Source organism: Thalassophryne amazonica, chromosome 3 (assembly GCF_902500255.1).
Source record: "Thalassophryne amazonica chromosome 3, fThaAma1.1, whole genome shotgun sequence".
Classification (NCBI taxonomy): domain Eukaryota; kingdom Metazoa; phylum Chordata; class Actinopteri; order Batrachoidiformes; family Batrachoididae; genus Thalassophryne; species Thalassophryne amazonica.
Window position 1 is genome coordinate 104,722,479 of NC_047105.1, and position 63,107 is coordinate 104,785,585.

The 63,107-nt window shown below is 41.8% G+C and overlaps 1 protein-coding gene across 1 annotated transcript; it reads right to left on the bottom strand.

The window, feature by feature from the left end:
• Nucleotides 1-17,556: 17,556 nt before the first annotated feature.
• On the bottom strand, nt 17,557-60,714 carry LOC117507372 (RNA-binding protein 38-like). The gene is given in 5 exon segments (XM_034167217.1): nt 17,557-19,190; nt 41,439-41,493; nt 41,707-41,797; nt 41,799-41,831; nt 60,340-60,714. Coding segments are annotated over 5 exon segments (729 nt in total). The 5' UTR covers nt 60,553-60,714; the 3' UTR covers nt 17,557-18,853.
• Nucleotides 60,715-63,107: the final 2,393 nt, after the last annotated feature.

Here is a 63,107-nt window from a genome sequence, read left to right on the forward strand (position 1 = left end):
AAGAAGCAGTGGGGTCTACTCCAGGTCCCCTTTGGATATTCGAGCTTCTCATCCTGTTCCTAAATGTAAGCCCAGATACCTAATGGTGGAATCTCATTTCTGCCATTTATATTTGTGGACAGGAGTGTAAACTGACTGCCAAATCAAGAGCTTCACCTTCTGGCTCAGCTGTTCTACCACAACAATTCAGTACCCTGTCCACAGGCACTCAGATGCAGCTCCAATCAGTCTATCGATGCATGATTCATGTGTTTTGGAGATATTCTGGTAACAAGCAGACAAACAGAAACAGGACTGAAAGCATTTCCTCATTGGCAGTCATATGCTCAAAATGGTAAGAACAGAATAGGGGTGTGGTGGGGAGGGGTTCATGTATGTTTACTTGTTTCATTAAAATTCACCCAAACGCCACAAAAAGACACCTCAAGTGGCTACAAAAAGTCCCCATGCCCCCAAGATCTGGCTTTGTTATAAAACATGTTCTAGGCTTTGGGCCTAGGCATGAATTGTGTAAATTGCAGTGAGTGAATATCAGTGGCCCCAGGCTGTTAAAGTGAACTCCAACATTTTATTTTGAACCATGGCTTTATTTTTAAAATTTTTTGGGTTCATCTTTTCACTTGGGACAAAATGATTTTAAATGGTCCAGAATTGATTTAAAAAGTAAGAACCATGATGGACTAAACAGCTACATAATAGGGCAAGTTAAAAGCAGAAAGTAAACTGCTTCACCCTCAAAGGTAAAAATGTCCTCAGAAGTACCTGGTAGAGTGGAGAGGATCCCCACAGAGGTATATGTGCGCAAGTTTATGTCAAGAAATGTAAAGAAAGTTTTTAAAGTGATAAATTATACAGTTAGCCACCTACCTTAGCCTCCCACCTGTTGGACACTGCCGCTGTCCACTGTGTCATTATGACTCAATGCTTGATGAGGGACTGTTCCTGTGTCAGCAGAAGTGCCACTTAAAAGAGTTTATTCTCAAGCAAAAAAGGAACCCAAAACCAAAAATAGAGCAGAGATTGAAAAAATTCCAGAGTTCCCTAAATGCTAACATCACTGTACCACACTGTGGAACGTATTCACAGTGCTTCACTTTTTCCACATTTTTTTTTATGTTATAGGCTTATTCCAAAATGGAGTCAATTCATATTTTCCTTCAAAGTTCTACTCACACCACCCCATAATGACAGCATGAAATAGAGTTTTTGGAAAATTTTGCAAATTTCAACAACTAAGAAATCACATGTACATATGCACCTTTGGTAGCAATTACAGCCTCAAGAATATGAAGACCTATCTTTCTGCAGTTATGCCCATTCCTCTTTGTCCTGAAAACACTCCTTTGATATCTTGGTTATATGTTTAGGGTCATTGTCCTGCTGAAAGATGCACCGTCGTCCCAGTGTGAGGGCAAGAGCGCTCTGGAGCAGGTTTTCATCCTGGATGTCTCTGTACATTGCTGCATTCATCTTTCCCTCAATCCTGACTAGTCTCCCAGTTCCTGCTGCTGAAAAACATCCCCATGATGCTGCCACCACCATGCTTCACTGTAGGGATGGTGCCTGGTTTCCTCCAAATATGACACCTGGCATTCATGCCAAAGAGTTCAATCTGTCTCATCAGACCAGAGAATTTTGTTTCTCATGGTCTGAGAGTCCTTCAGGTGCCTTTTGGCAAACTCCAGTGGCTTCAGTCTGGCCACTCTATCATACAGGCCTGATTGGTGGATTGCTGCAGAGATGGTCGTCCTTCTGGAAGGTTCTCCTCTCTCCTCAGAGGAATTCTGGAGCTCTGACAGAGTGACCATCAGGTTCTTGGTCACCTCCCTGACTAAGGCCCATTTCCCCCAATCACTCAGTTTAGACACGTGGCCAGCTCTAGGAAGATTCCTGATGGATCCGAACTACTTCCATTTAAGGCCCCTTCACACATAGTGTGAAGTTTGGTCGATTACAGCGAAACAGCACGGAACAGTTTGAATTAGCACATCACAAAACATTGCGCCAACTGGCAGGTGTGCACGATCCCATTGCGAGGGTTCGTGCAGGCGATGGTGTCTTTCGAGCAGGAACACAGTGTAAAGTGCACCACATCGCACCGCTGATGTGGATTAAATAAAACACAAAAACATTGTTTATGTTTTTATTTATGTCCATGTGATGACAGCAAACAGACACACGCGCATCACAGTGGGAAGTTGTTAGTCCATGTCCGTCCAAACACAGTACGTGTTGTCCAGCTGGGATGTCCAGAATGACAGTTCTCCACAGCCACTTCAGTGGGTGGACACACCTGCTGTCAGTTCAGCACACACACCAAAGCCACACTCGTGGGGAACTTAAGGCCCCCTGACACAAGCATGCCTTTGACACACGCACTAGCACGACCTGTGTCGTGATGTGTCGTGCTGGAGAGTAAACTCATCTTTAACTAGTGCAGACAAGATGCCAGAGGGGTGCCAGTGCATGCTATTGCATACAGAGAATTTTGAAATGTTCAAAAAATCTTTCACGCATAAATGTCGTGCTACATAGCGTAATCTAATCACCAACACGATGTGCAGCTCGTCAAGAGTAAAGAAGTGAAAAGAGCAAGTGGTGACATCAGCCGATCACATCAGAGCGCAGCTTGTCTGAATGATTATAACAAGAAGTTAAATCTCTCATAAACATACTTTAACAGCTGTACACAAGAAGGAAAGAACAAACAATTGTTTTACCAAGCCATGATAATGTAAACATGACAAATAATTACCTTTTTAGATGGCTCAAAATGCTTTCTGCAGCTTGTTAGGCGTGCGCGAATGGCTGAAGCTGGAGCGATCCTCTGTGATTCAGGAAGTGATTACAGCAATTTTCAACGGCCAATTTGCAGAGAATATGATTAATCTGACACAAAATAATTATTTTATATACACAGCGTCCAGCGTAGAATGCGTGGCAGGTGGTAGAACAAAGAACGGCACTCAGCTGTGAACACAGCGAGTGGGATCATCATGACGATGTGCGTGCTATTGCGTGAATCAAAGATATGCCTTTATACAAATTTTACTGCCAGCACGACAATGATTGTCTGCAGGCTGTAGTCATGCCAAGAATGTGAATGGCCACACATTTTCTAAGTGCCAAACGAGCGGTGTTAGATGTTTGTGCGTGTCAGTTGGAATTTGGCCGACACCTGCCGTGAGAGGGATCAATGGGTTCGCACAGTGCACACTTTCACCCGCTGGTGTACGCAAATAGTTGTAGCAACAGGTGTAAGAAGCATTCAAGGCAGGGATGATTTTGCACGTTTTGCACACAATTCCTGCTTCATGTGCACTTCATGCGAACTTCGACCAAACTTCACACTAGGTGTGAAGGAGCCCTTATGGATGATGGAGGCCACTGTGCTCATTGGGACCTTCAAAGCAGCAGAAATGTCTCTATACCCTTCCCCAGATTTGTGCCTCGAGACAATCCTGTCTCGGAGGTCTACAGACAATTCCTTTGACTTCATGCTTGGTTTGTGCTCTGACATGCACGTCAACTGTGGGACCTTATACAACCCCAATTCCGATGAAGTTGGGATATTGTGTGAAATGTAAATAAAAACAGAATACAATGATTTGCAAATCCTCTTCAACCTATATTCAATTGAATACACCACAAATACAAGATATTTAATGTTCAAACTGATAGACTTTTTTGTTTTTGTGCAAATATTTGCTCATTTTGAAATGGATGCCTGCAACACGTTTAAAAAAAGCTGGGACAGGAGCAACAAAAGACTGGGAAAGTTAATGAATGCTCAAAGAACACTTGTTTGGAACATTCCACAGGTGAACAGGTTAATTGGAAACAGGTGAGTGTCATGATTGGGTATAAAAGGAGCATCCCCAAAAGGCTCAGCTGTTCATAAGCAAAGACAGGGTGAGGATCATCACTTTGTGAACAACTGCGTGAAAAATCGTCCATCAGTTTAAGACCAATGTTTCTCAGCATTCAATTGCAAGGAATTTAGGGATTCCATCATCTACAGTCCATAATAAAATCAGAAGATTCAGAGAATCTGGAAAACTTTCTACATGTAAGTGGCTAGGCCACAAACCAACACTGAATGTGCGTGACCTTCGATCCCTCAGGTGGCACTGCATTAAAAAGTGACATCATTGTGTAAAGAACTTACGGCATGGGCTCAGGAACACTTCTGAAAACCATTGTCAATTAACACAGTTTGTCACTACATCTACAAGTGCAAGCTAAAACTCTACCATACAAAGCAAAAGCCATACATCAACAACATCCTGGACCCAAGCTCATTTGAAATGGACAGACGCAAAGTGGAAAAGTGTGCTGTGGCCTGATGAGTTCACATTTCAAATTGATTTTGGAAATCATGGACGTCGTGTCCTCTGGACAAAAAAGGAAAAAGACCATCCAGGTTGTTACCAGCACGAAGTTCAAAAGCCAGCATCTGTGATGGTATGGGGGTGTGTTAGTGCCCATGACATGGGCATCTTACACATCTGTGATGGCACCATCAATGCTGAAAGGTACATCCAGGTTTTGGAGCAATACATGCTGCCATCCAAGCAACGTCTTTTTCAGGGACGTCCCTGATTATTTCAGCAAGACAATGCCAAGCCACATTCTGTACATGTTACAACAGCGTGGCTTCATAGTAAAAGAGTGCGGGTACTAGATTGGCCTGCCTGCAGTCCAGACCTGTCGCCCATTGAAAATGTGTGGCGCATTATGAAGCACAAAATACGACAACGGAGACCTCGGACTGTTGAACAACTGAAGTCGTACATCAAGCAAGAATGGGAAAGAATTCAACCTACAAAGCTTCAACAATTAGTGTCCTCAGTTCCTTATTGAGTGTTGTTAGAAGGAAAGGTGATGTAACACAGTGGTAAATATACCACTGTCCCAGCTTTTTTAAAATGTGTTGCAGGCATCCATTTCAAAATGAGCAAATATTTTCACACAAACATAAAGTTTGTCAGTTTGATCATTAAATATCTTGTCTTTTGGTGTATTCAATTGAATATAGGTTGAAGAGGATTTGTAAATCATTGTATTCTGTTTTTATTTACATTTTACACAACATCCCAACTTCATTGGAATTGGGGTTGTATGTAGACAGGTGTGTGCCTTCTCAAATCCTGTCTAATCAACTGAATTTATCCCAGGTAGACTCCAAATAAGCTGTAGAAACATCTCAAGGATGATCAGTGCAAACAGAATGCACCTGAGCTCAATTTTGAGCTTCATAGCAAAGGCTGTGAACACCTGTGAAATTTGCAAAAATCTCAAATAAACCTTTTTCACATTGTCACACATTATGGTTTTATTCTGTGTAGAATGTTGAGGGGGAAAGAAAAATTCATCCATTTTGGAATAAGGCTGTAACATAAAAAAATGAAAAAAGTGAAGCACTGTGAATACGAGGTCTATTAGATAAGAAACCGACACTTTTATTTTATTTTTTTAACTATATGGATTTGAATGACGTGCAATTACACCAATCATGCGTGAACCCTCGTGCGCATGCGTGAGTTTTTTCATGTGTGTCGGTGACTTCATTTCCCTGTGGGCAGGCCTTGAGTGAGATGTGGTCCCACCCTCTCGGCTGAATTCCTTTGTTTCACACGCTGCTCCAGACGGCGCGTGTTGCTTTATCAAAGTTTTTTGTGGACTTGTGAGGAATATCCGAGTGGACACTATTCGAGAAATTTAGCTGGTTTTCGGTGAAAAGTTTAACGGCTGATGAGAGATTATGGGGTGTTTCTGTCGCTGTAAGGACTTCCCATGGAGCAGGACGTTGCGCAGCGCTTCCAGGCGCCGTCGTCAGCCTGTTTTGAGCTGAAAACATCCTAATTTAAGGCTTAATTCACCCAGGACGTCGTGAGAGAACAGAGAAGATTCAGAAGAGGCCGGCATGAGGACTTTATGCGGACATTCCACTGTTTAAGGACATTTTGTAATGAAAGACATGCGCGCAAATTCGCCGAGTCGTTTCCGTGACGACTCGGTGAATCTGTGTGCGCCGCGACAGGAAAAACACCTCCGTGTTGAAAACCATTTGTAAAATTCAGGTGGCTTTTGATGGCTTTCAACAAGTGAGTAACTGAGAAATTGTTTAACAGCTTGGGCATGTTCCAACTTGCCCGTTAAGGTTTCCAACACGGAGGTGTTTTTCCTGTCGCGACCTCCGTGGTCGGGTCCGGCCCGACATGCGACTCTGCCCACACGTTCTTTCATTACAAAATGTCCGTTAACAATCGAATGTCCGAATAAACTCCTCATGCTGACTTCTTCTGAAAGTTCTCTGTTCTCTGACGACTTCCTGGGTCAACAGAGCCTGAAATGTGGAAGTTTTCAACTTGAAACGGCGAGACGCTGCCGCCTCGAAGCGCAGATCGCTGTCTGGCGCCGTGGGCCGTCCTTAAAGCGACACTACCAGACCAAAATCTCTCATCAGCCATTAAAATTTTTACCGAAAACCAGCTGAATTTATGGAATGGTGTCCACTCAGTTGTGCCTTACAGTTTTTGAAAAAAATTTTATCAAACAAAGCAGCAGTCTCTGAGCCATTCCTAAACAATGAAAAAATGACGAGAGGGTGGACGACTCCTCACTCAGAGCCTGCCCACAGGCAAATGACGTAACCGACAGGCGTGAAAAAACTCTCGCATGCCCACGAGGGTTCAAGCATGTCTGATGTAATCACACGTGATTCAAATCCATATGGTTTTTGAAAAAAATAATAAGGTCGGATACTTTTCTAACAGACCTCGTACTTTTTGAATGCACGGTATAATGATGACGGTTAACTTTGATACACGATGATGAATTAAAAAAACAAGTTTGTTTTGCTTCTGTAATATCTCATATATCTGCCACCTGCGGACCATCTGAGTGCTGCAGGTTATCGTATCCTCTTATCATTACATGCATGATGGACTGTGTGTTTGTGTGTGGACTGTGTTATTTGACTTTAGCATGTCACCACTGTTCAACAATCATCAAGTAACTGTTTATTTCCCCATTTCAGTAACTCTAAGTGGAAACTGTCTGATTTCAATCATTTTATTCAGTTTTAATGTGGAGATGTACAAAGTGATGGCATGTATTGTCTTTGAGTTGTTGCATTAACAACCTGGAGGGTCGATGGGCTCATTTTCCATGTCATTAGAAAAAGAAGAAGTCAGCCAAAGGGTGTTTGGAGTTTTTACAGTCACTGTATGAGCCAGTTTTTTATAAAAGCCCTTTCAGTCTTTCCTGGATCCAGAAGAAGGAAGGGCGGGCTCAGCCTCAGATTTAGTAGTTTCTGTTCCAAACTTGGCTTCACCTTTTAAGCATGTTTTATGAAAATCATTTCACAACTTTTTGAGCAACCCTGCTGCCAGTCAGACGTGAGTGGAAACATACTGTACCTCGGTGGAGGTAACCAAGCCCCAACACATCAGCAGGGTTTGGATCAGTGACATCTTAGGTACAGAAAGGCCTGCTTCACACCTGCGTTGTGTCATGTGGTGTAGAAATGACACATGGTAATAATGCAGCTGATGTCAGTCCAAACATGTAGAGACACTGCAGGGTGACAAAGCTAGCTCAGCTTGTTTTGCAGGCTTTAAGACAAACGTCTCCCACAGCTGCTGAGGATCTGACTCCTTTTTTTTTCTCAGAAGCAGCAGTGAGGCAGAATGAATGTGCAGCATGTGTGCCGGCTGAGGGAACACCCCTCACCCCTGGCAGGTGGTGGTGTTGCGGCCTGATAAGTGTGGGCCTCGTGCTGCTCCCTGCTCACGATCCAACAGCACCCACAGTCTTGATATCAAGCAAGATGCACAAAACTGAAGCCTGAAGTGTTTGAAACTGTGGATCAAATTTGTTATTTTGATGTCTGAGCACAAAATATTGACTTGTTATACCCATTACATTACTGGTAACCATTTAATAAGCCATAAAACTCAAGAAGTTATTTTTTAAAACCCAAGTGGCTCGTGGGCAGTCCCACCACCCTGTAAGTCATGTTCATGGTATTTTATTTGGTATTGTTATGGTATTTGGTATTTTATAAAATGAGATCTAAGCATGACGTTTTCTGATTCCACAATCCCAAAGAAAATCCAGTGAGGTAGCCTCTGTGCTAAAATGCAGCTTCCTTTACTTCCTGATAACACCACTTCTGGGAGGGCTTTAAATTTTAAAGTCCTTCAGTGTAATTCTACTTTTGGCAAGTAGAGGATTTCACTAATGGGTCAGTGCCCTATCAGTGTTTTAGTAAGTCAGTGAGTAGTGAGGGCATAATTTGGACGTACTACTTTCCTGGGAAGTTCTTCTTCTTTGGTTACCAGGTTCCAGGTACATCATGGGATAGTGTAGTGTAGTGCTTTTAGGCAGTACATCATTCAAATACCATTTGCTTAGGTCTTTGGTTATTTGGTTGGTTATTTGTTTGACCATTTATTTGATGGTCTAGTGGTTAAGGCATTGGGCTTGAGACCACAACATCCTCGGTTCAAATCCCAGCCTGACTGGAAAATCACTAAGGGCCCTTGGACAAGGTCTTTAATCCCCTATTGCTCCCAGTGAGTAGTGACAGCCTTGTATGGCAGCACCCTCACATCGGGGTGAATGTGAGTCATTATTGTAAAGCGCTTTGAGCGTCTGATGCAGATGGAAATGTGCTATATAAATGCAGTCCATTTGCCTACTACTAAAGGTATTTACCCTATGGATTGTGACATACTGCTTTTTGCCAGCTGTATTCTAAGCTAGTACTGGTATTCAGATGTGGCCTGAGTTGTGATCCATCATCAGTTCCCTGCTTCAAATGATGGACACAATAGGTCAATTTGTCTGATCCATATGAAAGCTTGCATTCCACTCCATCAGCTCCTGATGAATAAATTGAGGTCATTTCATTTATATTGGTGTAATCATAGCAACTTTTGAAGGACAAAATATGTCATAGTTGTGACCAGAGGTGGGATGAAGTCACCATCAAGTCACTCTCAAGTCATAATGACCACCAATTGTTTGCAAGCTGACTTGAGACTTTTGGGATAGATGACTTGAGAATGACTTGACAGTGACTTTGTCCCACCTCTGGTTGTGACTTAGAATTTGGGCATCACTAACTTCTCCTGATATTGCCTCTGCAATCATCAGTGTGGAGCTGAAATGAAACACTTAAAAAGCTCTAGTAATGTTTAAAAAAGTGAGTAAATCTCAAAATCATGATAGTAGCTTTTATTTACATACACACAAATGCACTGGGAACACTGCATTCTATCCAAATCAAAATATGAAGAAAAACTGATCAAATGTGTTATCGCTTGACAGAAAGTGAAGAAAAAGGCTGCTCAAAAATAAAATTAAATCAAATAAAAAGCAGTGTCTTGCATTTTTCTTTAAAACCTTTACAAGCATTTACTGCATAAACTGAAAATACCACTGAAAAATATCACTGAACTAATATTTAGTTGTGTAACCACTGTTTCTGTCGGATCTGTGTTGCATGGAGTTGACCAACTTCTAGCAGGTGTTCCAGCCCAGGACGATTGGACTATATTACACAATTCCTCTGCATTTCTTGGTTTTGCCTCAGAAACAGCATTTTTTATGTCACCCCACAAGTTTTCAGTTGGATTAAGCTCCCAGGATTGGGCTCTCCACTCCATCACTTTAATCTTGATGGTCTGGAACCAAGTTGTTGTCTTCTTGAAACACCCATTGCAAGAGCATTTCCTCTTTGGCTCAAGGCAACATGACCTCTTCAGGTATTTTGATGTTTTCAAATTGATCCATGATCCCTGGTCTGTGGCTCCTAAACCCAAAAAGAAGGATCTTGCTTTCATCATTCCACAAAATGTTGCACCATTTTTCTTTAGGCCAATCAATGTGTTCTTTGACAAGTTGTAACCTCTTCAGCACATGTCGTATTTTTAACAATGGGACTTAGCGGGAACTTCTCACCTGTAACTTTGCTTCACATAGGCATCTTCTGATTGTTACAGTACTCACAGGTAATTTTAGATCCATTTGAATGGCCATGTTAGAGCATGTTTTTCAGCTCTCCAATCAACTTATTAATCAAAGCACACTGCTCTTCTGAAATGTCTGGAATGACCCATTTTATTCAGATTTTCTGAGTGAAATGCACTCCAACCAGCAAGTACATTTGCTGCCTTCATCTTTAAATAAGGGCCACCTGTAAGGGTCACAGAAAGAACTGGCGCACCGCGTTCACAGAGCGCAAACCTTCTCCAACACTAGTTTCCAATTCCACAAAATTTTACCTTGGAAAAACTTTTTCAGCATCAAAGTCCTGTTAAAAGTGGCTTTTCATAAGCTAAATTAGATGTGACCAAATGTTAGGAGTATGTACTTAGTTCATCCATTTGAATCAAAGGTTTTTGGGGTGTTGTCAGGTTTTTTTTTTTCAACTTTTTCAGTTCCTCAATTCTTAACAATAATAATTAACATTGGTTATCTCTGCTACATACAATTTGTCTTTTTGGCACTTGGTTTCTGACTGATAACTGGAAGATAGACAATCAGGCATACATTTGAAACCTCCATCCAATTTTGGTGGTGTAGGTAAATCCATAACAGAAAAATGACAGGGATTGAGACACTTTTGACTGAGATATAATACAAAACGTACACCAAATGGGCTTTTCAATATTAAATTCAAATGTCCACAAAATTGACGATCCGGACCAGATCCAGATCCTAACTTCGTCAGGTGATAGTGAGGGCCAGTCTGCACCTCAATTTCAAATATGAGAGTGATTGGGGCATGTTTGATTAAAATTATGTATATATATATATATATATATATATATATATATATATATATATATTATATATATATATATATATATATATATATATATATATGTTAAATTTAAATGGTCACAAAATCTGTAATCTGGATCAGAGCCGTCAATCGATAAAGGATACCATCCTACACAACACTTTCAAATATGAAAGAAATGACCTGTGACCTTGTAAATTGAATCACTTCTTACCTATCAGGATATGAATCTTCAGTAAAAATTTCATAATGATATATGAAAAAATGTGGGCTCCAGGCTGATCACCATCAGACAAACAAACAGTGGTGAAAACAAAACCTCCAACTTCATTGGAATGGGTAAAAATGCAGACAGTGCTATTTTTTTTTTTTTTTTTTTTTTTTTTTTTTGAACAGCTGAATATTGCTTTTTCTTCACTTTCTGTAAATTTGATATATTTTTCTTCATGTTTTGATTCAGAATAGAATGTGCAGTGTTCCCAATGCATTTGTGTGTTTGGAAATAAAAGCTATGTTAAGGATTTTGAGCTTTACTCACTTTTTTAAACACACTGCTATTATTTTGAACACAACTGCACATAGTGTCTCCATTTTCTGAGCCCATACGTAATTGGATAAACCAGACAGACAGACAGACAGACAGACAGACAGACAGACAGACAGACAGACAGACAGACAGACAGATAGATAGATAGATAGATAGATAGATAGATAGATAGATAGATAGATAGATAGATAGATAGATAGATAGATAGATAGATAGATAGATAGATAGATAGATAGATAGATAGATAGATAGATAGATAGATAGATAGATAGATAGATAGATAGATAGATAGATAGATAGATAGATAGATAGATAGATAGATAGATAGATAGATAGATAGATAGATAGGGTGCAATTTAGAACCAGAAATTGGGGGGGACAAAGTGCGAGGCCCTCAGGGCTGAAGGCCATAGGCCGGGGGTCTGGGGGCTGCTTTAGGCCCCCAGAAGCCAACAGTTTCTAGATAAGCTCAGATGCATTCTGCGCATCCAGAACAGTAATTTTAATGTTTTGAGAAGACCATAAAGTGGACACCATTTGACTTATACAATTTGAAACTGTGGATATAAGTACTTTATTCTGAGAATAGCCAGCATTGATTTTATTAACATCCTGGTGTAAATAAGGTATCTCCACATGTGTAGAACTCAAAAAGAATCAAGCAATAATTGCAGATGGGCTTTCTGAGGTCCCAGATAGCTTTTCTGATTTCCTTTTCTAACTTTCAGAACTTAGTAAATTAACATATGGTCCATTGATACTTATGTGTAGACACTAGTCCCTAGAGGCAACTGTTTTTGGTTTCAAATCTGGGCAAATGCAGTCCCAGAAAATTCTGAATGTGACAAACAAGAAACAGGTGTTGTAAACAAGTAAATGCTGCTAAAAATACAAACTTGCAGAAACAAAGATACTATTCTGACATGGTTTGCACATAAGACTGACATAACATGTTTCAAGTACACACATATATTGGTGATTCTTAGACTGCGGGCACTTATTATGTCCTTTGATCATATTGTATGAAAAACAGAAAAAAGGGGAAATTTCACACTTTTATAGTTATCTTTATAATGAAAGTGTGTTAAGAAATTTGTTCTAGTAGTCTATGATGACTTTTTCACCTTTTTTCAGCATCATTATATGCAAATATTGCCATTTTGTGCTTGTCCCACACCCAGACTTTTGATCTTCAATGATAAAAATGAATGGTAAAGAAACGTTTTTTCTAATGTTTTAAAATATCTCTGAATAAAATATCAGTAAAATAATCAAAACATAATTGGGGTATTCAATGTCATACAACTGTTGTGATTTTTTTTTTAAACAAAATGTAGTTGTCCCACACTATTGCCGTAATTTCCACCACAACACTGTAATGTCCCTAAACAGTTTGTATGAAAGATTGTTTGGGTAGTTTCTGTGGAGATAAACAGTGACATCAGAGCACATGTATATAATGCCAAATCACAACAAACAGTTGCCCCAAGGCGCTTTATATTGTAAGGCAATGGTGTGGTGGAAATTACATTTACAAGGCCAATAGTGCCCGTAGTTAAAGAATCACTCATATGTCAGAAGGTGGGAGAGACATACCATATTCTGTCCCCCCTGGTTGAAAAGGTGGGGGGGACATGTCCGCCCTATCCCCCACCAAATTGCGCCCATGATAGATAGATAGATAGATAGATAGATAGATAGATAGATAGATAGATAGATAGATAGATAGATAGATAGATAGATAGATAGATAGATAGATACAGTGAGGAAAAAAGTTTTTGAACACCCTGCAATTTTGCAAGTTCTCCCACTTAGAAATCATGGAGGAGTTTGAAATTTTCATCTTAGGTGCATGTCCACTGTGAGAGACATAATCTAAAGAAGAAGAAAAAAATCCGGAAATCACAATGTATGATTTTTTTTTATTTTATAATTTATTCATATGTTACTGTGCTAATAAGTATTTGAACACCTACCAACCAGCAAGAATTCTGGCTCACACAGACCTGTTAATTTTTTTTTTTAAGAAGCCCTCTTATTCTGCACTCTTTACCTGTATTAATTGCACCTGTTTGAACTTGTTACCTGTATAAAAGACACCTGTTCACACACTCAATCAATCACACTCCAACCTGTCCACCATAGCCAAGACCAAAGAGCTGTCTAAGGACACCAGTGACAAAACTGTAGACCTGCACAAGGCTGGGATGGACTACAGGACAACAGGCAAGCAGCTTGGTAGAAGACAACAACTGTTATGATTATTTATTAGAAAGTGGAAGAAACACAAGATGACTGTCAATCTCCCTCGGTCTGGGATTCCATGCAAGCTCTCACTTTGTGGGGTAAGGATGATTCTGAGAAAGCTCAGAACTACACAGGAGGACCTGGTCAATGACCTGAAGACAGCTGGGACCACAGTCACAAAGATTACATTAGTAACACATGATGCTGTCATGGTTTAAAATCCTGCAGGGCAGCAAGGTCCCCCTGCTCAAGCCAGCACATGTCCAGGCCCGTTTGAAGTTCACCAGTGACCATCTGGATGATCCAGAGGAGGCATGGGAGAAGGTCATGTGGTCAGATTAGACCAGAATAGAGCTTTTTGGAATCAACTCCACTTACCATGTTTAGAGGATGAGAACAACCCAAGAAAACCATCCCAACCGTGAAGCATGGGGGTGGAAACATCATACTCTGGGGGTGCTCTTCTGCAAAGGGGACAGGACGACTGCACCGTATTGAAGGGAGGATGGATGGGGTCATGTATTGCAAGATTTTGGCAAACAACCTCCTTTCCCCAGTAAGAGCATTGAAGATGGGTCATGGCTGGGTCTTCCAGCATGACAATGACCTCAAACACACAGCCAGGGCAACTAAGGAGGGGCTCCGTAAGAAGCATTTCAAGGTCCTGGAGTGTACTGGCCAGTCTCCAGACCTGAACTCAATAGAAAATCTTTGGAGGGAGCTGAAACTCCAAACCTGAAAGATCTAGAGAAGATCTGTATGGAGGAGTGGACCAAAATCCCTGCTGCAGTGTGTGAAAACCAGGTGAAAAACTACAGGAAACGTTTGACCTCTGTAATCGCAAACAAAGGCTACTGTACCAAATATTAACATTGATTTTCACAGGATCTGAAATACTTATTTGCAGCAGTAACATACAAATAAATGATTAAAAATCATACATTGTGATTTCCAGTTTTTTTTTTATTAGATTATGTCTCTCACAGTGGACATGCACCTAAGATGAAAATTTCAAACCCCTCCATGATTTCTAAGTGGGAGAACTTGCAAAATCGCAGGGTGTTCAAATACTTATTTTCCTCACTGTAGCTAGATACCTTTACAGCCAGTTTTCTTTAGAGAAGTCAGAAAATTAATACATGGACATTTCTGAGCCACTGATTATCTACTTACATATATCAAGGGCAAACAGTATAGCATCATGTGGTGAATGGTAAATGTATTTGGTGTGGGCAGTTCTCAACAACTGAATGTTCATCCAAGTTAGTGACTAATGAGGGAAGCCACCAAAACAATTTTGAAATGTGCATGGTTATGGTTTGAGTGATTAAATTTTGCTGTTAGGTGTGGCGCTCCTAATTTTATTGAATATTAATTTAGTATGCTGAAAAGGAAAACAGGGTATGTATCAGCCCTGTGAAGCCTTTCTTTTTTTTAAGTTGGGGTGTGTTCCAGAAAACATTTGCAGACTATCTTCTCGGTACCAAACTCACAAAGATAAAATGTATTTTTAAACTCTTCCCATGTTTCCATTGCCAAAAAAATGAGCCCAATCTAAACATGTTGGACATCTCACATTTTTCATGTTGTCCTCGAACTGGCCACATCTCACAGTTCAATTCAATTTCAACTTATTCATTTTATATAGCACCGAATCACAACAGAGTCGCCTCAAGGTGCCTCAAACAAACCGATTCAAAAAACAAAATAAAATGACTTAAAAGATTAAAAAAAACACCAGCCATTTACCTTAAATCTGTGGCCTTTTGTGCTTAAAAATGCAGAATTAGGATTTGCTTGGTCTCACGTGGCAATGATTTGTGATGCAATGCAGCATCATTTCAACAGTCCAGAGTAACACTCAGCAGTGTGGGCATGTGGCATGGTGGGAAACTAATGTGTGATGAATGTGTCGGCTCCTTTGGCACATTTCACTTTTTGATTAAAAAAAAGAGATGTATTGCAGTTCGGAAGAAGCTGAAGTCAAAATGTTCCATTTATTGGATTTGACATTTGCATCTATTCCTTAAATTTAAAGATGGACATCATGGATGAACTATTTAAGGATACTTCATCAGTAAGCGAGGAGACACCTAACAATCTGCTGGAAATGACTAGACAGACTCAAGAAAAGCTGCTCTACTCATGTCTTTTGTTGAACAGAACAACTTACTTTGTTATAAATCAGTCTCTGTCCTGCTCAAGGTATGTATTGAATATTTATTTTTAAAACTGAAGGTGTCATTTGATCAGTGATGGAACATCTTAAAGACTAATAAGACATCCACTTGCTGTAAACTTCTAGGAGCTGTGGTTCCCAAACTTTTCAGGTCACGCAACCCTGTGTGTGTGATGAAATTAGTGCAACCCTCACCACTGCCATGGTGCCTGCCATAACAACTGGTGTTGCACAAAACACCAGGTGTGAAAGCTCCCTCACACCGTCAGGACCAAAGGATCAAAATGTGTTCAGTCGTGGTCTCGGTTGAAGGAAAGAGGCAGGTTATCTTCACCCATGAAAGGGTAGAAGAAACGTAGTAGTCAAATGAATTCATTTACCTGATTATATCATCTATATTACACCTTTTCTCCTTGTCCAATCTAGAAAAAACAAATGCATGAATCAGGGTCTCAGCATCAGCCATAGGCAGGATGGGATGAATCTTCGCTATATTTTGCAGGTGGAAGAAAGCAGTCCTAGTACAATAATATCTAATGTGGAGGTCAAAGGACAATGTAGGATCAAAAATTACACCAAGGTTCCTCACTTTGTCAGTGTGATGTATGAGACACGAGCCTAGGCTAAGCATTAACTGGTCAAATTGATGCAGATGTCTCACTGGACCAAGAACCATCATTTCAGTCTTATCAGAGTTTAAAAGTAGGAACTTGCTAGACATCCAGCTTATCACTGATGCAAGGCAATCTTCTAAGGATTTTATGTGAACGAGATTACCAGCAGTTATCGGCATACACCACAGTCTTGTTTGAAGGTGGGCACTAAAGGAGTAAACTATGACACGTGATGTAATTTCTCTACTTCAAGGGAAAAAACATGTCATTTTCTCTGAGTTTTTGGGCAAATTACAAGCAAAGTGAAAATGCAAAGAAAAAGTGACGTGGTGGGAAACTGGACATATGTTGCAGTTTATGTACCTGGAGCTCAAATGTGTCGAGGCGGTTTTGCGAGAAAGCAGCTACTCTGGTTAGCTGTGTAGGCTAATACTTACTGACCTCTCCCATTTTCGTCTTCCCTTCTCCAATGGGAACCAAAAAAAAAAAAACCTTTTCGCAACCGAAAACAGTACACCATTTTTCCACGTGAAGTTATGCTGTGTATATACTGCACAACGGGAATGGCTGTCCCCATAAGTGGCCAAATCCCACCATATCACACAGGGTTCTAATGAGCCTGCGGTGCCCTATTGAGTATCATCAGCATAGCAATGAAAGATAATCCCAAAATACGCCCAAGGGGTTCTGTATAATGGGAGAAAAGCAGGGGGTTTTAAGACAGAACCCTATGGAACCCAAAATTTCATGTCACTAAGGTTAGAGGTAGTGTTGCTGTACAAAACACAATGAGAATGACTGGTCAGGTAGTGTCAACCATGCAAGGGCGCTCCCAGTAATCCCAGAATGATTCTCCAGCCTTTTGAGTAGAATATGGTGATTCACCATATCAAATGCAGCACTGAGATCTAAGAGCACCAGAACCATAGTGGTGTCTGAATGCATTGCAAGCAGATCATTTGCCATAATGTCAGGGCTCTGCTGTGCAAGGCGCTCACCACATGCCAGGAGCAAGTTTAAGATGGACTTTGCTAAAGGGCCCAGATTTTTATTTAAAAGTCACTTTCTAATGTCATCAATAGCTCAATATGCTTTCTAGATTAATTTAACTCGTTACTACTGCAATCAACACAAAAGAGACAAGAGAACTCTTAAGTACAAATTATTTTATTGCATGGCTTCTTCGTAGGGACTGAGGGAAAAAAAAAATCTCTGATCTAATGTAAAGCATCTACATACGACTACTGCAATTGTTGCATTCTACAGACATGTCAACAGGATACTGGAGGGTGAAAATGGGGTTGTGCAGAAATGCTTCTAAAAGTTAAACAATGCCATAACTACGCAGCTATAAAAAAAGCTGTTTTAACTTAGTATGTTTTTATAAATACCTAAATATAAATATCGTGAATGCACATGGTAACTGAAGACATTTTAAAATGCTGTACATGAATGTCCTTTTGGGAGAACAGTGGTGGCGGTGGTGGGGCATACACACTGGTGTTCAGTGTCAGCTACCTTCAAACAGATATACACCCATTACCCACAAAATGTGTATGATTATCTACATCCGAAAAGCTAAAAAAAGAACCAAAACAGGACTGACCTCCAGCCAGTTATGGAGGGCTCTGTGGGCTGCAGTGATCAAGAGGGGGAAAGCGGGAGCTCAAAAGAACAGATTCAAAAAAAAAAAAAAAAAAAAAAAAAGTTTTATTAAGGCCTCTTTAATTGAAACAGAAAGAATAAATGTAGTCCTGACATCAGTCTTTGAAACAAAGGAACTCCCACAGTTTTAGTGAAACTTTTTTCCTTTGTAAGGTGAAATCTGCTCATCCTCCGAGCACAGCTGAAGCTTTGCTCATCAGGTGGTGGATGGTACCGGGACGGGACTCCACCTTCATGAGCCTGTGGTGCCGTCAGACGCCATCTCATTTTTGTTTTTTCCTCGACTTGTCCTCCAGTGTCTTACAACAGCAGTACCATTTATATCCAACCCAAATACTCCACAGTTGGGAGGAAAGAGGTGACACGTGTCACACACAGCTCTCAAAACTTGGTATGTACCACAAACATACAAAACTTCCACTGATTCACTATGTAAATCAAAAATAATAATAATAATAATAATAATAATGGTATACAAACAAATACAACAACAAAAGGAGGGTAAAAAACAACAATAATGATAAAAAAAAAAATGAAGTGTCAGCTTCTGGAAGCCCTTTGGAAGCGAACACATACATTATGCCATTTAGCTTGCCAACCTAAACCTTGATAGTTCAAGACCCTCCCACCCCTTTACCTTTAACCACTGAGCAAAGGGCTCATCCTGATGGTATAGTGCAATAGTCCCACCCATTTTCCTGAAAAGTCCCTGCTGATGACAGCGATGACTGCAGGCTGCCCAGCGCAGCGCTTTGCCGTCCTCCTCCGCTGTAAGGCTCCTGTGCTCACTGCATACGATCCGGCTGGATGTGCTGCTGTGGGGCATAGTGCAGAAAGGCCGGGGCGGTGGCAGAGGGAAGGCTGGGATGGATGGCGGTTGGGGCAGTGGCGGCGGCAGCCGGGCCGGCAGTGGCAGCAGGGCTGGCAGCGTAGCTGTAGCCCAGGAAGCCGGCTGGCGAAGCGGCATATGGATACTGCTGCTCAAAGGCAGCCTGGGCATACTGGGTGTAGGCTGCACTGTAGTCCAGGTAGGGGCTGGTGCTGATGGAGGTAGAGACCTGAGTGGGCAGGACCAGACTCGGCTGCACAAAGGCTTGTGGGTAAATATAAGGGTGGGCCAACCTGCAGACAGACAAAGGACAAACGGTGTTAGGAAGAGGAACCGCAGCAGCAAAGCAAAGAAATCCCAAGGCCTGGCTTCTATTGTTTACACTGCTCCAAACAGCTGGCATGTAGGGAACATAAACTCTCTGGAAGCGTTCTGGACCTGTGCAGCGCTCACATGACTAGTAACTGTTATTTTAGACTAAATAGACATGAGCCAGCGAGGTTAGGAGGCCAAGGTGACTCAACCTCGTCTGTGTCGGTTAGTAAAACCTACAAAACCTGTTAGGTAACACGGGAAGGGTTGGGGGGGGGTGAATGACAGAGTCAGCCGTTACTGGCAGCTTTTCAAGCTCAGGCATCAGTGAAGTGTTTTAGCAGCTGCTGCTCTTCACTCGCTGAAAAACGCACACAAAAAGGGGAAGCGTGCAGCAGCAGTGCAGAAGTCAGACTTTTACTTCTCACTCGGTATGTAAATCCCACCCAGACCGTCTCAGGTGGCGATGCTAAACTGTGGGAGCTAATGGAGACGAGGGAGCTCATCAGGGCTGGGTGCTGAGCTCTGCTGGGACTCTTGGGCTGGCCCTCACATCTACCTGATTGGCGCTGTGGGGTCTGGGGACTGTACAATCTCTTGCACTGCTGACTGCGGCAGAGGTGTGGTCTTGTTTGGGGGTGCTCTTTTTTTTGTACTCAAGTCTTGAAGTATTCCTGCTGTGTTCATCCTCTCCAGGGAAGATTTTCATACAAAAGGGATGATGCAACAGTTTTGGAGAGCCACTTCCAGTGAGTGCACACCCCAAAACGACAACAAATGTGCAGCAAACGTCACTGTGACTTACACTAATAATAATCGTCATAAAATATCAGTCTTGGGATAACAGGAAGAACAGCACAAATAAGAGGCAGCCATGAAGTCAACACAGCAAAAGATATGAGCATGCACCCACGGCCCCTCCCCGCGCCTCCAACCACACACCAGCTGCCACTGCAAACCCCAAACCATGCCATAATAGGGAAAAGAGTCACACTGCAATCAGCATAACGTCTCCACTTCAAATCACATACATAGAAGATAAAAAGGCACTTCAGTCCATCACAGCACACCGCACTGCACTCTCAAGCCATCACTGGCACCTTGCAGAGTGGCTGGCTGAGGGAAGGGGGCGGGCAGACTAGTCTCGTACTGTGGGCATCTTCTGTTCCTCTGCTGGTGAGTGGGTCAGCTGGCAGCGCAGAGCAACCAGGGCACAAGATGGGATGGTAGTGTTAGCGTCAACATGAAAGAGGTCTGATGCCATCAATAAAATCAGTACATAATGTGATTAAATGGCCGGTAGGAGAACAACAAAAACAGTACAGAAGATGCATTTCAAGTCTGAAAACATTAAAATCTAGGAAAGTGGGAGGGGGGGACAAAAATCAGTGTTAATTTTAAAATGATGCACGCTGAATTAACACCATAAAGTTTATTAAATTGTCACCCATTTGAACTTAATGTTGCACTTTATAGCATGAAAATATGAACTCTGTTGTTTCAACTTTATTACATATCACAGTGTATTTGCAACACTACGCAGAGAACTTTAACACTATTTAAGTGCAAGCATTTGGCTATTGTTGAAAGAAAGAATGACGTCAGGTTGGATTTCAAGCCACAACCTTCTGGTGGTGAGGTGAGAGCATAGCACCACATCCCAGGAACTCCATTTACTTATCTCAATGACTAGGTTAAAACAACACCTTTAGAGAAAGACGTTACACTGGCAGAGAAATGAAGCAACACTGACATGATCAACTCTGAGAAATGACTACACCGAATTTAAAAAACCTTTTCATATAATTAATTAGTAATTTTACCACTACAGAGTTTAAATCTGTGGTTTCAGGTTAGATGGAACCCTTATTACAGCATATTTGAAAACAACAGTTAAAACAAACCTACCAGTAACCAAGGTGAGGATTTGAGTTTGAAAGGATTTTAATTTGGCTGACACCAAATGGTTAGAAGTCCTCACTAAACATATTTTAGGTCAAAACAAAATTTTCACCTGGCCAATTTGAGGCCACCTTGATTTGAATGTGGACCGATATATGCAATCATAAATATAGTGCTGACAGGAAGATTGAGTAGTGAAGCTTAGAGCTAGCAGTCAGCAATCACCTTAGTATTTTCTGTGCTTTCTTGGTGATTTAATGTTGATGAATTATACCTTAGGTGTGGTTTTTACGGCCGACTAATTCTGCTTTTTTTTTTTCCTCCTGTCGGTCAGAGTTGCGGAGTTAAATATGTGAGAGTGGCATCGGTGGATGGTGGGATGCTGGACTGACGGCAGGATCCCATGCCTGGAATTGTTGCAGCTGATGTTTTATTTTTTCCAAACTTTATAAAACTTTGTAAAAATCTTGTAACTGTTAGAATGGCCCAAGCAGTGGGTCACCCCTCTGAGTCTGGTCTGCTTGAGGTTTCTTCCTCAATATCAGAGGGAGTTTTTCCTTACCACTGTCACCTGTGTGCTTGCTCTAGGGGTTGGTAAGGTTAGAGCTTACTTGTGTGAAGTGCCTTGAGGCAGCTTTGTGGTGATTTGGCGCTATATAAATATAATAAATTGAAAGTTTTTCTAATGGCCAAAAGCCCGAAGCCCCTGGCAAAGGGTCTGAGGTTTCTCCCCCAGAACAACCTGAAATTTCAGATACATTTTCAGGTCTATTTACCCACAAAGAAAAATCCCCCCCCCCCCCCCCCCCCCCCAAAAAAATAAAAATAAAAATCAACTTTTTGGTTGGGTCAGGTCAGTTTTTCCCCACCAGAGGAGAGTGTTTTCATCCAACTTGTATCGTGATGATACAAGTTGTATAAAAAGATGTCATTTTACCAGACTGGCAAAATGACAAAACTACAATCCACAGTCTGTCACATGGATTAGAATACAACGTTATTACCATTTCATAAAACCACATATTTATATTGGACTGTTACTGTTCTCTCTCTACATTTCTCTAAACATTTGACTTCAGCAATTTTTGCTTTATCATGGCCCCTTCAACCATAAAGTTCGGCGAATGAGGCTGAAACAGGCCAAATTGGTGAACCTCGAAAAATTCCAGCCGCTGTCAGGAGGGACAGATGTGTATGGATGCCGTACGATCCCATGGCGATGGTTTTGTGCATGCGCATGAACACAGTGCGACCATGTGAGAGGTGTGATACCACATCGTGCTCACACAGCAGCGGAAGCAATTACATATTGTACAAATATACATAAATCAAAGAAAATATGTGAGGGCAACATAATGAGACAGCACAGAACATAAGAACAATGAATAGACTGTTGAAATGACTTGACAGTGTGTTGGAATTTAGGAAACAAATAGATGTTTTGTCTGTTACAATATTTAATTCCCGTTATAAAAAACAGAATACAAGCATTATCGTCCTGACGTTCCTTTTTGTTCATGAGCCATTCCCATGGATGTACACAAGGAATTAATGAACTGACATGAATGCCATCAGATCATGAACACATCAGCTAGCTCTGCGCTTCCAGTCAGCTCTGGCCAATCGCCACATCGAAGGACACCGCATCTGGTGAACTATAACTCACGTGGTGGATGTGACATTTGCCCCGCCAGCAGGCAGTTTGCATGATCAGGCGGATATTTTCACATGTGGCAGTCTGGCTGATGGTGTCTCCAGTGCGCACTGAGGTGCATCTGAATGCATTCCAAAGGCCATATGCATTTTATTTTTCCCCATGTCACCATCGTTTGCAGACAGGAGTGGACCACCGTGCCTTGTACATCGGTGATTGGAGTACATGTGACTGCGTTGTGCTGACATGGCAGCTGCGATGTGGAGCGGCACAAACCACAAGCACAGTGACTGGTCACGAGCAGCTCCCTCCCTGTTTGATTTGAAATGACATCCAACCCATGACATGATTACATGTCAACCACGGTCCCTAGACAAGCAAATAACTGTAGTGGGTGCAAACGTGTGTGATCATGTCAATACGGACATCACATGACCAACGAGCAACACGCCCACCCATCTGGAGCAGCAAGCGCTCACATGAATGGGCTCACGGCTCCAGGATGTGGGCAAATGAGCTGGCCACACTTGTCAGTCAGGCTGTTACATGACAGCGGTACCGTGTGGACGTTGTGATCACATGTCATGAGAGGCACAGTGGGCCGTTGAGCTTTTTTTTTTAATTTTTCACCATGTCTCGAGAGCCTGCAGACTCATGCACATCGTGGTGGTGTGTTGAGGTGATATTCTTCATGGTACAATATGTGTTCTCCAGCTGTGAGCTGCAACACGAAGATCGCCTTGGTGAACACGTGTGATCACTAACTGTTTCGGGACGCCTGCGTCCGCTGGTATCATCTGACTGCCTCGGTGGGCGCGTGGGCCATGATAATCACCGACTGCGTGTCACATGATTTTGCTGTCCAGTTGGATGGCACAATGGCGCTGTGACATACAACTGGGTTTTTATTTTTATCTCTGTTGCGGTGGTGTGGGCACGCTGCTGGCCGGTCATTCCACCTTCAGTGGCCATGATGGCTGTTCCATCATGGACATGACAGCCGTCCAGATGTGCGAACTGCGCTGGACAGTGATCCATCTACTGTTCAAGCTATCGGCACCTCAGCCACACATCGACGATGTTGGATCGTGGTGCGTGTTGCCTGGGGAGGAAGACAACACACTCACACAGCATTTGTGTTGCTCGGGGGAAACACATGACACACTCGCTCACCATTTGTGTTGCTTTGGGGGAGAAGTCACAATGACAGCCCTTTGAGCTTTCGACACCTGGACTGCAGCTCGAAAGTGGTGTCCTGTGCTGTACATTCGTGCTGGCTGCGCAAATGGCTCCGCATTTTCTATGTGCCTTGCGAGTTGTGTTGGATGTTTGTGGGTGGCACCTGGACTCCAGCCGAAAGGTTGAATGGATACTTGCCCGCCACCAATCGGCTGCTGATGTGAAGGCTGGCTGATAATTTTGTGCAGCCCCTCGGCTACGGCCCAATTTCTCTGACCTACATACGATATGCCGTGTGAATGTTGTAACCACAATCGGATGGCAGTGCGACCTCATCTTGGCCGCTGTTTGAATAGGTTTCCAGCGTGAGCCACACGTGACTGTCGAGTGGATATGTTGTGTTTCGCAGTTATTAATGAGACAAATTTAACACCATAAAATGTTAGCTTTGAATCAGCAAAAATTAACATGCAAGCTAAACTCTGCAAAACATCTTGTAAACGACTGTAGAGTTGTTGTCAGGTTACAAAAACAGCGTTTTCAGATTTAGAAGTGTTTATTTCTCACTAGCTTTTACATAATATACCAGAAATGAAGCTGTTAGCAAGTGAATACACCAGGAAATGACGCAACCATGCAAAATATCCTGCAAATAAGTTCAGAATTGTTATCGGGTTCTAAAAACAGCGTTTTCAGATTTAGAAGTGTTTATTTCTCACTAGCGTTTCATAACATATGAAAAACAAATACACAAAATGAAGCGGTTATGAAGAGACCTGCAACTGACGTCACAGTGCAGCTCTACTCTAATTGGCTGTCACCCGCGTCACTCAAACACAAAACAGATCAGATTGAAACCAAATGTGGACTTTTAAAACCTCTTAAAATACATCAAGGTTAGTCATCATTGAACTTGTCGAAGGTCTGTGTCCCATATATATATCTCGATTCTTGGGGTGACGATTTGATTCAGAATCAATTTTCGATTCAAAGAGCTCAAATAGTTATATTACTTAAAAAATGTTTATGTTTAAGAAAATGCAGCTTTACAAGGTTAATCAAGTGATTCTAGATGTAAATTTACATATCTGCTTTGCTCGTTCGGAGTTGGCTGGCAGTTTAGCGAAGCGCTGGTCAGTAGTCGGCAGAGACCACTGCTCCCCTGTTTTAGCTCCGGGTGATGACGTAGCACGTGGGCTTGCAGATTTGAAGTGTTTCCGAAGTACTTGACTTTCATTTTGCAGCTTTTGCACACTGCATAAGTCAAGCTCCTTACGCAGCAAATAAAATCCAAAATGCGCCCAAACATTTGCCTTCAGCAAAGACGGTGCTGGCTGAATTAGCTCTTCATCCGCTATGCTAAGCTACAGCCACTGAACTCTGCAGCTCACGAGTGTTTGAAGCACGCCGGACAACCCCCCCTCGCGGGGACGCTATAGTACAGAAGCCGTTGCCTGACAAACAGTACACGCAGCGAGTAAGCAAGAAAATGTTATAAAAAATGCTTTTTAAAAAAAAAATCGATTCTTGGACATTTGGATCGATTCAGAATCGTAATAATAAGAATCGTGATTCGGACGTGAATCGATTTTTCCCGACACCCCTAATACACAAACACACACACACACACACACACACCCCAGACTCCACGAGGAAGCTTAGAAATCACTACTTTAAAAACATGCTGCTTTCCATTAAAAAAAACAAAAACCAACACACACACACACACACTTTCAGAGCTGTTCATGCTTCACGTGCACAGATGCATATATGTTAACACTTTCACTTACAACACTGAGCTTGCTTGCTTTATGGCCATGTGCCTCCACAGACAGTTTGCCTTAAAAAAAAAAAAAAAAAAAAAAAAAAAAAAAAAATCAAGTGGCCTCGCAGCGCTTAATCAGAACATAACGTTAACCTGAAGCCAGATAACTAGAGATAACACCCCCCCACCCCCCCCTACACACACACACACACACACACACACACACACACACACACACACACACACAATCCCCGCTTTATATCATTGACATGTTTTTGAAGCAGAAGGAAGGACAGTAACACAAACAGAGACAAGCAGCGAGCTCCCAGGGTCACAGAGACGGAGCATGCGATTGGATTGCAAGACGGTGGCGGGGGAACGTGGATGACAGCCAAAGGATCACAGGTCAGCTGGTTTAGTGCTGACGGTGAGTCGGCGTGTGAGACACACTGCCGCTTTGGGAATGGCAGGCCGTGACTCTTCACAAACTCACAAAAGCCTCACAAATATACTCAGACTGTTGAGGGTCCATCAGTCATGAACAGTCTGTCCAACTGACAATGAAACACTAAACCAAATGTGGGGCAGGCATTATGGGGTTAGTTAGAGTTTTTAATCACCTAAAACTACGTAGAATGGGTACTGGCAGTGCATGTACAGATGCTGCCTCACTGCAGCATTAACATATGAAATTGAAAAAACTGTTCATTTAAAATATCTGTGCCTTAATGTTTCAACTCCAAATTGACCAAGCATTTCTTTGAGTCAGTGAGGATGTATTGGGCAGCGCAGTCTTGTTTGAGGGTGGATGCTAAAGGGTTAAAAATATGACAATAATCCTACTCTGGGGACAGCCCACGTATGTCCCCGTCAGAAATATAGCACTTTGGGTAAGTTACACGGTAACAAAGTGAAAATGCAAAGAAAAAGTGACAGTGTGGCAGAAAGTGGACGTGTGTGGTTTGTTATGACCCGAAGCTCAAACATGTGCAGGCGAGAAAACATAGCTACCTCTGTCAAGCTGTGTAGGCTCACACTTACCAACACAAACCTCTTCCATTTGCCTATGTCTTCCCTTCTTCACGGGAAACTGAAAAAAAAACCTGCACTTTTTGCGACTGTTTCAGTGATTGCAGCCAAAACAAAAACAGTACAACACCATTTTTCCGTTAGAAGTGATGCTGTGTTTGTGCAGGCTGTCCCCTCAAATGAGAGTGTGCTGCCTCGTTAGGGTCCACCCACGGTTCAGCCGGCGGTTGCTAGACTTATTAGCTGGGTGGAGCAACAGCACAGAATCCGTGTTTAGCAGGCAGACAATGGACACACCAAGTTTTAAGCACAGTTGTAATTGTTGACAATTTATCAGGTCAAATGTAAATTTGATTGTGAAAAACCAGTTGATGACAGCAATGCCTCTGTGCTGATAACCAACGATTCCAGACCCCTTACGATCCACCATCCACAATTTTAAAACTGTCTGTAGGTGTGAGTGAGAGTGTGAATGTGTTTGTCTATATGCATCGCACGTACGTTACACTGGCGGGCCCATCCGGGGGTACGCTGCCCCCCACCATGACCTATTAACTGGAGCAAGGGCGTTAAAAACAAACTGAAAACAGCTTACTGGATGGATGTTCGCTGAAGTCACTAAATCGATCTGTATACTGATGAAGGCCAACCAGACCTCTTGGGTCGTCAGTGTGGTTCCTTTAAACTGCAGCTGCAATAAGATCCAAATCGGATCCTAATAATGTGTCTACATTTCAAAGTAACCTTAACTTTTGCTTTCTCAAGGCTTATGAGGTGCCACTGTGATACATGCACTTTGTAACCTTTTGGAAGTTGTCTTCGGCTGCAGGTTTTTTTTGTTTTGTTTTGCATTTTAATGCCACTTTAGTCATTTCTAATGTTCATTTCAAAGTCTATAGTTGTATTTATGAGTAATCATGAGGTTTCATACCAAAAAGAAAAAACTCCCTTCCATGAAGAGCTCACAATTAGAGCTTACACTGTTGAATGTCACTGAAAATACAGTTCAAGGACAACTAAACAGTGCTTTGTTGACACCCGTAGAGGTGCGTTTCCTAGGGAGCAGAGGGCATCATTAGTTTCACAGTACACCCCACATTCGCCAGCCCCCAAAGACCTCACCCTTCCCAGTCTCACAAGGTGTCAGTTTTCAGTGTTCTTCATGTGACACTAGAGTGGAGACAACTCGTCCCCGGGGGGAAAAACCCTAATATAAAGGGCACAATAAAAAGAAATGATAATAAAAAAAATAAATAAATAGAAAGCATTTAAAGTGAAAACTCTCCAACCGCTCTTATTAATTTTCCCACCTGAAGCCATAACTTCTAGTTATCCAGGCAAATTAAGTCTTTTTTTTTTTTTTTTTTGAAAATGCATAAGAAACAAAAGGGTTTCTTTTAATTCAGGGTCTAAACCCAAGGTCACTAAAAGAGACTAAGACTGAGTCCAGACACAGATAGCATTCTATCTGAGCAGAAAACCAATAAATCCACATTTTGTTTTCTACATTTTCATATTCCAAAATGGAGTAAATTCATTTTCACCCCTCAAAAGTCTACTCACAACACACCATAATGACAACCTTTTGGCAAATTTATTAAAGATAAAAAAAAATAAAAAAACAAAAACACTAAGAAATCACATATGTACATACGTATTCACACCCTTTGCTCAATAATTTGTTGGTGCACCTTTGGCAGCAATTACAGCCTCAAGTCTTGTTGAATATGATACCATAAGCTTGGCGCACCTATCTTTTGTGTGCCACCTATCTATGCTGCCCTGCCAACCCCACCCACCCACCCACACACCATAGAAAGTTGGGAGGGCATGCAAATGGGAGCCATTTGGGGCTAGTCATGCGGTTCCAATAAATAGTGAGCAGCAAAGAGAGGCAGAAGATCTCCAGTTTGCCAACAAATGCATGCGCGTTTGCCTGCACGCAAGTCTGCCAAGCTCATGTGCTCATTTCACCTGGCATAGTCAGCAACTGAAATTTTACTATAAAAATCTTCTAAGTCAAACAACATAAAATGCTTTCAATATTCCCCTTAAAGTAATAAAGGTGCCCACCAGGCCACCAAGAACCCCCACCAAGCCAGATTTTTTTTTTTTTTAATATATAATGTGACCAAGGATGTGATTCAGTAAAAACCCCCTGACACTTGCATGACTTTGATGCATGCACATCGTTGTGAGGATCCCACCCGCTATGCTCCCAGCTGGACGCTGTGCTTTGTTCCACTGGATGCCATGCATTGTGCGCTGCGTATATAAAATAATTACTTTTTACCAGATTAACCCTCGGAGGTCGACGAGGTCGTATACGACCTCAAAGAGTATGCTTTACATTTTCGCATGTTTTTTTTGATCCGTAGAAGCTATCAACTTACTTTCTTTTGCAGAATAAAGTTGAGATTTCACGCTTTCAGTGCATGTCGCTGGTTTCCAGTTTGGCCCTCCGCAACCTGTGTTTCTAAAGCTCTGAATGTGCCTGTCCAACGGCAGTGTGTGCCTTACGCATGTGACGTGGTTCTCCAATCAGAGTGCAAAATACTCATGACAAAGGTTGTTTGACTACAAGAGAATGATCTGCTTCAACTCTGTACGCTTGTAGTCACTTGGCTGACATTTTTTACCGCTATAAATGCGATCAAATCATGAAAATAACGAGCCTATATCAAAGGATATCGTGCGCAATTATGCACGTGCACTGCACAAACAATAGATATACTACAGAATGGCACAAACAGTACGGTGACGGTAATGACGTCAAACCAGAAACGGCTCTGGACTCGGTTGCTATGATAAAATAAGGAACCGTCTCCATGTGCCCCAGTGCCTTTATGCACAGAGCTGCATGCAACCATCTGATATACTTTTTCTAGGAAGAAGCAAGAATAGCAAAGAAAACTTTCATCGTCCAGGAAGCTTTGTAGCAGGTTTTTGATGACAGCGATGTCGAGTCAGGCTCGTCCGCTGAGGGAAGTTTTTACACAGATGAGGAGCTGGACTATCTCGTGCTTTTGGATTGAGTTGAGGAGTGAGTATCCAAGTTACTATAGGTAATAAGAAGTGCAGTAAAACTATTATATCTGTAGTAAATTGTGATAAACAGCAGTGCATTATGTGTATGTTTTTTGTTGGAGAATATGCAGTTTTCCCCTGCCCAGCAATGTAAACAAGATGAACATGTGCGTCTATGCATTTGTTATGTGAAACTCACATTTTAGTGATTCTACACTCATATGCACACAAACTGTAATGTATGTGTACTGACTGTAAAAGCTAAGATTGTAGTTTTACTTTGGGAGCTTACTTGGAGCTCCTTTGTTCCTGTCTGTCCCACTTTTTCACACCTTTGGCCTGGGGGGGATGGGGGTACTTAGGTGTGGCCCCTGGGGGATGAAGTCAATAAGTTTGCCGACTTGTCTTTGTGAGATTACAGTGTAAATGCTATATTGTTATAATAGAATAATAGTAGAATAATAGTATAATGAGAGGTATTACAAGATACACAAAGTAACATTTCTCTTTTGTTTTAGTGATGAGCCTCAAGAATCTCCATCTACATCTCCTGTCCAGCCTGAAGAACGCCCCACCCACCCAAGTGTTTTCTATGTGATGTCCCTCTGTGCCTGGTGGCTGACAGAAAGTGTTTTGTTGAGTACCACCACACCTAATCTGCCAAGACGAGTGACTTATTATTTATTGGAAAAAAAAGGAGTATTTTTACTTAGTCCAGAAATTCAAAATTTTGCACATTGGTGAAGTAGACCTCCAAGATCATATTTCAGCTGTGACTTTGCGTATTCATTGGTGTTTAGTGTGTTTTCCCATTAAAAATTTGTAAGATTTATTTTTCGCCTGAATTTTTCCTTTGGATTTCTTGTTCTATACGTTTTTCTACCTTCATGCAAATAGAACAAAGTGTGTATATTATGAAAATTTAGCTTGTCCTGAAAAAAGGGTATATACTACTTGATTGTGGCTCATAAGGTGTTGTTATAACAGCATAATAAAAAAAGAAGTCCAGGCGAGAGAAATGGCCAAAAAAGGCCTTAGACCCAGGAGGGCTAATCATTTTCTGTCCGAGTTAGCTGCTGAAAACGCCTCTAATCACTTCCGGAATCACCAAGGAGCGCTGCCGCTTTTCTCATGCAGGTGCGCTGAACAAGGTGGAGAAAGCATTTGGAGACTTCTAAAAAGGTAATTGCTTGTCATGTTTACATTGTACTGGCTTGGTAAAACAGTTGCATGTTCTTTCCTTCTTGTGCGCAGCTGTAAAAGTACATGTATGAGCTCATAGTAGTTCAGACGAGCTGCACTCTGATGCGGTGCACCGATGCAATCGCTCACACTGTTCACTTTTTTACTTAATGAGCTGCACGTAGTGGTGGCGAGTAGATCCCGCAACGTTCACTACCACTTCACGTTTGTTGCATGACGTGTGAAAGATTTTTTTAACATTTTCCTCAATTCTCCTTGTGCAATTGCATGCGCCGGCGCCCATCTCATGTTTAGTCTACACCCGTTAATGAGTTCACGCTCCTGCATGACAGTGCGTGCATCAAAGTCGTGCAAGTGTCAGGGGGCCTAAACAGAGAAATTTGAGGAAAAGTAAATCCTGAGGCTGAAGGGTTCACAGTTTGAGTGTAACGATTGGTTCACTGGGCTCACCATTGCACACTGAAGAGACGACAGACACTTTGTCCTTAACGTTAAAGAGCTTTGGGTTTGTTGTGGATGGATTCAGAAGAGCTCGAGTCTGTTTGTGAGGAGGATAAGAAACCAACATTTCGTCACATTGATGTGAAAACGTCACATTCCCTTTCCATATGGATTACAGGTCCATTACACCACTAAACAGTGGCAATGCATGATTTTGCATAAATTTCACATTTGGTGATGTATTAATTTGGGTGTCACTCATTTCAGCGCATCCATCTGCAGCACTTTATTTTATCCAACAAGGAGGTTAGCTAACTGTGTGATGTCACATTCAGCTGTCTGCTGTCCTCTATTGTAGTTCACAGACAGAGCTTTAATAGAAGGCAGTAGATGTCAGAATTTGACTCCTACTGATATGGGGTTGGGGGGGTTCCTTCAGTCACACAGTTTTATGCTGCAGACCCCCCCCCCATGAAACACCATCTCCGTTTGCATGATCAATTGGTGCAGTTAAAATGGCTCAAAACCTATTTCACAATAGATGTGCATTCTTGTGGTAAAGTGTCATTTAAACACACTTATAATCTGTGTGATGTGTTGTCAGACAATTGGCTTGTTCAGTTGGCTGCCGTGCAGTGCATAAATCAGGGCTGTCAATTTGTGGCCCCACAGGCCACATTTGGCCTGGCCCCTATTTGTTTTGAAATTCTTCACAAGGGGGTCTAGAGTCAAACCTTCAATAAAATAATGGATGCACACACACCCTGAGATCTACTCGGGATGAATGAGTGAATTCTGACAGTAAATACTGTCTTTTCCCAGGTATAAATTTCACCTGTTAAAAAAAACGCACCTTGAAGAGGAAAAGTCCATATACAAGTTGCACCAGAGAATAAGGCACATCTTATTTCTGTTTTATTAGCCCTTTAATTTTTTTTTTTTTTTTTTTGCACGTTGTTGCAATTTACTCTTTCGGCTCGGGCATCTTTTCCGGATGCCCCCTGGACGCCTCGCTGGAGAGGTGTTCCTGGCACATCCCACTGGGAGGAGGCCCCGGGGAAGACCCAGGACACGCGGGAGGGACTACATCTCTCGGCTGGCTTGAGAATGCCTTGGGGTTCCCCCGGAGGCGCTGGAGGAGGTGTGTGTGGATTGGGAGGTCTGGGCGGCTTTGTTTGAGCTGCTGCCCCCACGACCCGACTCCGGATAAAACGGAAGAAAATGGATGGACGGGATGGATGCAATTTACTTTTTAGTATTGCCATTTATTCTTTATTAGCATTTATTTTCCTTAGTGCTTTGATTCTTGGTAAAGTCCTATATAAATACTCAGTTATAATACCCAATGTGTGAATTTTCAGAATACAAGTCATACAGGAGTTTAAAATCACAGTGCTCCTCCCTCCCCTCCCCCGTGATACACTCTGGAAAATATGGCATGCACTTTAAATCAGGGATGAGAATCACCTGCCGATCAGCAGTTTCCCGACTTTTGGGATTCATTTTGTCACCTGTCTATCATTTCAAACCTGGTGAGAAAAAAAAATTGAGGTTGGCTGTGATGGGTTTGTGACAGTTACAGACCCACAATCACATTAGCCACCAGACATTGCTGTTACATTATGCAGCGTAGTGTGCACAAGAGGGTTGCCGGGAGTAGGTAGAAGAAGAGGTGGTAGGCTAAAGCCCCTTTCACAGCAGGGCTGCTCCCAGTTGCTCCCTGTGGCGTCATGACGACGCAGGAATTTCTGCGTCAGGTGCGCGCAGCAGGGGGCAGAGAGGAGGTGAGAACGCAACCTGCAGGTTCTCTGCACAGAGAAGTCAGAGTGCACAGTTTGGCTGCAGACAGACTGTGCACTCTGACTTCTCTTCTACTTGTTGTGTTGAGCTGCAGGGCTGCGCTCTGAGTTCTGTTATAGTTTATCTTTCCTCCCTTGACCATGAGATGCGCGCGCGGACCATCCTTAAGCAAATGTGGAGATGTCTGGAGTTCTACTTGATGTTGACATGTCCTGGACTTATGTCCTTTTTTTAACTGTGATAGAGTCTGAGCAGAGAAAGGAACTAACTGCCTGCAGACAATTTTTTTTCTTTTCTTTCCTCCTCTGATTGTGAGATGCGGGCACACCGTCAAGCAAATGCGGATGTCTGGAGTTCTACTTGATGTTGACATGTCCTGTCTCAGGACTTATGTCCTTTTTTTTTTAACCGTGATGTAAGAGTTTGAGCAGAGAACAATAACTAATGCCTGCAGCCAGACTTTTTTTTTCTTTTTTCTTTTAATTGTTCACATGTGCGCGCGTGAACGAACGTCCATGAGTGGACTAGAGATGTCAGGTGTTGTGCTGGCAATCATTCTGCATTTTTTTTCTTCAGCATGTAGTTTTTACTGCATTAAGTACACGGTATAAAAACAATCCTGCGTGATTTATACTGCGGGAACAATGGAACACAGCAGGAATCATAAATTGGCTTCGAGTCACGCCGGGTAACACCTCTTTGCCCCGAATTACGCCTCTTTGCCTCGACTTGTGCTGGAACCACTTCCTTTCTGCGTTGAGCACAGGATGCCAAAAAAATTAAACAGGTTTAATTTTTCAGCGCCCGACTTGCTTTCTCCTTTGCGTCCTCGCGCTGTTGTGGTGCCGAGCTGCATCGTCTCGGCACTGAGTTGCTTCCACGCGGCGTCGTCATAATGACACACAACGCAACTGGGAGCACCCCCAGTGTGAAAGGGGCTTTAGAGCTAAGTACGTCATCCTGCAGATCATTTGTATCCACAAATGTTAATTAAGCCAGTTAATGAAACAAAGGTTGGGTAGTTCATGACTGGGTAGGGGTACCCTAAGTGGTAAAAATGTTACTTTTCCTGAAAAACATCTCCTGTGAGATCCCGCATGTGAGAACTATGTATTATGGAATGCATAATGCTGGCAAGCAAAAACAAAGTTTGGAAAGTTACTGGCTTAGAAAATGCATGTGTTGGAGAAGATAAAAGACAGAGATGGTAAATGTGTTCGAAAGATCGATAAAGATTGTAAAGAAAAGTTTGCATGGGCGTGGATGGTTTAAGTAAAAGTGCCCTGACACTTGCATGACTTTGGTCTGCGCATGAAGTGGAGAACAAATTTGGAACCGTCTAAAAAGGTAATTATTTGCAATGTTTATACTGCAATAGCTTGGTATAAAAAAAAAAGTACATTTATGATAGATTTAAGATCTCGTTATAATCGTTCAGATGATCTGCACTCTGATGTGGTGCACTGACACAATCACTCACTGTAGTGTTTTGGAATTATCTGCACAATGTTCACTTGAAGTTCATGTAATTAATGTGTGATGGAGATTTTGAGATTTTCTTTGTGCATGTGCACAGAGCCGTGCACAGTTTACAAAGGTTTACAATGAGTTTGAGACAAATTTATTCTCCTGCACGGCAGAGTGTGTGCAAGTATACAGATCAAAGTCATGCAAGTGTCAGGGGTCTCAACACCGCTGACAACCTGCAGCCCTGCAACTGCCTGCTTTGACACTGGACTGAATATCTACTCCTGAGGTAAGTTAGTACTTATTAAAAAATGAATTAAGAGAAAAATACAAATGAACTAAGAACATAGAAAAAAAAGGTTGAAGACCTCAGGGTTTGACAAATGACTGAATAAGAGTAAAATGCCACACAGACTAGCTAGAACTGTCTGTACATGTTTTTTGTTATTCCTTTCAGTACTGCAGATAGTGTCAACTTGGATTTTACATTTTTATTAAAAAAAAACAAAAAACAAACACACAACAATTTGTAGTGTGGTCTTCAATGGATTTTACATGTACACTGGACTGACTACACATCCTGGCTATTTGGTTTCATTGAGAGACATTCATTTGGAATGTCTGGTCACAATAAATTCTGACAATTTATTATGAATTGTCATTCGTGGCAAAGATTTTAAGCAATTAAGGTATAAATGAGCATTTTTATACATATAAAATCAAATTTTCTTCTGTTAAAATTCACCAGAATAGCTTCTTCAGAGTGTGAAAAATTCAAAAATTTCACCCTTGTGGGAGGGGCGTGCCCTCCAGCACCCTCCCCCTCAGAGTCACCCAACAGTCTTCTACGTTCCTGACTGTTCTCATCCCTGTTAAATTTTGCTTTTAATCAAATGCATTCTCTGTAACCATGCCTCTGGTACCAGGGAGGTTTGTGATACTGAAACAGTGATCAAAGTCTTTATGGGCTTGCCGGCCTCTCCAAAGTTTTTTAAGACAATTATCAGGCTTTGGAAGGATGATTGTAGGACTTCATAAATAATGAGCACATCACTTAACTTAAGGTGCACTGACACTTGATACACGCTTGTTGTCGTGACAATCCTGGACGTTGTGCTTTGTTCCACCGGCGGTTACTCGCGCTGCGCTGGATACTGCGTATATAAAATAAATATTTCGTAGCAGATCAATCATTTTCTCTGCAAGTTAGCTGCTGAAAACGGCTCTAATCGCTTCCTGCATTAGAGAGGACTGCTCTAGCCGGAGCCGTTCGCGTGAGCTAAAGAAAGCATTTAAACCATCTAAAAAGGTAATTATTTGTCATGTTTACATTGTCATGGCTTGGTAAACAGCATGTTCTTTCCTTCTTGTGTGCAGCTGTATAAGTGCGTTTATGACAGATTTAACATCTCGTGATAATCCTTCAGACGAGCTGCGATCTGATGTGGTGAGCTGACGCAACCACTCGCTCCATTCACTTCTTTACTCCATTTGATGAGCCGCACGTAGCGTTGGCAAGCTGATCGCGCCACACTGCACGACATTTATGTGTGAAAGATTTTTTGAACATTTCAAAATTCTCTTTGCGCAATTACATGCACAAACGACCCTCTTGCGTTCAGTCTACACCCGTTAAAGACGAGTTTACTCTCCTGCACGACACAGGGTGTGCAAGTGCGTCCATCAAAGTCATGCAAGTGTCAGTGGGCCTTTACACTTTTGTGTTGCCGAGTGCCTCACATTTTTTGCACAATGCACCTCAAGGCTTTTTGAGGTGCACTCTTATTGTGAAAGATAGAGGAAGTGCTCAGTTAGTATGAGCAGCAAAATGATGCAGAATCCTTAAAAACAATACAATTGCCTGCATCCCGATGTGGATTTGTGTCAAAGTGTGATTCTCCCCATTCCAGGTCAAGTTCAATCTTCATCACATTTGCTGATAACGTGGTTGTAGTAGTTTGAGTAATCGCATGAACAAAGCTGACTTTGATGAAAAATAGGGGAGGATATGGCGTAACTGTGTGGAGCATTTTAAAGATGCGCTGTCTATGAGGGAGGCTGAATCTGCAGACTCACTGACAACTGGTCCCTTTCCCATCAAAACAATGTTCATGGCTCAATGAACCCCCTTCCCCTCCCCCAGAGTCCACAGCATCTGGTGGACCACAACTTTAGACATACAGAGCTGCCAAAGAAAAAAAAGAAGCAACGCTAAACTGGACACATCCGAAAGTAATTTTTTTATCTCAGAGTTGAGAAACGTGCAGAGAAATCAGGTCAGGAAATTGTCCAGTTTCCCCTTCACTCCTGCAGCATGGAACAGGAGGACCATGTCGGCCGATTCTCACCCACTGGATATACACTGTGTTCAGAGAGCCCTGGCACAGCCAGGGACATCATGCAAACGAACACTGCAGAAAATACATCTGCAGTTCTTTAAATTTGTCTGAAGATTCTGTCTTTCGTTCTGAATGGCAGAAGTCATTTCCAGGAATCATGCCATCTTCAACTAGCACCATTTTCTTCACTCTCAGATGTTTGTACTCCTCAGATTTGCACCAGTCACATGACAAACATCACGGACACACTGAGTGACATGCTGTGAATCCTCCACACAATGACCTGCACCAGTCACATGAAAGCACAATCGGAGGTTCACATCTGTTTATTGTCCAGTCCAACTGATGCAGACCTTTGCATTCTGAGATGCAGCTCCTTGCGCAGTTCAAAATCCTGCTTCGTCCAGAGCCAGCATCAGTTCTGAGAGACTACAGACTGGAGGAAAAGCAGCTTCAAGGCTCTGAATCTGTCAACCACCACACAACAAAACCTCAGACAGGTGCTCTGGGTCCCTCTCTCCATCTCTGGGGTGGTAGTTATGGGAAATTAAGGGGGTGTAAAGACTGTAATATGATCCAGCACCTGTCAGACTCACGGCTCAAAGCAGCACTGCTGTAATCCTCAGGGCAGCACTGCTGCACATGCTCACCATGGTGACAGGAACATATCACGTCGAAGGACTTTCCAGTGTCCCCCTGCCTCCACAAGTCTTCAAAACGTGTTAGGAGAGAATTTACTCCATTTTGGAATAAGGCTGCAACATAAAATGTTGGAAAAGTGATGCGCTGTGAATACTTTCCAGATGCTCTGTACACAGCCAGCCGCCACCTCTGGCTGTGACTGCAGCAGCTGGGCAACAAGATGGGATGTGGGGTCAAAAGTTAATCATTTTCAACTGTTGCTGTTTACTGGAGTGAGAAGGACAAATTGCATGTCGTTTTATTTTTAACAAGGAGGACAAAACGGACAGCGAGAGATGAATTATAATCCATCGTACTTAATTATTTAAGTGCAGCGAGTCTCCTGGCTTTAAATAGGCAAAACAAAATGATTGATCCATCGATATCAATAGTCTTTGTGCTTAACTATTCCCTTATCGGTCCTTCAGAGCAGCCATCGTTTTGAGGGGTGTTTGTCAGAAAATGATCATTTCCTCTCATTGATTACAGACCCTGCAACGGGTCTGTAAGGAACCGCTTCTGCAGCGCGACTCCAGTTTTTGAAGCGTGAAGCAATGCTTCGATCCGCTGGGCTCATTGGTTCTTTGATTTGCTGCTCTTCAGAAGTGGCAAGTCTGCTTCTTAACCCCTCTCAAAGCCATAAACATGTTAATGTGGAGTCCTCTTGTGTGAGATTAAAGGTCACTAACTGGGACTCATGTCTTGCTGCAGTCAAGAAACGTGAATCATCCTCCAAACACTGCGCGGCTCTCTGCTGAGACAGTCAGTCGGAATGAATAACTTCAAAGCGAATCACCGTTTAAATCAAATGATATCTCTTCCAAATGCTGTAATACAGACAAACTGCCATTAACTAAAACGTTTTTTTCCCTGAGAAAAGAGCAATATGAATTAATGACCATTTGGTATTTATACAACCCCTGGCAAAAATTATGGAATCACCAGCCTCGGAGGATGTTCTTTCAGTTGTTTACTTTTGTAAAAAAAAAAAAAACAGACATGACACAAAACTAAAGTCATTTCAAATGCAACTTCTGGCTTTAGAAACACTATAAGAAATCAGGAAAAAAAAAAAAATTGTGGCAGGTCAGTAAGGTTACTTTTTTTAGACCAAGCAGAGGGGAAAAAAAAAATCTGGAATCACTCAATTCTGAGGAAAAAATTAACGGAATCATGGAAAAACAAAGAAAAGCTCCAACACACTAGTATTTGTTGCACCACCTCTGGCTTTTAATAACAGCTTGCAGTCTGAGGCATGGACTTAATGAGTGACAAACAGTACTCTTCATCAATCTGGCTTCAACTTTCTCTGATTGCTGTTGCCAGATCAGCTTGCAGGTTGGAGCCTTGTCATGGACCATTTTCTTCAACTTCCACCAAAGATTTTCAATTGGATTAAGATCCGGACTATTTGCAGGCCATGACATTGACCCTATTGTCTTTTTGCAAGGAATGTTTTCACAGTTTTTGCTCTATGGCAAGATGCATTATGATCTTGAAAAATGATTTCATCATCCCCAAACATCTTTTCAATTGATGGGATAAGAAAAGTGTCCAAAATATCAATGTAAACTTGTGCATTTATTGATGATGTAATGACAGCCATCTCCCCAGTGCCTTTACCTGACATGCAGTCCCATATCATCACTGACTGTGGAAATTTACATGTTCTCTTCAGGCAGTCATCTTTATAAATCTCATTGGAATGGCACCAAACAAAAGTTCCAGCATCATCATCTTGCCCAATGCAGACTCGAGATTCATCACTGAATATGACTTTCATCCAGTCATCCACAGTCCACGATTGCTTTTCCTTAGCCCATTGTAACCTTGTTTTTTTCCGTTTAGGTGTTAATGATGGCTTTCGTTTAGCTTTTCTGTATGTAAATCCCATTTCCTTTAGGCGGTTTCTTCCAGTTCGGTCACAGACGTTGACTCCAGTTTCCTCCCATTCGTTCCTCATTTGTTTTGTTGTGCATTTTCGATTTTTGAGACATATTACTTTTTCTGTCTTGACGCTTTGATGTCTTCCTTGGTCTACCAGTATGTTTGCCTTTAACAACCTTCCCATGTTGTTTGTATTTGGTCCAGAGTTTAGACACAGCTGACTGAACAACCAACATCTTTTGCAACATTGCGTGATGATTTACTCTCTAAGAGTTTGATAATCCTCTCCTTTGTTTCAATTGACATCTCTCGTGTTGGAGCCATGATTCATGTCAGTCCACTTGGTACAACAGCTCTCCAAGGTGTGATCACTCCTTTTTAGATGCAGACTAACGAGCAGATCTGATTTGATGCAGGTGTTAGTTTGGGATGAAAATTTACAGGGTGATTCCATAATTATTCCTCAGAATTGAGTCCATATTATTTTCCCTCTGCTTGGTCTAAAAAGTAACCGTTACTGACTGCCACAATTTTTTTTTTTTTTTCCTGATTTCTTAGTGTTTCTTAAAGCCAGAAAGTTTCCATTTGAAATGACTTTAGTTTTGTGTCATGTCTGATCTGCTTTTTTTCTACAAAATTAAACAACTGAAAGAACATCCTCCGAGGTCGGTGATTCCATAATTTTTGCCAGGGGTTGTACACTAAACAAAAGCAACAAACCAACAAAAGTTTAATGAAAAATGAAATGGTCTTTAGTTGCAGCTGTTGTCATTGTTACATGTATGCTTTTCTTCAGACAGATTCTGTGGCCGCTCCTCATCCGTGACAAATTAGGGAAGACTGAAGCCTATAAGCTATAAAACTGGAGCCTGTGCAGTTCACTCAAAGCATCAAGTTCCACTAGCTGCACAGACCAGAATAGAGACAAAAACTGATAATACTCAGGATCTTGTGTGGTATTCCAGCTCATTATAGTCTGAACAGAGACTCCACTAGAGCTTATGAGCAGTTTCACAGCCATTTCTGTTTATGCAGCACCAACACCCTCACAATCCTCATTACTTTATTTATATTTTAAAATATCCTTGCTGGGAGGAGCCAAAGGGAGAGGAAGTGGGGGGGGGGGGGGGGGGGGAAGAGCAGGTATAGGAACACTGCTGTACAACTGTTCAAGTGTAAAAACAGTGCCTCCAAATCCTCAGACTCAACTTCATAACATTGTTTTGTTTTGTAAAAGAGCAAACTATTTTTGGACAGAATGGCATATACCGGCACAGTATTTCAAGAGTGTCCTTAATGAAATTTTGTGGTGTTAGGATGTGTAATTTTTTTTTTCCCAGAAACCTGATTATGCAAACATTCATAAAGATGGTTATCAATCATGCAGACAGAGTTGAAGTTTGTATGTGCAGAGATGAATTTGTGCAAGCTGTAGCTTGAGGAATGATATTGAGAGCTGCAGGGGATCAGGAGTGTCACTAGTGCAGTCAAACAGTCCTTTGCTGCTCAACAGACTGTGGGCCTTAACCGCGACCCGTGCTGGTGTCTACAACAAGGCCACTTTTGGCGAGTATTCTCAGAGATGGAGCCCACTCAGCCAGGTACACAAGTTGCAATCCTCCTGACAGAAGCTAACAAACGAGTCACACATTCACCTCTGGAATGCACTTCTATTACCACAGATATGTGAACAATCTCCCAGCCCCACAAAACTCAAATATGTTAATAGAATACTTGCAGGGTTGCATGCAGTCACAGAAACTGACATGTACTTTCTAGAGGCCTTGTTCACTAGAAAGAAAAAAAAAAAAAAAACAGTAAACCAGAAGACAAGCACCCATTCCCGCTCACTTACCCATACTGCCTCTGGATGAGTGCTGGGTGAATGGGCTGGACTCCGAGGGATATGCCTGGAAGACAGGGGGCTGGCTGTCAGATACAGCATTTGCATTTACAGAGGAGGACCAGAGAACAATGCACAGAGGGCACAGACAGAGCCTGTTTACAATCCACCACAAACAAATGGAGAACATTTTCAAAGGAGCTCTAAGCACCAATAAAATCATGCATGTGGCCAAGAAACTAATGTGCCAAGTCCTGCCTTGTACCAGTGTTACCCCCACCTGTCTGGATGCTGCGGGGTTTGCACCCAAGTAAGCCAGGTTGACATTGGCCTTCCTCCCCATCGATGATTGGGTTGGGATCCTTGCAGGCCCCTCTCTGCTGCGCCCCGATCCGTCATCGTCACCTGCCAACAGTCAGAATTATTAACAAGTGCCACAGCTGAAACCACTTTGTCTCATTGCTAGGAACACAGTATTATTCAAAGCAGCAACAAAAATGCCACGCTTCACACGCCTGAAATTGACTGTTTTTCTAATAATGAAGTGCCCCTGTGGGCCTTTCACTGTGATACTCAGCTTCTCTACACAATGAAAGGCAAACTGTCCCAGGTTCTGGAAACTACTCCAGTGGGGAGCCATCTGACCGCCACGGTAAGCCTGCTGAAAAATGGAGAAGAGCAACAAGGGCTTATCGAATTAAGGGCAAAATATTAAGGAGAGTTGGCATTAGTCCGCCCCTCCCTGCATCCTGGCATGAGCCAAGGGCATTCTGCTTTGATTGCCACATTCTGCCAACTCAGAGGGTTCAAGTCACCTCAGCGTATGGACACACACCATGGCCTGAATTTTTTAAAGAGACATTTAAAAACCATTTGCCTCTTCATAGTGGAACAATCCTGAACAAAGTCCACTGTGTGTTGTGAACACAGGAAGGAGCAGGACTGTGTTTACACTGTAAAGAGCCTGCTGTGGGGGTTCTACTAATCCACCTCTGAAGTGTGGTTTAGAAAAAAGGTGAGCTCAGCTCTGGGGCACCTCCCCTTCCCAACTGCCTGCCACTTCTGACAGAAAACGTTCCCTCTATTGGGGAACAGTTAAACAGTGCAGAGGCAGTGCGAGAGCTTCATTACAGGTAGATGCAAGTTGTGTCAACCCCAAGGCAGCACCCACACCGGCCCAAGCCTGTCTAACCTGAAACACCGGACTCCGTATGCAGCCGTTGGACACCAGCAGACTTGAAGTACAGAGTTGGGAGCTGATGTGTAAACAATGAGCACAATTGTCTTACAATCCTGCCTTCAGAAATAAACAGCAACATACTGCATACTATTTTCCATTCCTTCTTTGGCCTGACACAACATTAGTGTTCATGCATTACTCCATGGCTCTTGTAAATATTTGCATTTCTTTTTCGGCTTCTGTGCTCTATCAAAGAAAGTCTATCTTTATTCATGTGGGGCATGATAATCCACTGTATTGAGGGTAGAAACAGACATTGTTTAATATCTTTCACTAATCTGAATTGAATTGTGGCTGAGACTCGAGGTATCATGTAACCAGCACTTCCTCTAACAGCATCATTGTAAAATAAAACAGACAGTAGAGGCAAAAGTGGGTTTTTTTGTTTCGTTTTTTTTTAAATAATCAACATACATTTTAGAATTGGCCAGGCAATCTACAGACACAAAACTAGAGGTGAACTCAGTGCAGCACATCTTATGAACCAGAAGTGCAACACATTCTTCACCATGTTATCACCAACTGACTGACCTGCAAAATGTGACCAACACCAGTGGGGTCTGTGTCAGTGGTGTAGTCTGCAGAGTTTCACACTGTAGCTTATTGTACCGGCACCCTCTTCTAATTGTGTTTCCTTGGTGCCAGTGCCAGATTATGAACCAATAAGGATCATAGTAGAAAGAGCTTGAATCTTCGACTGGACTGGTTGCTTGATGCGAGGACGTTTCGCTTCAAATCACAGAAGCTTCCTCAGCTAAATTCTTGCTCTGGTGGTCTGACTTCTGTCTGTCTTGACTCTTGTAGAGAATAATCAGAAGTCACAAAAGCTGGAGTTTTAAACCTAACCAGACCCCTCCTACCGAGAGGCAGACTGCTATAGGCCAGTGACTAAACAATAGCTCTAATTAGCACCTATTGTGCTCTAGTTAGCACCCTCCTAATGACAGGGCAGCTGTCCCTCCTAATGATGGGAGGGACCCTGTCCTGATGGCTCCCTTGACGACTGCTGATGACGTGAATTACTCATTACCATGAGCAAAAGACTGAAACTGCTTTGACCTGAGTACCCCATTGTAAACAGGGGATAAAACGTGTCTCAGACCCCCTCCCCGGTTAAGGCTGGGTTTCAAACGTTTCACAAAGAATGCCTCCTTGACCCCTCTCTCAAACCATTTCTTCTCTCTGGCTAATATTTTAACTTCCTTGTCCTCAAATGTGTGGTTAGTGCCTTTAAGGTGGAGATGAACTGCAGACTGAGGTCCACTGGCGCCTACTTTTTTTTAGGTTTAAAACTCCAGCTTTTGTGACTTCTTGATTATTCTTCTCTACAAGAGTCAAGACAGAATTCAGGACCACCAGAGCAAGAATTTTAGCTGAGGAAGCTTCTGCGATTTGAAGCGAAACAATCCTCACGTCAAGCAACCCAGTCCAGTCGAAGATTCAAGCTCTTTCTACTATGGAAACCACGGGACACTGAGAGCTACAAAGAAACAAATAAGGATCACATGGGACTAACTAGCTGAAGAAGTTTGAAAATGTTATGGCATATGTAACATCTTGTTTTCAAAGAGACACAAGTGTAACTGAATGTGTGATGAGATTCTTAATGGGCAGGGGGTTATGCAGTGATCCTTACGTTTACTTTGATTCTTAGTTCTGTGCAGACAGCATAACCCAAAGATATTTCATGTTTTGTGTGGTCATCTCAATTTCATTTGTCAACAGAAATACCCATTTGTTATAATGTATAATGCAAAATACAAATAATTAAAAATAAATAAACTGCAGTGACCATAACATTAGCCAAAGTGAATTATCTGACAAAGACTAAATATTAGCCATGGGTAGTCATTTTTTTGTGGGAAAATTCATCATCATCTTTGAACATACTGTTGCTCAGTACTCTGCTGAAACAAGATGAAGAAATAAATATCTCCTAGATCAAAATACATATAAGATTAAAGCCATATAAGTGATCTAATTTAAATATGCATTTACTGTCTTTCAGATGGCATGTTCATTTTTACTTTCACTAAAGCCCAGTTATCCCAAAACATTCGGGGCGTGGCCACTTTGAATGACAGCTTGTGTGTTGATGCCCCACCCCCACCCTTCATGTTGATGTTTCAGTCTGCCAGAGACTCAGCAGGCTGCAACTACTGTAGAGACCAGTCTTTTGAGCATTTTATTTAAAAAATCTGAGATAATATGGCTTGTTGTGTGATTATTTCTCAGAACAGATCATCTAAGATGTGTCGGCACCAGTATTTCAGTAGAGAGAAATTGTGTAATTTTGGATACTAACAGTGTTAGCATTTGTAGCAGCTATCAGTAGCTTCATGACATTAGGTCTTAAATTTATGATTACTGAAAAGAGCAGGTCATAATTTTGAATGGCCATGTCAAAGCAAAACAGTTATGTGAGCCACCGCTTAGCTCCCCCAGAAATATGATTAAACAAGAACAGAGATTTTTGAAAAATATCTGCATTATCTGCCAAATATCTGCCAATCCAGATCACCTCCAAAATGCAGTGGAGTCTTCCATGCCCAAATGTCCATCTGTGGTGCAAATTTGGTGAGAATCCGTGAAGTAGTTTTGACGCAATCCTTCAAAACTTAAAGTGAAATCTTGATCCATAATCCGGATCCAGAGCACCTGCAAAATGCTGTAGAGTCTTCATGGCCTAATATGTGTCCATGGTGAAAATGGTGAGAATTGGTGAAGTAGTTTTGACGTAAACCTGCAAACAGTAATCCTTCAAAGGCTATATAAAGTGAAACATGATCCAGAATCTGGATCACCTCCAAAATTTAATGGATTCTCCTGTCAAAACATCTATCTGTGGTGAAAATTCCGTCAAAATACATGCAGTAGTTTTGCTGTAATCTGGCTACCAGGCCAGGCAGATGATTTTATGTCCTTTGTGGACGTAATAAATACCTGTACCAATATTAGGCTGTTAGCTGAGCTTCGGTGTTCGGCCTTCATTTGTTATATATTTTTGTACATACACACATTGATCTCGAAGGAAACTGTTTTGCCACAGTGCTAAAACAGTAGACATTGCTTTTTTGCACAGTGAGAACAATGAGTACATGTTTATGCAAAATGACTGAAGACACTTGCACAAGACGCTGACAGTACTGCACATAGCTCTAAGCAACTGAAAAACTGAGTGTTATGTATTCAACCTGCAGAAGGGGGAGGAGTTACACAGTCTGATTGCCACAGGTAGGAAGAAGCTCTTGTGACATTCTGTGGTGCACCTCAGTGGCCTCAGTCTTTTGCTGAAGGTGCTCTGACAGGACATCAGTGTGGCATACAGGGTGGTGGGAGGTCCTGTCATGGATGGTGAGCAGTTTTCTCAACATGCTTCTCTGACACTTCAATCACAGACTCCAGTTCTGCCCCCAGGACAGAGCCAGCTCTCCTGATGAGCTCATTGAGTTTGTTCGTGTCAGCTGCTGCCGGAGCACACTACAGCATAGAAGATGACGCTGGAGACCACAGAGTGATAAAACATCACTTAGTAGATTTTGAGCAGTGTTTAGGGTCGTTGTCTTGTTTAAAGATCCAGCCCTGGCACAACTTCAACTTTGTCACTGATTCTTGAACACTGTTCAAGGATCTGCTATACTGACTGAAATCCACATGACCCTCAACAACAAGATTCCCAGTACCTGCACTGGCCCCACAGCATGATGGAACCACCTCTAAATTTTACTCTAGTTATCAAGTTTTTTTTCTTGGAATGCTGTGTTCTTTTTCTGTCATGCATACCATCACTTGTTATGTCCAAATACCTTAATTTTAGTTTCATCAGTCCACAGCACCTTATTCCAAATGAAGCTGGCTTGTCCAAATGTGCTTTAGCATGCCTCAAGCGACTGTTTGTGGCGTGTACGCAGAAAAGACTTCCTCTGCATACTCTCCCATACAGCATCTCCTTGTGCAAAGTGCGCTGTATAGTTGAACGATGGCACAGAGACACTATCTGCAGTAAGATCATGTTGTAGGTCTTTGGAGCAGATCTGTGGGTTGACTATGACTGTTTTCACCATTCTTCACTTCAGCTTATCTGAGATTTTTCTTGGCCTGCCACTTCGAGCCTCAACTAGTACTGTGCCTGTGGTCTTCCATTTCCTCACTATGTTCTTCACAGTGGAAACTGACAGCTGAAATCTCTGAGATAGCTTTCTGTATCCTTCCCCTAAACCATGATGCTGAACAATCTTTGTTTTCAGGTCATTTGAGAGGTGGTTAGAGGCCCCCATGTTGCCACTCAGAAGAGATGCAAAGTGGAGAAATATTTGCAAATGGCCACCTTAAATACCCTTTCTCATGATTGGATTCACCTGTGTAAGGAGGTCCAGGGTCAATGAGCTTACCAAACCAATTTTGTGTTCCAATAATTAGTTCTAAATGTATTCAAATCAATTAAAGGACAAGGGTGCCCAAATTTATGCACCTGCCTAATTTTGTTTAAAGTAGACCTGCATTGAAATAAATGAAGTCAGATCTTTGGACCAAAAAAATGACTTACATTTACACAAGATCCTTCTGAATGTAGTAAAGTAAATCTGGAAGCCCAGATCTGTCATTCAACGGAAAAATCTTCATTTAAAAATGACAAAATTTACAGCTAACATTTAGCCCTCCGCAAAACTGTCCCTCTCATCATGGACGCTGCCGAGACGTCACGGAGAAGAACCCTCTCTCCCAGCATGCATTGCGCGCCAACTGTAATTTGTGGATTTACGTCAGTTTGCATCTGCACCTTTTTCTTGTCTTGTACGGAAGGATCTACTTTTTTTAAAACTTCATATTGTCTTGCGGCACGTTTGGTGAGTACACATTTCTTTTATTTGTGCTTGAAAATTATTTTCGGGGACTTTTTCATACGCCGTTTGATTGAGTGGTGTCGCCTCCAGTACCATCGCGGGATATGGAGGCGAGACCTGCAAAGAATCCCAGTCATTAAAAATATATAAACCTCTGTGTCCATGGAGCTCTGGGGCTCCGACTGCCGAGACGAGCTGTGCTCTGTTTTCACAGAGAGCTACGTTTTAGCTGCAAATGTCATTTTTAAATGAATATTTCTCCGCTGAATTACAAATTTGGGCTTACAGATTTACTTTACTGCATTCACAAGGGTCTTATAAATACATAGCTATTACTTTCTGAAACCTGACCATATTTATTTCAATGCAGGTCTACTTTAAATAATTATTGCACACTTTCTGTAAATGGTAGAAACTTTATTTCACTTCTCATATATCAATGTCTTCATCTGCTATACGATATATTTAACTGAACTTTCTGATCCAAACAACCAATGATTTATGAAGTAAAATCATGGAACTCATCAGGGGTGCTTAAACATTTACATACAACTGTATTTCTCTCAAATATGCCACAAATCTGTCTAAGTCTGTGTTAGTGAACACTTCTTTGCTGAGATAATTTATCCCACCTCACAGGTGTGGCTTATCAAGATGCAGATTAGACAGCATGATTACTGCACAGGTGTGCCTTACACTGGCCACAATAACTCAGCCCTTTTATTTCCTGTTAAACGGACCACAATGGAAATAGGTGTTTTCACTTTCTTGTGTCATCCATGTATTTACAACTCTATTATGTACTTACGAAGTCTGTTAGAAAAGTATCGGACCTTTTTATTTTTCAAAAACCTGATTATTTGAATCACGTGTGCTTGCTGAGCCAACCTTGAACCTTCGTGCACATGCGTGAATTTTTTCACGCCTGTCGATTGCGTCATTTGCTGGTAAGCAGCCTTTGTGTGAGGATGGGTGTAGTATCTCTGTTTTTTCATTCCAAGGAAAAAGACGGAACGACTGGAGCAGCGCGACTGCATCAAATTTTGCCAGAAACTGGGCGACAGCCATGTGGAAACCATTCAGATTATTCAGACGGCTTTCAGTGATGATCCTATGGGCATCACACAGATTAAGGAGCAGTACAAACGGTTTAAAGATGTCTGCACAACGGTGGAGAGCAAGCCATGCTCCATGCGGCCATCAACATGCTGAAATGACCAGATCATTTCCAAAATCAACGCTGTGGTGATGCGGGACCGTCATGTGGCTATCCAAGAAATTGCGGAAGAGGTGGACATCAGCACTTTCTCTGCATATACCACTGTGAAAGAAGATTTGGCCATGAAAAGAGTTGCAGCAAAATTCATGCCGATGGCTTCGACACAAAGCTGATGGCGGAGCAAAAGCGCCTTCATGTTGAAGTCTCACAGGACATGTGACATGCCCACCTCTTCCACCATTCGGAAGATTCAGACGGCTTTCGGTGGCTTTTCAGTCGTGTGACTATCTGAGAAATTGTGGAAGAGGTGAGCATGTCACAACATGTCCTGTGAGACTTCAACATGGAGGCGCTTTTGGAAATGATCTGGTCATTTCAGCATGTTGATGGCCACCGGGAGCGTGGCTCGCTCTCCACTGTTGTGCAGATGTCTTTAAAACCGGTTGTACCGCTCCTTAATCTGTGTGATGCTCATAGGATCGTCACCAAAGCCGTCTGAATAATCCGGAAGGTTACCACCTGGCTGTCGCCCAGTTTCTGGCAAAATATGATGTAGTCGCGCTGCTCCAGTCGTTCCGTCTTTTTCCTTGGAATGAAAAAACGCAGAGAGACTACACCCATCCTCACACAAAGGCTGCTTATAAGCAAATGACACAACCGACAGGTGTGAAAAAATTCACACATGTGCACGAAGGTTCAAGGTTGGCTCATGCAAGCACATGATTCAAATCCATCAGGTTTTTGAAAAAAAAAAATAAAGAGGTCCGATGCTTTTTTAACAGACCTCATACACTGAACTTACAAAATAAAACTGCACATGCACACATACATGCTTTTAATATATAGATGATTTACCTGGCATGTGAGATGATTGACTCACATGCCAAGATTGACATGTGAGTCCAGAATGTAAATATCAATGCCCATTTTTCAGTGGTGTTAGCTAACATATGTCACTTCTCTAAAAATATTACTCCTATTAACCCTCCTGGGTCTAAGGCCTTTTTGGCCATTTCTCTCGCCTGGATGTTTTTTTTATTATTATTATGCTGTCATAACAACACCTTATGAGCCACAATCAAGTAGTATATACACCCTTTTTTTAGGACAAGCTGAATTTTCATAATATACACACTTTGATGTATTTGCATTAAGGTAGAAAATAGAAACAAGAAATGCATAGGAAAAATTTAGTCGGAAAATAAATTATACAAAGTTTTATTGGGAAAACACACTAAACACCAATGAATAAGCAAAGTCACAGCTGAAATATGATCTTGGAGGTCTATTTGACCAATGTGCAAAATTTTGAATTTTTGGGGTAAGTAAAAATATATATTTTTTTAAATAAATAAATAAATGAGTCACTCATCCTGACAGATTAGGTGTGGTGGTACTTAAAAAAACAGTTCCTGTCAGCCACCAGGCACAGAGGGACATCACATAGAAAACACTTCCATGGTGTGGACTGCTGCTTGTTCAGTTTTTCCAAGCACCTTCTCCCATAAGGGGCACGCTTGCTGACGTCCTCCTGTGGGTCATCACTAAAACAAAAGAGAAATAAGTTACTTTGTGTACCTTGTTATACCTCTCATTATACTATTATTATATTATAACAATATAGCATTTACACTGTAATCTCACAAAGACAAGTCAGCAAACTTACTGACTTCATCCCCCAGGGGCCACACCTAAGTACCCCCATCCCCCCCAGGCCAAAGGTGTGAAAAAGTGTGACAGACAGGAACAAAGGAGCTCCAAGTAAACTCCCAAAGTAAAACTACAATCTTAGCTTTTACAGTCAGTACACATACATTACAGTATATGTGTGCATACTAGTGTAGAATCACTAAAATGTGAGTTTCATATAACAAATGCATAGACGCACATGTTCATATTGTTTACACTGCTGGGCAGGGGAAAACTGCACATTCTCCAATAGGAAAACATACACTCAAAACAACATAATGCACTGCTGTTTATCACAATTTGCTATAGATGTAACAGTTTTACTGCACTTATTACCTATAATCATTTGGATACTCACTCCTCAACTGGATACAAACCCACGAGATAGTCCAGCTCCTCGTCGGTGTAAAAACTCTCCTCACCCGATGAGCCTGACTCGACATCGCTGTCCTCAAAAACCTGCTACAAAGCTTCCTGGACGGTGAAAGTTTACCTTTGCTATTCTTGCTTCTTCTCAGAAAAAGTATATCAGATGGTTGCGTGCAGCTCTGTGCATAAAGGCACTGGGACGCATGGAGAAGGTTCCTTATTTTATCATAGCAACCGAGTCCAGAGCCGTTTCTGGTTCATGACGTCATTTCTGTCACCGCATTGTGTTTGTGCTGTTCTGTAGTATATTTATTGTTTGTGCAGTGCACGTGCGTAATTGCACACGATATACTTTGATATCGGCTCATTATTTTCATTATTTGATCGCATTTATAGCCGTAAAAAGTGTCAGCCGAGTGACTACAAGCGTACAGAGTCGAAGCAGATCATTCTCTTGTTCACCAGCCTTTGTCATGAGTACTTGCGCTCTGATTGGAGAACCATGCATCACATGTGTAAGGCGCATGCTTTGTATTCTAATTTCTAAATGTAATTTCACGTTTAGAAATTTACAGTTTATTTTACAGTTGAAAGGCTTCATGTTTCCAAAATGTTCCAAGTTTGCTCAGCAGGAAAACGGCGAGTGAGGGAGAGGGAGAGCGAGAGAGAAGGAACGCATGCACGTTAGAGGGAGGGAGAGGACCTAATTTTTTTTTGCCCCAACACTTGCTTTGACAACGTAAACATGTTTCTGATGTCAAAGCTCCACTGAAATTGAGAAGGAGAGAGAGACAGAGACGGACAGAGTGCTGTCTTTTCTCTTTTAAGTCTATAAATAGAAGTACTTAACTCTTTCACAAAAACATCAAATCTAGGCTTGCTTCTTAGATATACCTTCTGGCACTTTCAGGTCTTTTTAAGAAAATCCTCCTTTAAACACTTCATCGTGAAGCTGTATAACTGGAAATACAAAACATCCTCATAGAAAATCAACAATGATAATAGCAATATTAGAGCTGTGGTATCGGAATAGTATTGTATCGGCAGATAACCAAATTCAGGTATCTGGATCAAGAAAGTGAAAAAATGTGGATTGTGCATCCCTAACTCATATCGGTTTTGGCGAAGGCTTGGCATCCTTGACCCAATATACACAAACGGCAAATGTCGGCTGTCCCCTGTTTGTGTGTGATCAAAATTGCATGCACACAAAGCTTTTTGTCTTTTCTGCATTTCTGCTGTAAGCAGGTGCTTGTAATTTGACAAGCAGACTGTGGCAGAACATTACAACCACTACACTTTTCACTTATGGTACTTTAGTCCCTCATAGTAACAGCAACATAACACTTAACTAAACTTACTAAACCAATTAACCTACAAAAACAAAATAAAACAACATTCTTAAACTAACATGAACCACAACATTTAAAACCCCAAACTCCCATGGTGCATTGCAGCACAATGTCTATTGTTTACTGATTAGCTATAATTGCTAATTTCTAAAAAAAAAAATGTCCTGTCAACTTTCCGTTTTTGCAGTGTACATCCTTGACCCAAAATTCATAAGCAGTCCTGCAGTTAAGGCCTGCAATCACCCCACACTGCCCCCCAAAAAAGACCACCTAAGACAACCTAAAAATTGTGTTTTGCACTACCTACATAAAATTTACTATATACACTATAGTGTTGTCACTAATGTTATGGTTTGCATTGTTCTCATCTTTGTGTTTTTTACTGCCTATTTTTACTGTGATGGCAGCATTTATGCAGAAAATTACATTTACATTTTAGAGCAATATATACACACCATCTTCAAGATGACATCTTTTCCTGGGATATCCATGCATTTTTTTTTTTTTAAACAAGACAATGCAAAACTACATTCCTCACACATTACAAAGGCGTGGCTGATGATGAAGAGGTTACCAGTACTGGAACAGCCTGCTTACAGTCCTGACCTGTCCCCAACAGACAACACATGAGAATTTAGAAAAAACACTCACACAAACAACAACCTCATACTACTGCATATCTTGCAGAAAAATTACGACAGAAAAACTGAAACACATCACTTGGTATTCACAATGCCAAATCATCTTTAACTCACTGAGTGCCACTGACGCTTAAACACGTCTTTTCAGATAGTAACGCTCAGCGCCAAAGACGCGTTATCGCGCCAATTACATTTTTTTATTGGGGGGGGGGGGGGGGGGATCGGCTGATCTAGCTTGTGTAAAAAAAAAAAAAAAATTAGAGTTGTAATCACAAGGGAACCCATTCTGTGGGTGGTAGCAGTGTGAGTGTGGACCGGAGCGTGGCTCGCTCTCCACCGTTGTGCGGACGTCTTACGGTTGTACCGCTCCTAATCCGACTGGTTTCCACCTGGCTGTCTGTCAAACTGTGATGCAGTCGCACTGCTCCAGTTGTTCCGTCTTTTTCCTTGGAATGAAAAAACACTGAGCGCACGAGACACACCTCACACAAAGGCTGCAATCGACAGGCTCATGCAAGCACACGTGATTCAAATCCATCAAGTTTTTGATAAAAATAAAAAGGTCCGATACGCGGGAGCCAGAGGGAAAAGACACGCCGCCGAGAGAAGAGACAGACGGAGTCCCTCCCCTGACTTTTCTTTTTTTGGTGCATTATACAATAGGATCACTTTTCATCATGTTTGAGATGTCACTGAAGCAAAAACAATTATAATCAAAGACATTTTCTCCTTGAAATGTTGCTTGTCACAAAAAGCCAATTTTCTCAGTTTTTTGTCAGAAATCAGCATTTTTAGTGATACCCACCCATGTTCTGCAGACAATTACTAAAGAATGGAAAGAGATACAAACAAACTTTTTTTTCTGATGATAAAGGAAAGTCTGAAGTTTCTTTTGGTATTTTTGTTGTTGACATGGACATAGAACTCAATTTCCTATGGGTCTTGAAAAAACACTCAAATGCTGAAAAATCCTGGCACTAGGATGTTCTGAACTTTGAAAATGGCTGGCACTCAATGAGTTAAGTGTTGTGAGAAAGAACAGCAACATTACTAAGTAAGCATCCCAACTTTTTGTGGAATGTGTTGCAGACCTTAAATACAGGAATGGCTATGTACTGAATGAAATGAAGCTCACCACACAAAACATGAAAGAACTTTGGTTCATATTGTCGGCAATGAAACAGAATACAAATTAAGTAAGCACTAATTATGGCATTTTCCATATCCTCTCAACTTTTCTGATTTGAGGCTGTAGAAAGTGCAGTATCAACATGGAGTAGTAATGGCAAACCACTATCCCACCCACTTATACTGTCCGTGGTCAAGGGAGGCATTGAACCCTATCCCAGGATAGGGTGCATCCGGAAAGTATTCCCATGCGCTTCACTTTTTCCACATTTTGTTACGATCGGCCTTATTCCAAAATGGATGAAATTCATTTCTTCTCTCAAAATTCTGTGTGCATTTGTTCAGCTAACACTGGAATTTTGCCAGGAAGAGTATACGGCATAAAACCTGTGCCAAATCCCAATGTGAATCTGTGCTGGATCTGCTGTGATGATCCTGAACAAATGGGAGCAACTGAAAGAATCAGAACAAGGTAAGGATGAAAATCTCTCTAACCATTTAAAGGCATGCAGAAAAGTAAAAAAAGTAGTAAAAATAAAATTCATTTAAAAAGTTAACCACCAGAGATGGCACAAAAAACACCAGTTCTCTAATCCATAGGCTTTGTTTCCAGATTGCGCGTCTTCACGATTCATGTGAACAGAGAGTCTGCTGAAGGTGTTTGTGAACTTTCCCCACCGAAATGGTACTCTTAAACCTTTGCGTGATGTCTGATATTCCACCAATAGCAGCACTTTATTTTTTTGTGTGTGAGACAGTTAACCAGACCAATTTCATGCCAAGTCTTGCATGTTGCATTATCAGGAGATGCCTGCTTTACGAACTTATACAGGAAAGCCACGGAGAGAAGAGAGTCACTCAGTGTGGCTGCAAACCAACAAATTTCTATAAATTTAAGCAAAATTATCCAAGAAAACAGAGTAAACACCCTAAACTTGAAAATCGGCATGATGGCGTTGAGAATGCAACAACTTGGTGCTGCACCATGCTTCCACATAGGAAAGACACGTTACAAATGTCATATTTGCGTCATTCTTGGCACATTCCTGACATTCTTAACGCATCCGAATAAGTTTCTTAAAAGTGGGTGATTTTCTTGGAGCTTTCGTCTTTGGCTGTCAAAAAAAAAAAAAAAAAAAATCTTCCACGAATGTCACACACCACCCTCATTTCGCCTCATGTCGTGGAGGTTGCAACTGAGTGTGTTGATCCGTCTTGATTAGTGGTGATCCTTAACAGAGCGTGACAGCATTCTTCTCTGACTTGCGCACAATTAAACCCTGCTGCACCACATTCAGTTTAATTGCTATAGTATACCGAAGGACAGTGATGCCAAGTCGGCTAAAAGTCTTGTTCCAGTGCTCCTCAGCGCACTCCTGCAGGTGTTCCACCTGCTGCATGTGCCTGATGTTTGAGAAAACGAGAGACGAGAGCCGCGTGGAGCCACACATATGTTTCTCAGTTGCCTCCTCTCTGCGCCACTCCATGGCACAGAGCCCAACTAAGCATGTAGTCACAAATTTCTTCTGCTGTGGCTTTTGAGGAGCAAACTGGAGCGATCCGAATTGTTCAGCAACTGATGGTTGGATGTGTGGAGACAATTCGCCTCATTCACAACATGACAGAACTTAACGATGCGCTGTTACACACGATAGCGTCCAACAACGTGGAACATTATTCTTGACCGTGCGTAATGGTTCCTGATAACTGTCCAGCAACACGTGCCATTAATCGTAACGCATGGTAGCAGGTTGCAGCAGTTCCTGAGGACACCTGACGCCTCTGCCTCAAATCACCACATCCGTGATCAGCGGCCAAGAATGTGTACTTCATGGCATTCATGACGTGCCGTCATTATGTGTAAACGCAGCATTAGGGTAAGCCCCATTTAAGATCAGTTTTTGAAGAACTGGGAGGCTCTGGATGGCTGTGCCATGACAGATGTGGTCAGATGACCTCTGCCCTCATTTGTATTTTCAAACCATAAAAAGCAATCCTGTCTAAAACAGAGTGCTGCTTGAGGCCCACACTTTGACCATTTTATACAGTGAATATACCTGTGTCACATTGGTCCAATACAGGTTCAGACTACCACATACCAGCCAATCTTCAGTTAACGGGCACATAACACTGGTTTATTGACTTTCATTGACCTTTAAAGCTACTGGGTAGTTGGTAGAGCTGTAATGATTAACCAATAATTAATCAAATATTGAATTAATCACAAATTATTTCAATACTCTATTAATAGCTTTTATTCTTAATAGCTTTTTGTCAAGTGTCCAAATAGTTCGAATTCAGCTTCTTAAAATTTTCTTGTTGATTTACTCCTTTGTGACAACAAACTGAACATATTTGGGTTGTGGGTTAAACAAGGCATTTGAGAATATCACAATGGGTTTTGAGAAACACTGATCTACAGTCTTCACGTTTTTCTTTTTTTAATTTTATGGACTAAACTATCTTACTGAGAAAAATATCACTGGACTACTAACAACAATAATAATAATAATTAGTTGAAAAGGAATGAAAGTGTCAACAGTACAAGTCTTACCAGGACTAACAAATATCCACTGTTCACTCAATATAAAAATCAACATACAACATTGTGTTATGTCATATGAACAGATATGGTCATCCTCCCACCCCCAATACACCCACTTATAAAAATCAACCTTACACCAGTCTTGGAGTTCCCTGCAAACGTTCTGAATGGTCAGTTGTTCCTACAGAAATTTTAAAATGTCACCAGCAATATATGGTGCAAATAATTCTAAAATGCAAGAACATGTTAATAAAAAGACATGTGATAGACTATTTCCTTGTCCAGAAGTGAAAACACACAATAATAACACAGCATAATAAGATGAAAGGCTTACTGGGAGTGTGAGTTTTTCGTATAAACAACTTTTAAAAACTCGTCATTTTGGTCCTTTTCCTCTAACGAGGCTCACTTGAACTTATTCACGATGGAACTGTCGTACTATAAATCATTAACTGTTCCATCCTTGTTCTGGCTTGTAGTTTTAATATGACATGTTTTCAAAACCCTGCTGACTTCACTGTAAAATCTGGAACAACAACTTATTAGCTACTGCCTCTACAAGTAGCCATAGCTCCTGATAAATGCAATTGTACATTAAGCTAGTAGTATATTGTTACAAGTATTATTATTATTGCTTATCTTTGCACACGCTGTTTGATGCACATTTTCCTCTACTCGCACTCATCTTGTGCGTTTTTTAAAGGCTGACGTAACATGTGAATTTCTCCACTGTGAGATCAATAAAGTCTTATCTTACAGAGCGGCGAATGCTGACGAATGTTACGATTTTTGTGTTTTGCCAACTTTGTTTAAAAAAAAAAACAAAAAAAAAAAACAAGCCCATATCACATGGAGCAGGGAACGCAGACGAACGTAGTGTGGCACACATTTTACACGTAATGGACATTGTGGACATAATGCACCACACCAAGTGTCCACACTCCACCTGTGGTTGGAGTGTGTTCCCGGTTCTGCATGCGATAACACGCAGAGATGTGCGAGGCACATACCAAAGGGTCTCAGGCCCTTTGATGTTTTACCGTCAGGACCCCTACATGGGAAATAGGCAATGTTTGTTCCCGTTACGCATGTGACAAAACGCTGACACGTGTTAAGCGCATACCAAAGTGTCTCAGTAGCTTTGATGTCTTCCTGTCAGGACCCATGTGTGGTTAATGGGTGGGGCCAAGCTGTTCTATAAAGTCTCTGCGTTGTGTGAACCAAAAGAGAAATAAATGATACACTGTTGTGTGTCATTTATTTCCTCACTAATGGGAAACAGGAACAAATATCACCCTTTACCCACATCAAAAGAGGCCAAGACCTTTTGATATGTACTTCGCACATCTCGGCGTGTTATCACATACAAAACAGGGAACACACTAAACACAGGTGATGACACTTGGTATGGTGAATTATGTCCACAATGTTCATTATGTGTTGAATGATGCCACAGTAATGACTTTCCACTGCCATTGAGGAAGAACTGCTTTGTCGGGCTGCTACTGCAGCTACCCTCCAGCAGAAGAGGAGGAAAGAGGAAGAAAAAGAAGAAAAGGTACACTGTTTGGGTCAGAGCAGCTGCAACAAAAAACAAAAACTTCAGCGACATGTATTACAACTACTTAAAACTGTTTTACAAGCGTTTGTGGAAAAATAAACCGGCGAAGAAATTTTGAACATGTTTAAAATTTATTTGTGACAAGAAATACTGTTTTTGGCCCAAAAAACTGTAAACAATTTTGCAGCCCATAAACCCTGATGAAACCCAAAATTCACTACATCTGTCAGCATTCGCCACTCCGTGAGATACGGGCCTTAGATTTATTTTTGAGTCTCGGATGTTTTAGATGAAGATGTGAAAACATGCGACTTCATATCCACTATGGCATCTCATTGGAGACGTTTCCAATCGATTTTACAAACACGAAACCTGACACGGACCAGGAAAACAAGAAAAACCCAGAAACGTTTGCCACAGATGTAAATATCCAGACATCCAGAAATTCCAGGCAGACTCATATCACTGCCCAGGTTGTACCCAGCCTTTTGCCCTATGACTGCTGGGACAGGTTCCAGCCCCCCATGACCCTTAATTAAAGCAGGTATAGAAAATGAATGAAAAGAAAATAAACATGTTCATCGAAGCATCAACCATGGGTGGACCAACCCATGGTTGCCACATCTGGATGTGTGTTGTGCACTTCCAGAATCAGAACGAAGCTTTAAACTTATGTCTCCCGAGTGACCATGCAAATCACTTTCTTTTAAATGGGTTAGGGTTTAAATTCTGACAAGCACAAGCAAGAGTGCTCTGAGAGTACAATATCCCCCACCGGCAAATTCTGCTTTGGTACAAGTGCTTGCCACATTCTGATAACATAAAGGTACGCAATAGTTGATTTCAGAATGCAAATACCAACTCATGAAACTGACAGTGTTCAGGTTTGTTAATCAACAGCCATAAATCTTGTACAGTATTACAGCACGTGTATTACCAAGATATAACAAGGAATTGTGCCAGGTTTCCCAAAATTCCTAGTAAAAATGCAAGAGGAGTTGATTTCAGAATGCAGGCACCCCATTCATGAAACTTAATCATGGGCCATAATGCTGGTAAAAATGGGCCCAACTTGAGTGATATGATAATGTGTATTACCAACCTATAACAAAGACTTGTACCAAATTTCAAGAAATTCCTCCTAAAAATGTGAGGAGTTGATTTCAGAATACAGGCACCCACTCATGAAACTAACTGAATCTAATCATTAATGACCATAAAAAAAAAAAAAAAAAAAAGGGATGAAACCTCAATCCGACCTGGCAACCGGACTAAAAAAAATAAATAAAAGGAGCCACTCTGACTTCAAATTTTTACCCTCTGATGGAGCCCAATCAAACAAGTTCCAGACCATAGTCACTATGAACACCCTGTTTAAAGACATTCAAACATGATTTAAGCCATTAAAATTAAAACGGCAAATACCCGGATGTTGCCATGTGTTAACGATTTTGAGAATCAGGATGAAATTTTTGAACAGTTCAAAAATTGGACTGTTACACATTTGTGGTATGAAAGTAAAACTGATTTTACATGTTACAACATGCACACATATATTTTAACTATACTTAGCATCATTGTGTGTTATTTAAGTAAGAAGAAAAGGTAAACTGGGGTTAGATGGTTAGTGGGGTGATCTGACTGGACTCCCCGAATCCAACAGTCATTTATAGAAGCACAGTTTTCCAGTAAAAACTCTCAGACCGATGACTCGGCTGTTTAGGAAGCTTGCAGATTGTTTATTAGTACTTAAATGGCTTAGGATTAGGAAAAGAGCTCAGGTATAACTTTTCCAGTACAGTAACAGAATTCAGATATGATCCAGGTCTAATTCAGAGCACCGTGAAAGAACAGCCACCCAAAACCTGACTGCAACGCCCCTCCCCCAAACCCTCAGAAAAAAATCTTAGTTACGCCCCTGACTAAGGACACAAATAGGGAATCATTTTAAGTGTGTTGATTTTATTCAGTTTTTCTTAGTTATGTGAGCAGTATTCAGTAGGCATGTATTGGTTTAAATGCTGTTCTACAAACTGCTTTGACAAATGGTGTGTAATTCATACAAAGACCCACAAACCTGTTGAGGTGTGTGTGTGGTAGAATCAGACATATGTTGAAATATATAATCTTCTTAGTTAGCCTTCAACTCGTGTCATCCTCATTAAGATAAAATAACAGCCAGCTAAGCGAAAAAAAAAACAAAGATGATGCTGGGCGGATTAACTTTGATATGCATCAGGGTGTAGACGGAGCCGGAGCCGTGTTCCGTATCCAGAGATTAGCACACAAAAGATTGTTAACTTGTGAGTGCGGGGGGTGACTTACGAAGCCGTATCCTCTGGATTTGCCGGTCTGTCTGTCCGTTATGACCACAGCCTCGTCAATGTCCCCGAACGCCTCGAAGTATTTCCTCAGAGAGGCGTCGTTGGTGTGGTAGGGCAACCCGCCGACGAAGATTTTGGTAAAAGTGGTGTCCTTCTGTAGCGCGGTAGGGTGCATGACTTCTAGGGCTCCGTTCACGAACTGATGGAGAAGCATTTGGTCACGTCCGCGAGTTAACTGAGCGTTAAACAATGACCGAGCATCAGTGAAGCGTCGCAGCACAAACAACCTGATGATATGTGTGAGCCTCGCTGCCCCCGAAACTCCTCCAGCTGCGTCACAAACTGACTCTCACCACTGTGGGAAAATGTGCCGGAAGCCTTTATACCCCAACTGTCTCGGCTCCGCCCACCCACAACTCTCCACCAATTAACATGGCCTACCAATGCCAACTTGATGAGAAGCTCCTCCCATTGGCCCGCCCACAGGCGTTGTGTGCTACACCTGCTTTTGTCCTTTACGTCGCCTCCTGTACACGCGTTCCGCCATATGGTGCTGTAATAAAGAAGCGATTGTCAGCTGTCGGCCCTGTGTTTATAATATTTTAACGTCACAAACGCGACACTTTGAATATTTGCCTCTGCCAAGGAGGTCAAGTTGTCATCCACTGTTGTCTGTTTGCAGTGGCTGCTCCAGGTTTTTTTTTTTTTTTTTTTCTTGGGGGTGCCCATTCTGTAATTCTGGGTGTCAGTGCTTAATGCAGTGTAATAATTGAAATTACGCACACCTAAGAGATGATTTTATACCAGTGTGTTTTCTATTAAAATATACTTTATTTTTGGCAAAAAATTTCACATGAACTTAAATAACACAAAACTAGGTGGAGTATGTTTTTAAAAATAAACCACAGCAATACAATTTTTAGTTTGGGGCATTAAAACCCTTTTAATTATGAGTTACACATCATGATAATGGTAAATGGACAGCATTTATATAGCGTTTTTCCATCTGCATCAGACGCTCAAAGCACTATACAATAATGCCCCACATTCACCTCGATGTTAGGGTGCTGCCATACAAGGCACTCACTACACACCAGGAGCAATAGGGGATTAAACACCTTGCCCAAGGCCCTTAGTGACTGTCCAGTCAGGTTGGGATTTGAACCAAGGATCTTCTGGTCTCAAGCCCAACTCCTTAACCAGTAGACCATCACCTCCCCTAATTCCTAATTCCCCTAATCCCCTAAATGATTTTCATTCATTCATTTTCTATTCCTGCTTACTCCAAATTAAGGGTCACGGGGAAGCTGGAGCCTATCCCAGCAGTCACTGGGTGAGAGGTGGGGTACACCCTGGACAGGGCACCGGTCTATCACAGGGCCACAGACAAACACATTCACACTCACACACACCTATGGACAATTTAATCACCAACTCACTTAACCTGCATGTTTTTGGAAGTAGGAGCAACCAGAGGGAACCCACACACATGGGGAGAAGAACATACATACACAGGCCCTAAAGCCGAGTGTGATTAAACTAAGTGGGTGTTTACCATAGAGTTGGATGTTTACATTAGACCGTTTACCTGTTAATTGGGAAGCTGGGTCAGGTGTTAACATGTTGTGGTGGTTGTAAGACCGTTTGTATGTTGGAAGTCTGCCTCTTTTTCATTTGTTGTTGGTAATGTAGCAAGGTGAAGTCCGGATTGAAAAGATGTTCCTGTTAGCTTGGCTAGCGGGGAATTCCCCTTTGGCTGACCCGGTAGTGTTTTTGGTCTTCAGTTCCAGTAGTCTGGTGTTCGAAAACCACCGCCGTTCCGGTCACAAAGATACAGTAGGTCATCTGGTCACAGTAATAACATGAAATAGCTGTTAGCCTGGGCAGACTTGTACACAAATATGTTAAGCCCGACTGGAACAAAAGAGCAGAGAAAAACACACCAAACTAAAACCACAATTAACTACACTGACATCTGCCACTTTTAGTGTTAATGTGCACAGTTCATGGTATTTGTCAGCTACCTGTATGTGATCTGTTCACAGAGCCATGAATGAACTAGAAGTAAGACAAAAATCAGACTAACACAAAAGCAAGTGGCCCACATAAGAATGAAAAAACATTTATTTGATCAACATGCAGATCTATCTCGGATCTGCTTTGGCGACCGAAAGTTTAAAAAAGGTTGAAGCCAAAGGGATGTTCTATTCACAGACAAAAGAACACGTCTTTTGCAGGCAAATATATATATATATAACTACACTCAACAAAAATATAAACGCAACACTTTTGGTTTTGCTCCCATTTTGTATGAGATGAACTCAAAGATCTAAAACTTTTTCCACATACACAATATCACCATTTCTCTCAAATACTGTGCACAAACCAGTCTAAATCTGTGATAGTGAGCACTTCTCTTTTGCTGAGATAATCCATCCCACCTCACAGGTGTGCCATATCAAGATGCTGATTAGACACCATGATTAGTGCACAGGTGTGCCTTAGACTGCCCACAATAAAAGGCCACTCTGAAAGGTGCAGTTTTATCACACAGCACAATGCCACAGATGTCGCAAGATTTGAGGGAGCGTGCAGTTGGCATGCTGACAGCAGGAATGTCAACCAGAGCTGTTGCTCATGTATTGAATGTTCATTTCTCTATCATAAGCCGTCTCCAAAGGCGTTTCAGAGAATTTGGCAGTACATCCAACCAGCCTCACAACCGCAGACCACGTGTAACCACACCAGCCCAGGACCTCCACATCCAGC